The 72089-nt window shown below is 31.6% G+C and overlaps 8 protein-coding genes, 1 long non-coding RNA gene and 1 pseudogene across 13 annotated transcripts in view; 5 read left to right on the top strand and 5 right to left on the bottom strand.

Annotated features, from left to right (window-relative positions):
• Positions 1 to 2702: 2702 nt before the first annotated feature.
• Positions 2703 to 4219, bottom strand: LOC130510995 (uncharacterized). Of its 2 annotated transcripts, XR_008944781.1 has the most exons (3): positions 3934 to 4219; positions 3257 to 3329; positions 2703 to 3019 (listed from the first exon to the last, which is right to left on the bottom strand). It is a non-coding gene; the product is annotated as an uncharacterized LOC130510995 (long non-coding RNA). The 2 variants fall into 2 exon arrangements; XR_008944780.1 differs by having other exon boundaries at positions 2703 to 3329.
• A 13191-nt stretch (positions 4220 to 17410) lies between these two features.
• Positions 17411 to 19953, bottom strand: LOC108830961 (uncharacterized; annotated as a pseudogene).
• Positions 19818 to 20519, bottom strand: LOC108830960 (glutathione S-transferase T3-like). The gene has a single exon (XM_018604525.1). It carries the CDS (start codon positions 20517 to 20519, stop codon positions 19818 to 19820), a length of 702 nt encoding a protein of 233 aa, XP_018460027.1.
• Positions 20520 to 32180: 11661 nt separating this feature from the next.
• Positions 32181 to 33252, top strand: LOC130510626 (uncharacterized). 4 transcript variants are annotated; one of them, XR_008944317.1, is made up of 3 exons: positions 32181 to 32680; positions 32764 to 32834; positions 32902 to 33252. XR_008944317.1 is itself a non-coding variant. In XM_057007096.1 (2 exons), the coding sequence occupies exons 1-2, from the start codon at positions 32424 to 32426 to the stop codon at positions 32771 to 32773; spliced, it is 267 nt and encodes an 88-aa protein (XP_056863076.1). In that variant the 5' UTR covers positions 32181 to 32423; the 3' UTR covers positions 32774 to 33252. The 4 variants fall into 4 exon arrangements, 2 of the variants coding, with proteins under 2 accessions (XP_056863076.1, XP_056863075.1); XR_008944316.1 differs by having other exon boundaries at positions 32181 to 32834; XM_057007096.1 differs by having other exon boundaries at positions 32764 to 33252.
• A 4020-nt stretch (positions 33253 to 37272) lies between these two features.
• On the bottom strand, positions 37273 to 39099 carry LOC108831193 (uncharacterized protein At5g49945-like). Its single transcript, XM_057007983.1, has 4 exons — positions 38446 to 39099; positions 38044 to 38117; positions 37802 to 37891; positions 37273 to 37657 (listed from the first exon to the last, which is right to left on the bottom strand). The coding sequence occupies exons 1-2, from the start codon at positions 39097 to 39099 to the stop codon at positions 38091 to 38093; spliced, it is 681 nt and encodes a 226-aa protein (XP_056863963.1). The 3' UTR covers positions 37273 to 37657; positions 37802 to 37891; positions 38044 to 38090.
• A 14713-nt stretch (positions 39100 to 53812) lies between these two features.
• LOC108854304 (uncharacterized) lies at positions 53813 to 54746 on the top strand. Its single transcript, XM_018627829.2, has one exon. It carries the CDS (start codon positions 53940 to 53942, stop codon positions 54465 to 54467), a length of 528 nt encoding a protein of 175 aa, XP_018483331.2. The 5' UTR covers positions 53813 to 53939; the 3' UTR covers positions 54468 to 54746.
• A 371-nt stretch (positions 54747 to 55117) lies between these two features.
• Positions 55118 to 57278, bottom strand: LOC108854303 (dihydrolipoyllysine-residue acetyltransferase component 4 of pyruvate dehydrogenase complex, chloroplastic). The gene is made up of 5 exons (XM_018627828.2): positions 56099 to 57278; positions 55926 to 56013; positions 55760 to 55830; positions 55592 to 55675; positions 55118 to 55456 (listed from the first exon to the last, which is right to left on the bottom strand). Exons 1-5 carry the CDS (start codon positions 57191 to 57193, stop codon positions 55352 to 55354), a joined length of 1443 nt encoding a protein of 480 aa, XP_018483330.2. The 5' UTR covers positions 57194 to 57278; the 3' UTR covers positions 55118 to 55351.
• A 136-nt stretch (positions 57279 to 57414) lies between these two features.
• Positions 57415 to 58214, top strand: LOC108852754 (uncharacterized). Its single transcript, XM_018626242.2, has 2 exons — positions 57415 to 57676; positions 57769 to 58214. The coding sequence occupies exons 1-2, from the start codon at positions 57577 to 57579 to the stop codon at positions 58023 to 58025; spliced, it is 357 nt and encodes a 118-aa protein (XP_018481744.2). The 5' UTR covers positions 57415 to 57576; the 3' UTR covers positions 58026 to 58214.
• Positions 58215 to 58502: 288 nt separating this feature from the next.
• LOC108854275 (serine/threonine-protein kinase prp4) lies at positions 58503 to 63387 on the top strand. The gene is made up of 12 exons (XM_018627799.2): positions 58503 to 58939; positions 59244 to 60094; positions 60188 to 60351; positions 60646 to 60803; positions 60939 to 61007; positions 61233 to 61317; positions 61466 to 61622; positions 61697 to 61988; positions 62068 to 62182; positions 62293 to 62456; positions 62627 to 62701; positions 62793 to 63387. The coding sequence occupies exons 1-12, from the start codon at positions 58607 to 58609 to the stop codon at positions 62979 to 62981; spliced, it is 2652 nt and encodes an 883-aa protein (XP_018483301.2). The 5' UTR covers positions 58503 to 58606; the 3' UTR covers positions 62982 to 63387.
• A 7756-nt stretch (positions 63388 to 71143) lies between these two features.
• Positions 71144 to 72089, top strand: part of LOC108849270 (beta-glucosidase 3) — a 6834-nt gene continuing 5888 nt past the window's right edge. The window contains exons 1-2 of the mRNA XM_057009053.1: positions 71144 to 71473; positions 71573 to 71636. Coding sequence (XP_056865033.1) covers positions 71342 to 71473; positions 71573 to 71636 — 196 coding nt within the window. The 5' untranslated portion in view covers positions 71144 to 71341. The remainder of the gene's footprint in view (positions 71474 to 71572; positions 71637 to 72089) is intronic.

A 72089-nucleotide genomic window follows, 5' to 3' on the forward strand; every position in this document is an offset into this window, starting at 1 on the left:
AAGGTTAACTGGTTTGTAAATTATTGAAAACTAATAGTGACTGAGAAGTATTTAAAAATATTTTATAAAATTCTTAAATCATTTTTAAGTTTACAAATTATCTATCATAGATAAAAAATTATTTTCTTCAGTTATAAAACCATTTATTAGGATTTATGAAACTATTTATAAGGATTTTAAAATTTCTGAAAATAATTCATAAAATTTGTAAATATTTTATAAATTATTATAATTGTATAGCCGCCAAAAAAGTTTCCTTTACAAGAGGTTATAAAAAATTTATCAAATCAGAATCAATTTCAAAATATTATTTTCTTTCCAAGTTAATCATTTTCAAAAACCTTTTTCAAAAATCTCTAAAACAAAAAAATCATTATGATTTTATCTAAAAGTAAAATTAAATAACCACAAAATTAAACCATTCATAACACAATCCAAAGGATATTATGAATAAAAGTATATTCCTAAAGTTATGAAAGTTTTTATTTTCTTAAATTTTATTAAATTAGTAGAATTCACATATATAATTATGTTTTTTAATAATTCAGTGTTTCTTACTTTAGTTGTAACAAGTGTCGGTCTATTTATCACATGAGTTCATGGTTTGGATTTTAATAATTTTTATGGACAAATAGTTTTATCTACAAACCAATTAAACTATATATATGTTCTAATGATTAGGTTATAAAATATTTTAATGAAATATTTCTTTTGTAAAAGATGTAAAAAATCTAATCAAATACTACATAAATCATATTTTTAATTTTAAAAATATTAATAAATAAAATATGTATATGAAAAATTTTATCTACCAAAATTCACATTCTAAAATATTAAAACATATCATTGTAGGTCAAAAACATAAAATATTATATTATATTAAATTTTAAAATTATTTGTACAGCAAATTTGCGGGTGACAACCTAGTATTAAATTAATTACACATACCTGGATATGAAGTTATTATTTAAACCTCATTTGAATTATTGAATATAGAGAGAAGGTTCATTCGTGTACTATTTAGAGTCTAAAAGTTAGTTACAAGGCAAACTAAAAACTCATATGCTATATCGTATATGTTATATTTTCCACTAAAAATTAGTTATGAACTTTTCTATAAAACCGTAATGTTTCTACATTTCCTTTTAAATATAACTAGATTTTGATTCGCACATCCATGTAGGTAATCTTTCATTTTATAAAAATAAAAAATTATACTATATTCTGTATATAATCATTTTAGATAATATATCACTGTCATTTAAAAATAGATAATATATAGTTATAAATATAAAAATTTAATATATGTTAACAAATTTATTTTTTTGTAAAAATTATTGCATAATTTACGAATTTTAATCATTTTAAAAGGTGAATGATATTTCAGTCACTTTAAACGTAGAATGATTTTTATTTATTTATTTAAATGAAATTATTTTTTAAAATATATTATTTTACCTTTTAATATAATTTTATATCTAATTCATTTATTACTTCTATTTTAATATAATATAGACTATGGTTATAAATTTATAAAATTAACATATAATTTTACTATATTTTGTTTATAATAAAAATTTAAGTAAAATTAATTTATAATAATATTATCCAACTAATTAAAAAACTAAGTAGTACATTAATTAAAACTATTTAATTTTTTAAAAATATTTCGTTAGACTTTTCCTAAACAGATTTTGTTATTACTAAATTTATTCAAATTTACAATTAAAATATATTTGTTATTAATATCATTATAACTATTTAGAAATGTTATACATTAAATAAACTAATGTAAATAATATAAAAAATATAACTGGATATATGGACCTAATGTGACTATTTTATAGTAGATAAAATGATACTTTTCTTTTAATAGAGAAGATTGAATCGTATGTAAGAGTATTTCTAACCCACCTATATATTTTTCTTTATTTTATTCTCTCCGTTTAAAAAATAATATTTTGGAGAAGTTTTGATATTTAAAATATATGATATATGAATAACTCTAAATAATTTTAACTCTATCCATGTAACCAATTGTATTTTCTATTATGTCTATTTATAGTTAAGTAAATTAATTTTAAATTATATTTAACGAAAATTTTGATATTATTTTTCTTAATATATGTATGTTAAGTTAGAACATCATGCAATATGAAACACACAGAGTATAATTAAAAAAATCAAAAATACTCCAGCACATCTTTGTTTTTATTCTAAATATTGAAATTGCTATTTTTCTATTTGTAAAGAAAAATAGTTTTTCTATATTTTACTCTATATTTATTAGAGATTAACAGTTTAGAAAAATACATGAAATACAATTTATTTCTATTATAGAATTACTCTGTTTTAGAAAAAATAACAAAGTATATTAGAAGTGGTCTAAGAGAACTAGCAGCTTTGGCCAAATTAGGGGATAAATATGTTACTTTAGCATTTAAAGTTTTACAAAGTATATTAGAAGTGGTTTAAATTACTCTATTAATTATTTAAAATTTGAAAATTACACCATCTTTTTATATTTTTTAAAATTACAGTTTCCTAAATGTGTATTAACATTATTGCCCTTTGAAAATCACAGTTTCCTAAATGTGAATTGACATTTTTATCCGTATTAGATTTCATTAACTGGAAAAAAAATTCGAAATCAATAAAAATAATATTATTGTAACTATTTATGTTTAAGATAAATTTGTGTGTTGAGATAAATATGTTATTTTAGCATTTAAAATTTTACAAAAGCAAGGATATTATAACCGACTGTAGAGTTATATCAAAACTATAATCATGGAAAAAAAATCATCACTTGTTCAAGAACAGAAAGGACAAAAGAGAGGCAATTTCTGTAGCAACATACGAAAGTAACATGTTGTAGTTGTTTCTGTTGCTGTTATTAATTTGAATTGTGAGGAAATAAACAGTGTCTTGTGGAAGAAGCAACATCATGTTTGAACAAGGATGTTTGGGAAAGTTTCCTGCGTATACGCGTATATCTATGCATCTTCATGGTACCATTCTACAAACATATTACAGCGAAAAAAATAAATAAGGCTAAGAAAAAAAGAAAACCAACTCATGCAATTAAAAGTCCATCAAATAGCATAAACGACACTTATGTTGAACTTTAACGGAATCCGATTCTTTAAATGTATAGAACATTCATCTTAAGCCTGGACATCCGGGTTTTTTGATAGAGTTCGAATTGGATTTTGGATCTGGATTTTTCGGGTCCTGAAAATTTAGATCCATATACCTATGATTTTCTGGATTGGTTCCGGGTCAGATCTTGTCGGGTCCGAGTTGGTTCATGTGTATAATTTTAATACCTGTAAAATATCCATAATTTTTAGCTATATTTGGGATCCGGGTCGGTTCGAATATTTAGAATCAAAAAGAACCTAAAATACCTAAATTAGATCCAAAAACACAAAAATATCTGAAAACTCTCAAATACCGGAAGAACCGCAAAAACCTTAAAAAATTAGAAAAGTTATCCAATCAAACCCCAAAATCCAAAGAATACCCAAAATTTTATCCGGATAGCCAAATTATATTTTCTAAAATCTAAAATTTTATCCGAAACCTAAAATTATATCCGAAAATCCAAACCCGAAACTTTAAGACCATCTCCAACGTATTCTCCTATTTTTACCTCTAAAATAGAAGAACTCTATAATAGAGATGTATTTTGCTCCAATGTATTTCTCTAAAATAGATATCTCCAAATATAGAGTAAAGTATAGAGGAATGCTATTTATTTCTCTCTATAAATAGAGGAGAAAATAACAATCTCTATTTTAGAAGTAGAAATAGAGGTGTGTTTGAGTGATTTTACCTCTAAATGCTATTATATAAGTAAAAATAGGGAATGGTTGAAGATGCTCTAAAAACAGCCGAATATCAAAAATATACCTAATCACCCTAATATACCTAATGATAGACCCAAAATCGGGAAGGATGGCTTTGGCCGGTGTTTGATATGAACCGAGAAGGCGAAACACTTCTGGAACTGGGATGGATTGATAGGATCGTCAAGAGGTGTGGAATGACTCTTGATATACCCACGATCTAAGGCTAACCACCAAAGAACGGATGTAGTGCGTTGGCTAACCACCAAATAACACACAAAGATGATTGGCTGACCACCAAATCAACAATCCGGTTCACACCGATGAACTAGCTAAAGAACTCTTTCTCACTCAGAGAAGAAACAAAAATAAACTTCAAAAAATGATCTGATTTTATTCATAGATGAGACTACATATTTATACTACTTGTAGTCAAAGAGAAACATAAAGAATTTGTGGAAAATAATGCATAGAAAAAGACAACATTGACTAGAAAATTATTAATGAGTCAAATTTGTGGAATTTGATGAAGACTAGTCAAGGTTGGTGAAATTGAGGCAGACTGGTCAAAGTGAATCTTAAGACACTGTCCAGGTTCATTCTGGTCGTGCTGGTCCATGGTGGGAATGATCGGGATGCACGCCGGACGATCCACACAGCCCGAATTCGCAAGAACTGAAGATCACCTGATTTGTAAATTGCATAACTTCCATATCTGAACTCTGTTTGATCTGATTCTTCGTCGAGGAGCTCCATAATTGAGTTGAGCACATTCTCCAAGTGATTTCATGCGTAGAATCCTCGTGGTTTGGAAGATATGAGTCAAACAATGAACATATACCATTACTGTTTCCCATGACCAAACCATGCATGTATGTGTTGCCCGGTGTGCTATCCAAGGGTGCATCAAAACCAGCTCCTTTTTCAGTGTCACTTAGCTCATCCAGCTCCATAGTAGTGTCACTTATCTCACTCAGCTCATCCAGCTCCAAAGTAGTGTCACGATCTGATGGAAAAATCCCGGTTGGATCAAGATGGTCGATATGATCACCATCATGGACCGTGTCCATGAACCAAAAAGGATGATGCTTGATTTTGGTTCTATCACCTAATGTATACAATAATTTGCAGGTATTTCGGGTATCCGATCGGGTCTCGGATAAGATCCAGACAAAATAAAAATATTCGTCAGATACTTTAGCATGGGCCAGGATCCGAACCTGTATTTTTGGATTGGTTCTTGTTCGGATCTTCGGGTCTAGGTAAAATACCAAGGCCTAATTCATCTCTCCAGAACTTATTAATTTGTTCATCACCAGACTTTTTTGATAAACAGAGTCCATTCTGCCAATAGCTGGAGCACCTTTCTTTTCTCTTTTCTCTTATGGAATTATCATGTTTTGCTTTGAATTCTCTTTCGGAAATTCAGAGACAAAAAAAACACACACATGTTTCCAAACAGTAGTTGCCTCCACTCAGCCAAATCACACAGAAAGACCACAACCGTCTTCGCTTCTACTCGCGCAGAAAGAAGCATCTGGTGAAATAGTCACCGTGTGGACGTTTTGGGTGTGACTAGCAAAAGTCGACATAAGCACAGTTCGAGACGTTCTATACCTCATTTTTTTTATCAATACTATTAATTTTGGAACATGTCCAATTGATATTAGTTCGGTCCAATTTAAAATACAATGACATCTAAAAAATAGTTGCATAACCTATAATATAACTTAAAATAAAGTCAACTTTCGATTTTGATAACCACCCACTACCATCCTATTTCTAAGGACTATTAATATCGCATCATCAAAAGTGTTAGACACTATTTTTTTTTTTAACACAGAAAAGTGTTGGACAATATATTTTGTTTTTTCCTTACTCTTCTTTCTTACCTAATAATATAGCCTATGTCTAATTCCAAAATCAAAGTATGTACGTAACAAACAAACATATTCTAGGGACTAAGTATATTATTCTAAACAGTTTCGAATTTTATATATATATTATAAGTAACCACCTTCCAAACTCATATTTCAAAAGTTTATCTACTAGATTCTTGACCCTCTCTTATGAAAAGCGGATATATTTTTTTGTTTTTTATATTTTTTTAGAAATTTATTTTTTATATTTACATTTATATTTTTTATTTTTATTTGTAATTATATTTATATTTTTCATTCATGTTCCTAATTTAATAGTATTAACATGGCAACAAATTTCGACTTTAAGTATACAAAACATATTTTGAAAACATAATTAATAACTAAAAAGAAAATGTTATCTAATGGTTCAACCAGTAGTTCAACCGGTAACTGAATTCCAGTTTAGTGACTTTTGCGGGATTTATTGGATTTTTAAATATTGATACTTTTTACAAAACCCAAAACTAGATTTATTTTGGGTCACTAGGTTTATCGATTCAATCGCGGGTTTAAATCATTTTTAAAAAATTGATTTGATATTCCAATATATCTATTCTATTAAATTAGGAACATATCTATTGATATAAGATTAGTTTAACTGTTTTAATGCAGTTAGTTATTAAAATATATTACTAATCATTTAGTTACAAACAAAAACACAAATATGATTAAAAGTAAAAATATAAATTCATTCTTTTCTAAAAATGTAAAACGAAAAATATATTCGCCCTTTGAAGGGCAGATCAAAATCTAGTTCACCATAAATTTCCATGATTCTTTATTAACCTTCTACTTTCCAAAAACTTTAGTTATATGTAGTATGATTTTCTTATAAAAAAAAGAAAAACCATTCAAAGTAAAATAGAAGCAGAAGTAGAAACTGAAATCTGATTCATGATTAACAAACCTCTGAATGAGATAAGAGAAAAAAAAGTTTCGAAATAGAGGCTAAAATATGATGATAAATAATTAAGAAATATTGAAATTGGACAATCGGTGTAGTTTTCAAATTAATATGTATCTTGTTTAAGTGTATTTTTCCAATTTTCCGTTTATTTAATCTTAGCAAGAAAAACATTGAATAAAAATTACCTCAAACATTAGATAAAGTTGTGTAAGTGGTCAAAGTGTTCAGTTCGAATCAATTGAAAAAGTTCATCTCTAGAAAATATCTTTAAAATATACTACATCAGAAAAAAATGACAAAGAATATATGGACACAAAAAACAAATGAGCTGGAAAATGCTTGTCAACCGGAATTAGATGCAGTTGAGCGCATTTGTGTGGCGTATAATGAATAAACAAAAAAAAAGGGTTAGGAAATGCATTTTTCACACACTAGCACAAAGGATTACACCCCACCGCTGGTAATATAAAAAGCGTTTGGAATGCAACAAACATGATATTATTTGTAATGGAAACCTAATCTAAATTTTAATCGAAAGATATGCTGAAAAAGAGAGAAATAGATGAATAAATATGTTATCTTTTTGGAATTTCTGATGGAGAAAGATAGAAATGGGCCACCATTTCTACACATTTGTTCTTCACTTTTCCATATTTGATACACTTTTTTCTTTTCAAAGCAAAGCATCCCGTGAAAAAATAATTATCTCAAATGAAATCGCCACGCAAGATAGTTTATTTTCCTTATTACTTAACGTTTGTTTATTTAGGTTTTGAATTAGCATTTTCAGTGTAAATTGAAGAACGAATTTCTTTTTTTTTAAAAAAAGAATTGAAGAACGAATTTTACATCCCGATTATGTGATTAAACTCGTACATACACAGTCAAATAACTAACAATAGCATACTAGAAGACGTAAATTGTTTATCTGCAAATATTTTAATATAAAAACATATTCAGTATATTATAACGTATAAACCTCTGTTAATTTATTCTTCTCCGTTTTCGAAAGTCTTTCACTAAATTGCAAATTGTGCTTGAGTTGAAAACAAATGTTTTGGTTGCCTTCTAACAAAACGCTATACCAAACAAACAAAGAGTGAACAACTTGTTTGGATTGACGTAGACCGGCCCCCATCTTGGCCACCTAAATGACGTGTTTTACGCGATCATGCAAGTCGGAGAAAATTGTAATGAATACAACATTTCACTTCTTGGTGCAAATAAAAACTGCCAATCAATCATCTACAATTGGCACTTTTGAAAACTAATAAACAATTAGGAAACTACAAAAAATTTCCTGAGCCATCTAATCTGAAATTAGGATATCAAGTATCCTGTCCATTTAAATGGTAAGATATTAATAATGTTAACATATCGTTACCAAAATTCGAAAACTAGCACAAATGTTTTAAGAATGTTTTTAACATTTCTTACAAAGGACCCAACATAACTGAATGAATAGCTGTAAAATTATGAAGAAAATTAACATAGTTTTAGGTTTTTTTTTAACTTAACATCAACTTTATTACTCAATTCGTGAACACGGGATTACAACCAAATAAGTTTTCAACCTGACGTACAAACGACGTAAACTAGTAACACCTGGAATCATTGAATTGGATCCTACACTACCTGATAAAATCGTACCGGTAACTTTCACCACAATAAACCGAGTTCATCTCACGACACTAGCTGAAACGGCTTTTAAACTCTAAAATTAGATTCCAAAACAAACATAGTAACTCACGAGAAGGCCATGATACTAAACCAGGAGTCATTTTAAACCAACTATTGAGCCCCTAAATGATTTGCATTCAGTAAATGTCCCAACAGATTCAAGACCACTTATGCATCCCGATCAAGCATCAAACTTTCCGGCTATCAGTATCCCGCTTCTAATCCTGAAACTAAACGAGAACGTCCGAACTGAAACGCGGACCTTGACGTCAGCTAAATGGAACGCATCACTCCAAATCGCAGCTAGCAAACGTGTGGAGACCAGCCACCGGTATCACCATGGTCACCGGCGCTGGGAAGAAAGTCTCCACCGTGCTTGAACTGCAACGGCTTCTTCTCCGGTTGACTCCTCCATTGTCGAAGCTCCTTTCTACACGTCATCCTTCCGAGAACCGAAAAGACAAACCCTATGTTCGCCACCTCTTACACAATTCCTTTAACCTTCTGATCACCACTGGGGAGGTAGATTTGGTTTTGAGGAGGTGTCTCAATGCATCATGCGCCGCCATCGTAAAGGTAAAGTCGTAGATCTGAAAAAGATAAAACTGGATCTGTCACCACCGTCAATCCTAAAAGTCAACTCCCCCGCCGTTCTTTTCTGAACCTTTTTGTCACTCAATAGAAGTTGGACTAACTCCGTCGACACAAATAGGTTTCTAAGAAGAGACAACAGCCCAAAACTTCGCACATATCGGTTTAGGTTGAGCGTGGAAATGGAAGCAAACAGAACACAAGATTAACGGTAAGGGGGAGAGACTCCGACGCCGCCGAATCTACGTCGGAGCTAGGGTTTTGACCGCCTATCTGTAAAAAACGAGAGAGAGGTCTAGGCGTAAAGTTAAAGTATAAAAGTAGTTTTAGTTGTTTTTAAGTGCTCCTAATAATAAAAAAAACAGAATTTAAGAATTGTTGAAAATGGCAGACATCTAAAAAGAACATTTAAAAAAATTATCCAAAAATTTAATGATTTTTTAAATAGCATTTTATGATAAAACATTGGTTAATCTAATTTCTAAACTTTATTTTTAGTTTCACTCCCATAATATTTTTAAATAGCATTCATTTTATTTGATACATTTATTTATACTATTTAAAAAGGATCATTCTAAAAAATGTTGTTAGACACATTAATTAATAATATATTTATTTAATATTTTTCTCAGTCAATCAAAATATCTACTCCTATTTATAAAATAAACATTACATTAGTTATGCTAATTGTTATTCTTAATAAATTTTAAAAAAAACACTACAATCAAACAATAATTAACCGAATCTCAATCGATTTTTATTATAGCATATGTACTTATGATATTACATTATTTCTTAGAGTTTAAAGAAAGAAGCACTATAACGATGCACATAGTGTATTAGACAACATAATTATATATACTTTTTACCACTATATTATTATTTATTCTTTTCTTTTGATATGATATGTAAATAGAATTATTATGCTACTACGGTTATCCTACCATGTTGGCTGAGGTAAACTAAAAAAGAAAGAATACCAGAAAAAAATTGCACTAAACTTTCTTTAGCTTTTAGAAATGTTTCTTTTCAAAAGATTATTATAGTTAGGATATATATTTTTCATAACAGTGGATAAAATAATTCCAATATATTCACTAATATCAGTATATATAGTATTATAAAGGGATGATATTTATACTAATTTCCAGTTAAAAAATTGTTTATGGTAAAAGAATCATGTTGTCCTATAGTATAATGTGAAAACAAAATCATAATAGTAAAATCATTAATCTAACAGTTTTGGGGAATATGTACGAAAAGTAATTAAAACTAAAGTTAAATTTAAAACTAAAGTATTTATGATAAAAATATTAGTTACTATAATTTTAAAAACTATTAAAAACCTTTATAAATCTATAATATAAAATTAGCCAAGAATCTTCCAATAAAATTCAAGTCTCAGCAACTTAACAAATGTAACTATTATAAAATATACTCAAAATATAATGAGAAATACGATAAGCATGGACATCGAATCTTCGGGTTGGGTAAGGATCAATTCATTTTGATTTTAAGTCCTTAAAATCCTAAACATTTATAACTAATTAGGTATTTGAAATTTTTTAGTTTGTGTTTAAACTGGTTCCTTTCTATCTATATTCAAATACCTTTTGGGTAGGTACGTAATGGGTTCAAATATTTAAGACTTAAAATACCTAAAAATCCAAAAAATACTTGAAAGCTAGAAAAGTACTTGACCCAAAAGCATATCCGAAAACGCAATCGAATACGCAAAATATCCAAAAAAAAACTAAAACTTTACTTAAAGATCTAACCAGAAGAACCAAAAAAACCTAAAAGTTTATCTGAATACCCAATTTAAAAAAAATGAAATTTACATGGAATTTCAGGTCTTAAACCTAAACTATAACCAAAAATTCAAACCTGAAAATTAAAAATTATCCGTAGTATCAAAAGCATATTCAAAATATCAAGCTTGCATCTGCTCCCTCTATTATATAACTGATCCCATCTCTTAAATATACCTAATAAACACAAGATATTTGGGTATTTTGGATATTCGATCGGGTATCGGATAGGATCTAGACTCGACAGAGAATTATAGATCCAAAAAAATCAAATAGGTACTTTTTCCTAGACACGTATAAAACTCGAACATGTACTTGTAAGTTAATAGCAGTTCCGTCTTTTGGGTCCACGTAAAATGCCATGTCTAAGAGAGAGTTACATAAAATTGTATATGCAAAATCTCAAATAAAATAATTCATAAGTTATTCAATTTGTTTTGAAACGGAAATTTCATTAATCCACACGTAATACGGGAATCCAAAAAGTGATTACAAGGCTGATTTGAACAAAATATTCCAAAAACATTCAATATCAAAGCTAGTTTCGCCCACCCACTAAACCCGGCACGATCCACTAATTTGATTTCAAAGTTCTTAGGACACCGAATATCGTTCTCTACCTTTGATATAACCACGATTATATAAGATTCTCCTCATTACTTCAGATTCCAGGAATATCCTTGTAATCTTTGGAGTAACTATAATCACCTTTGCCGGTAAACGCTCAGGAGCTGTAAATGAAGGGATTAGAATATACACCTATGAAAATTGCTCCAACCCCCGCTGCACAGCCACCTATAGTACCTATAGACTCCACCAAACGGACACAAGGAACGCTTGCCTGGAACCAAACGTGCAAGAAGTCGGGAACGGGATGGTGGCCGCTAGTGAACCTGAATGCTCCAAAACCTGCAAGACTAAAACTTAGCAACACTACCATGGGCATGAGCACACGGTACTGGGATGTATCGTCAAGTTGCATGATCCACTGAAGAGTATGAGACCCTCCGACCAAGAAGAGCTTGCATTCCTCGTCAGACGCCTTCTACAAGAACTGAAGAGAGGTGAGCCTCAATATCAGAAGCTGAACCGGTGGAACGGAACCAGTTAACACGCAGCACAGAGCACAGCCCGAGAAAAGCAAGTCGATAAAACTCCAAACAAATAAAAATAATACAAGCCGGAAGAGGAGAAAGGATGAATGGAAGGTGACAGAGTGGTTCGAAGGAGCCATAGACGACTGCTTTCGATACCGCGACTAGGTAACACTCCACGAGCCAAAGCCATAAGCACCAACACCACGCTGACAGCAAGGGATTCAAACCCGCCTCTAAGAAAATCGATATCTCCAGAGCGGTCAAGGCGATGGAGGTAAGAACTCGTTTCTCTGAGACGCCAAGGACAAAACAGAAAGTACTCCTCCTCACACACCCATAAACTGATTTAGCCAGACCGAACGTCGGAACAGATGAGCCAATTGCCCCCTCCACTCGCGATCACCCCTGCGAGAAGAAAAAAGTACCTCTAGTGAATCCCTAAAAGCCGAACTCACCAACTGAACCATCGTTCATCCCGCGCCAAACCTCCATTTACTGAACTACTATGGAAACGAAGCCCCCTGCCGTGGAGATTGGAACCATGGAGCCACGAAGCTCAGAGAATCAAGCAAGGCAGAGAGAGTGAGAGGGACAATAGAGAAGCAAATACAAAACATGAAAGAATGAGAGAAGGACGGCCCTCCGGTTGCCGGTACGCGCTGTCCGGACCGAAAACAAAACTAGATCTGATTTTAATTAAAAAGTAAAGCGGTAAAGTGAAGAAAAAACTTCCACGTAACTAATTCGTATTATGAAAGCGCGGATTATTTGGATTATAAGAAAAAATTTGATATGAAATAATATTTTGTGATTGTTGTACTGTATATTACTATGTTATAAAATTGTATTATATCAAATAAATTCTTTAAATACAATTGTATTGATATAATTTTAAAAATTTCTTTGATATAATACAATTTTGTAACATAGTAATATACAGTACAACAATCACAAAATGTTATTTCATATCAAATTTTTTTTTATAATTCTAAATAATCCACGCTTTCAAAATCTAGAAACAAACAAACTTTAAAACATTTGCTTATATTTGCTTTACAGTTTTGGGAGGAGGGGTATCGAGAGATCTAGATCTAAATGTTATTTCTGGAGGATATGAAAAGTAAAGTTTTATTGTCGTGCAGCCAACCATTACGAGGTGAGTAATAGTTTTCGAATTGATTATGAATGGGGTGATTAACTTCTTCGTATGTTGTGTTAGACGGATGATTAACATTAGTTGTCACATTTGATTGTTTTAGGAAAAATATGAAAATCATAAAGTTTATAGCAACTACTATTTGGCAAATGATTTAATTTACGGCTGTTAGATCTAAATTGGATGGCTGAGATGAGATTGAGAAAATGGTTTTGATACTGACATATGGTAGGTATTCTACACATGTCCATCTAGCACTGCAACAGCAAAGCCTCATGCTGTCGGCAGGTTTCATTTTCGGACATTCATTATTTTCTTCTCCACTACTAAAATATCTTTTTGAACTTCGACCTTCGACCTGTAAGAAATTTTAAATGCAAGAAAAACTAACCCACTGACGATAAATATATTACATATATATATATATATATATATATAAAATAGACTATTTTATTTACTTTATATTTTAAACTGAAAATTAAGAAAAAAAAAGTTTTTTATATAAAGGGATATTATTAGTTTAGCCATTGCACGTGTTAGATTAATTGGGTTAAGGCAGACATTGATAGTGTTATAATCCTAGTTCGAAACCAATGGGAAGAACATACTAACATGTCAGTTTAATGGCAAAAGTTGATTCCAGTCAAAAAAAAGTTCAGTTTTTGCCTTTTCTCATATAAATATATTAAATCAGCTATAATTACTCTTGTGTGCGATGATATTTTTTTATATAAATATTAGATTCTGAAATGACATGTATATTTCTTGTTTTGTCTTTTTTCAATTTAATTTTTATATTTGTGTTATTTTTTATAATCATATTTGTATTTAATATTAATTTAATATAATTTTTGGTTACTATTAGTTACTATATTAAATATATTAAATTGTATAACTATACATTTGTATTATACATATAAGAAATTATTTTTAAACTTTATTTCTAAAGATTGCAATCTATTATATTCTTTTAATAGTTACCTAACATAATAAGTTAAGAATATTTTGTATCCCAAAATCCGATTCGAAGTCGATTCAAAAATCAAAATCTTATATTCTGTTAGATATGACCTATATAGTTCAACAGTTCTTAAAGGATTATATCTGAAAAATCAATAGCAAATCTAACCTTCACCGAAAATCGAATTTTTTTTTAAAAAAAATGTTTAAGTAAATATTATTTTAATATACTCCGTTATATATAGGTTAATATTTTTCGCTAATTTTAATTAAAATCACATTAAATAAATATTTTTTAATCGAATAACCTATTTAAAACTTGTTAAACTAATTGTCTTCTTCACTGGAATAACAATTAAGCGAAGAACATTATGTATAGATGGGAGGTGAGGTCTCATATTGAATATAACTGGTCTAATTATATATTTTTATAAATAATACTTTCTATCAACTTAAATAGTTTAGTAATTTTAAATTTACTTCCAAATATATACTTTGTAGATTATAAATTTAAATTTAGTATATTTATGTACCAAATATGAGTTTGATTTTTTTTGTTTATTTTAAATGGCTGTAAAAGGTGGTTACGTTTTCTTAATAAAGCAAGGTGGTTACATACGTTTTTAGATGCAATTATAATTAGTTATATTTAATATCATGCAGTTATATTTTAGATGCAGATATTTTTATAATTTAGAGTACATATATATCAATATCAACTGGTCATGATCTACTTTTAGTAGAATAGATTAAGACTACTGATATTTGGTAAACTGATAAAAATAATCGATGGGCCTAATTCCTTGTTGTTCTGTCATCCGAACAATTATTTGTCTAAGGACCACAAACTCGCAAAGGACGCTAGAACACAACTAAAACATGCTCAGTATCATTACAGGAAAAAAAAAATTACACTTTTTTGGATACCATTGATCAACTTTTACATTTTTTGGATATGATGTGCCTGTGAAAGTTTCCACATACTTATTCGTTTTAAAAACTTTTTACCAAAGATTAGATCATGTTTTAAACAAAAATAAAGAACATTATTTCTTCGTGCAATTTTTTTTACTGGTTGGCTATAAGATTAGAGAAGCCTTTATTCACACTTATAAACTGGACAGAATATTGCGTACATTGAAATTTAAAGAAGTTTGGAGGTCTTAGTTAAGGTTGAGACTGATCCGGATATCCAAGAAAGTTAAGGTACCCATATCTAGATTTGGATTTTGTCGAATCCGTGAATTTAGTATCCAACTAGTACTTCCAATCAAACTTACTTCTTCGACCAACCATTTGAAGTTTATAAAAGTATATTGGAGAACATATATTTGAGCGAGTGTATTAAAAATTTAAGTAGATTAGTTTATAAATCAATAAGTGATTATACTGGTTGCTACGTATTTTGATATAGTTGGTAATTTTTTTTTTGACTTAAAAAAAAAAGCTTTTTTCATTTGATGTTTTAGTCATTTTTCAAGTTCATAAAGAATACTTAATTGACTTGTGACAAAAAAAGTACTTAATTGACCGGGTTTGGTTAAAGTCGTGTACATTTATATTGTAAATAGAAATTAAACAATATATAGTTGATCAACTGACTGATGTTTTTACATGTGGTTTGTGGTTCAATCAATAAAAGGGTAAATTTCTCCCATCTCTTATTGATTGTGGAAAAAAAAAACATTTTAAAAGTTGAACCACACAGCACGCTGTATGTAAGTTCTAAGTTTTTAACTTTTAATGCTAGGTGTTTAGACCTCGCGTAAGCACGTAAATGTTGAACGAATTGTTTTTTTATGTAAATGGAGCAGAGATGGTGCGCTATAAGTGATCTTTCGAATGTGAGTATTTGGAATTTGTTGCTGATTTGTGGTGGAAGTAAATAGTTGCGGTAAATTTGTATATTAACTTTTGTTTTTAATTTATTTATTTTACCTCGACTATCATTTAATCAATAAAATAGTTTTGGAGAAAAAGATCACAAACGTGGTTTTAAAATCATTTCAAAATCATTTTATGAAAAGATGTTCGTCGTCCAGACGTAGTTGGAGATTATTTATTTCAAAAAAATTTGTCATATTTTTTCATGTTATTTCCGTCTAAAACTTTTAATTCGTTAGCGGTATGTTTTAAATGGGTACATTTCGAAGTTTTAAAATGGATTTAACATGTATTATCATCCGTTTTCTTGTATGTGCTAATATATATATTTAAAGATGTCAATAATATATGGATTTTGATTAAGATGTCGTATCTATTTACTCACTGAAAAAGAAACTGATTAAATTGTAAATAGTTTATTAGATACAATAGTTTTACATATGCAATGTAGATCATTCAATTGTTTTGGGGTTAATGGTTAATTCTAGCAAATTTATTAGGTTATATTTTGTTGTTTATGTTCAATTTTATTTTCCAAAATATTGACTGTAAGTAAATGTTAATTATTAATTGAGGATTTTCTTGAATGTTTTTATTATTTTTTAACTTAAGTTGTGAGAAGAAAAAATTAAAGATACATTATTTTAAAATATCGATACGGACAAGTAATATCCAGTCTTTTAAAATCTTTTTCAGAAAATGTGATCTTATGAGAATGCATACGTACCACTTTCCATTATTTTGATAAAATTAAACTTGTTTAACAATATATTAATGGTAAAGTTTTTTGTGTTTCTTTCTAAACATGTTCGAATGGAATGAATTAAGCGTTAACGCTTTATTAATAATTTAAAAGATAAAGAAAACCTAAATTGTAACATGTTATTTTCGAGATTTTATACTAATATGCATAAGAAATACATTATGTATAAAGGCATATCTTTTTGGCTTAGTACTCCGAAGCTCTTTGTAAATATGACTGGAATGTCAAACTTACCAGTGAACTTAGTTCTCTGTGCCAATTCCTCAAACATCCAGTTGTCCAACTCTGCGAAAATCTTGAGCAAACTTGTCAAGCATCTCCTCTAAGTATCTACATGCCTTTCTCGACTTTCTTTCATCTAAAGTCCCTCTGATCAAAAACGTGTAAGAGGTGTTGCCAAGACTATTATCTTTCTTGATCATCTCTCCCATCTATCACATAATTCTGCAGATCCAATCAGATGAGATAATTGAAGTATAGTAGACTATAGTAACCTATTTGATAAATCACTGAAAATATTAATCTAATAATCCAAAAACTAAAATTATGGGATCTACGATATGATGACGTGGGTCCTTTTAAGTGCGAAAAATTGTCTCGTTAGAGCATCCCCATGAGTGAACCCCAAGGGGAGGTTCATAGGGATTTTTTATTGTTTTTTGGTGGATCCAGGAATAGTGACGAACCCGTATTAATTTTGTTATTCCATTAGTGAACCCGAAAATGGGGTTCATAAGAATAAAATAATTTATTCTTTTTAAAAAGTTTTTATTTAATACAATGGAAATTAAAAAACATACAAAGATTATTCATCTAAATTACCAAAATTTTGCCATATATTTTCAACTAAATCGGCTTTCAAACGATCATGTTTGTGTTGATCCCGAATTTGAGCTTGAATGCCATGCCTATTAACGAAGTTGGAAGGGAAGTCCGTAGGTTGCGAGATTTCCACCTGTGAACTCCTGCTTGACTCTCCCGACTCGAACTCAGATGTATCATATATAATATATGTGTTTCGTTCGTTCTCTACTATCATATTGTGTAGTATGACACAAGTTCTCATAATCTTTCCAATCTTTTCCTTGTCCCATAGTAGAGCAGGATTTTTTACTATTGCAAACCTCGATTGCAAAACTCTGAAAGCACGTTCGACATCTTTTCTGGCGGATTCTTGTTTTTCAGCAAAAAGCTCAGCTTTAAGACCTTGAGGTAGTGGGATGGATTGGATAAGTGTTGACCATTTCGGATAGATTCCGTCTGTAGGGTAGTACGCCATACGATAATTGTGGCCGTTGACCGTGAAATTAACTTTAGGAGCTCGACCTTGTATAATGTCAGAAAAAACTTGGGACCGATCGAGAACATTAATATCTTTAGGGTATCTGGTAAACCGAAAAATGCGTGCCATATCAAAAGATCCTGTGATGCAACAGTCTCTAAGACAATGGTCGGCTTTCCGTGACCTCGTGTGTACTGTCCTCTCCAAGACCTTGGGCAGTTTTTCCACTCCCAATGCATACAGTCGATGCTGCCTATCATTCCCGGAAATCCGCGTACCTCTCCGATATCGAGTAATCGTTGAAGATCAGCTGGTGTAGGTTTTCGTAGATACTCATCTCCAAACAATTGTATTATTGCTTCGTTGAACTTCTCCAAACATAAAAGTGCGGTACTCTCACCAAGTCGGAGATATTCGTCATACGTATCTCCCGATTGACCATATGCTAGCATACGTATAGCCGCAGTACACTTTTGAAGTGCAGATAGGCCGTACCTTCCGTGAGCATTTGGTCTTTGACGAAAGTATAGAACTTCATTACTCAGGCGATCGACAATGGAAAGGAACAATGGCTTCGTCATTCGAAAACGCCGCCTAAACATTTTTGGTGGGTATGTAGGATTTTCACTGAAATAGTCGTTCCAAAGGTCTTGGTGGCCTTGCTCCCTATGTCTTTCGATATAAGCTCGTCTCTTCGGCTTGTTAATTTGTTGGTCGATGAAATTATCAACTTGTTGGTCGATAAAATTATCAACATGTTGGTCGAACGTATCTTCAATTAGTTTATCTGCTGCATCATCTGATGAGAAAGACATCACTTGAACACTTCTTCCTTCATACAAAACCAAAATGAAAAATATAAATCTTCAATAGTTTAATAAGAAACATATGTTTTGATTTTTTTTTTAAAAAAAAATTATTCACAAGTTTAATAAGAAACAATTCTTTTTCCGAAAAAATATTAAATTCTTCACTAGTTTAAAAAGAAACATAATTTTTTTGAAAAAAATAAATTTTCTTCACTAGTTTAATAAGAAACATATCTTTTTTTTGAAAAAAAAATTAAATTATTCACAAGTTTAATAAGAAACAATTCTTTTTTGGAAAAAAAATTAAAACTTCACTAGTTTTTAAAAAAAAATTTTGACAAAGAGAGATAGAGAGAAGAGTGATAGAGAGAAGAGTGATAGAGATTTGCATTGGAGAGTATACTTGTCTTGATAGTTCTCTTGATACTTGGAGATAAGAGTGTTGTTGATTGTGTTGTTGGAGAGAAGAGTGATAGAGAGAAGAGTGTTGTTGATAGTGTTGTTGGAGAGAAGAGTGATAGAGAGAGAAGAGTGTTGTTGATAGTGTTGTTGGAGAGAAGAGTGATAGTTCTCTTGATACTTCGAGAGAAGAGTGATAGAGTAAAGAAGAGACTGATACAAGAGTGATGCAGTAAAGAAGAGACTGATACAAGAGTGAGCAAATTTATGAAACAAACACCCTACTTTATATATAGAGTTTGCAGAGTGAAGACAGTACATAGCCGATACAAGTTCAAGACATGTGGTTGCTACCCGTGAGCAACCAAACAAGTACAAAGTAGAAAGAAACCAAACAAGACAAGTTAATTGAAATGAAATGTAGAAAGAAACAAAATACTACACTTTCCCGTGAAACACAACAACCATAAAGCTAATAAACATGTGCATTCCCTTCCTGCCATACAACTTGAACTCCAGCCCGTGACCTGCAAGACAAAAGAAAACAAAATTATGTACTCATTCCCACAACAGCAAGCAACCAACATGAAGTACAAATGAACCACAAGATCAAGCAACCAAATGAAACCAAATGAACACAACATCAAGCAACCAAATGAACACAACATCAAGCAACCAAACAATCGATAGAAGTACAAACCCATCTCAAATCATATCAGAAATGAGTTTGTCCATGAGGGTGATTTCGCTTGCAGTTAGATGGGTAGGGTCTTTGGCAAGGAGACGCTCTAGGAGTTTCTGTTGCTGTATCTCCTTTTTCACAGCAAGCATGCTATGTATCTCATCATAACCCTGCCTCTTGCGTTTGGCTGCTTTGCAAGCCTTGAGACCAGGAGGCCGAACATCCGCACCTTCCTCCTCAGCCACCACCTCCGCAGCTTCCTTCCTTTTCTCCTTGGGACCTTCTTTGGGCACAGCGAGTGATTTCCATTTCTGATCGAACCCAAGTTCCCTCCAACAATGTTCAAGCGTGAACTTGATGCCAAGATCATTCAAGAAGATGTCATGGGCAGCCTTCATGACATCATTCTCGTTTTGGCCACTCGCTTGCTCCCTCACAGCCGCTTCATAGCAGTCCACAAACTTGCACACCTGCTCGTTGATTCTTCCCCACCTCTGCTTACACTGACTCCACTCTCTAGGAACGTCGCCACTGAGCTGAGGGCTTGCGTTGACGTAGTCAACAATTCGCTTCCAAAATGCTTCGGCCTTCTGGTCAGTACTCACGATGGCATCCTTGCTGGTGTTCAACCAAGCGCTGATGAGCACAACGTCTTCTTTGGTTGACCACTTTCTTCTCTGAAGAGAAGTTTGGGAGGTTTGGGAGTTTTGGGGTACATATTCCATTTTGGTTTCGGTTTTTGGTTTGATATGTGTGTGTGTTTTAGATGTGGATTTGCTATCTTTTTAAACTAGTTTTGGCTAGTACATTAAACTCTAACAACCAAACATTCATTAGACAACAACTCTCTATCGCAAATGCATTAAACTCTAACAATCAAATCACAGCAACCAACCACAAAACAGATACAATTTATTATCGTTTTTAAAAGAACTAGTTCTACTTGTACTTATAGTTTAAAGTTTTAGTTGTATTTTAAAGTTGTAGTTTTAGTTAATTTATAAACTGAACTACTTGTAGTTCAGTTTATATACGGTTAACATATTTAAAAAAACATAAAGATGATTCAAAGCAGAGAAAGAGAAACAGAAACATTTACCTTTGCTTTTCAATCGAATCAGACCATCTCCAGGTCAGCGACCTTCACTCTGAGAGCATCCACCTCGCAAGAGAGGCTTTTAATCTGTTCCTGTACATGTAAACAACAACATCAAACATCATCAAAACGTTATCTTTAACTAAACTAATGAAACAACATCAAAACAGCATCACTAACCTCTAGTGACTCAATCTGTTGATTGAAGATGGGCACCTCCTTGATCACTTTATCGGCTTTCTCCAGGCGGTTAGTCAGCTTCTCGATCTCCTCCTGGACACCATGAACCCAAGGCTGACGATAATGGAGCCCATCAGCCTTGGTTAACCCATAAAAAAAAAAGAAAACTCATCAAAATCAATAAAGAAAAGAACACAAAAAAATATATAAACAAAGATAGAAGGAGTTGTTTACCTCGTAGTTTATGCATGTGAAGAACCGCTTCCCAGGAAGAGTGTCTTTCTCCTCCTTCGCCTGAACCTCGTCAATCATTCTCCCACCACAGTAACACCTTGTTGGTATCCCGTACTCTGAATCAGCAACATACATCAAGCTGTTGTTGTACTCAATGTTCCTCTTCATGTCTCTTCTCTCTGCTGCGGGATCCATCTCTAGCACAAACAGATCATTCACAAAACTCATTAGCTCAATATGATGAAAACGAAACAATAAACCCGTCTACACGATTTAAAACCATAAAACGAAACCCACACTATCGATTAAGAACCGTAACCTGTAAAACCCCCAAATCAATTTCGAACCCTAACCCTAAATCCCCAAATCAATTTATAATCCCCGATAAACCAACCATAACTCGGCAAATACAACCCCGCATGACGCTTAATCGAAAGCCCCAATTCGATTTTGAACCCTAATATGAAAACCCTAAATCGATTGAGAATCCCCGAGACCCAAAACACTTCAAAATTGTGGAGAATCTACTCGATACTGACCTGAGCTCGTGGAGGAGACCATTCGTCGTCGATTTGATGGTCAAAAGCTTCGGAAATCGCCGTCGCACCAGAATCGCCTCTCAATCGCCTTTCAGAGAAACAAACCCTAGGTATCGAAGAAGAAAAGAAAAATAAATGGTCTCGGTCAATGCTTCGCATAAACTCGAAAATGCAGGGCCAATGGGTTACCAACACGTGTTTTGAACCCGGCTAAGAACGGATCATGCGTAAGACTCGGGTCACCGAAATTAGCCTATTTTTGATTTATTTTTCTCTGCCCGGCCCTATGAATCCGAACCCATAAACCCTATAAAAAACCCCAATTGACATGCTCTTATATTATAGATTACTGATTGACGTATAATATATGTTGCTTTCAAAATAAAATAATACTATAAATTATGTTTATCTAAATATAAGAGGCGGACACGTCACGAATCTGGGGTTGTGCTTCTTCTGACACGGCCTTTGTGGACTCTGAAGTGCATTAAATAATTGAATTTTCACGGGAATGGCTATTTTATCCGGTGACAGAAAAATTAATCGAAACAAAATTAAATAAGTAGATTTAAAGTTTCATCCCACTTTTTTCTTTGATCAAATGTTTCATCCCACTTAAAAAGTAATCTTATTAGATTATTAATATTTTTTTTCATCGAATTTATTTTTCAAAAACAATTTGTTTGTTGCTAATAATAAACTTAAATCGATAAGACGTGGAGTGATGATGATAATTAAGGCTGGTTGGGCCTGCGTGAATCATGGTGGGAAGCTTGTGCACTTGATTTGCTCAAGGTACTCACGTGATGTGTTGTACAATTCTACATGTTCGTTGTTTTCATTCATCCTCAATATTTTATATTTTGTAATCGGGAAATCGGTAAAAAAAAAACACTGAATTTTTCAAAAATTGCCAAAAGAAATCTGTACACTTATCTGGTCAACAACCTACCTTTTTTTCATTTAACAAAATTAAGAATTTTATTTTCTGAATGTATATTTTACTTTGTATGATTGTCGGGTTTGTTTTTTTAAAAACTTTACAGGGGCTTTGTCTTTTTTTTTGTTGTTGTTATTTGTTAAACATGTAAATGTCAATAAGTGTTCCTTTCAATTGTTTTTATCTTTTATCTCTTTTACTGTGTAATATCTTATTCTTTTTATCTTTTCAAAAAAAATATCTTATTCAGTTTTCTACATAGAAACTCATGTAAAAAAATACCATTGAAGATGTTCTTAGAATCCAAAATTTTTATAAAATCTTAAACATCACAATAATTCGAATAAAGCCAGAAAAAAGAACATTATTCTTACTTCCAAAATATTTTGCATCAAATTATATAGTTTTCATATAAGTTTAAATTATGAATATATATGATAAATAAATTGTGAGTATATATGATAAATAATCCTAATCTAGTTGATTTTTAAAAGGTGGTTATATAAAAAATATATTAAAAATTAACTGAATTACTAGTGTTGAAATTCATTAACAAAATCTATGATCAACTATAAACAATAATATTACAAGATAACTAGAGTGTTCCTTCTTGTTCCACTTTTCCTAATAATTTATTATATTTTATTTATATATGTTGGTTTATCATTAATAGTAAATCATTCTAACATCTTTAGTTAACATGCATAACTTTACTCAATATTTTTATGACACATAATGTTATTACTATTTGATTTTTTTATAGACTGGAGATATTTATTTCAAAAATATATAACTGTATTTATTAATAGTAATATAAGTATTTACATAATGAAACATTGAAGACAACTAAAATTGTATTAGCTTTTGATCCGCGCTTAAAAAATAAGGATATTTTATTAAATAAAAATATTTGATATGAATTAGTGTTTTTATATTATTTACAATATTAAGTTACAAAGATGTGTAATGTCGAAGAGGCAAATGATATTTTGTTTAAAATTATCCAATTGATTAATTAGTTTATTTAAAATTTTATATATATATACTTTTATGTTATAATGCCATTTTTATATTTGTATGCATTTTAAAAGAGTTATATTTATTGAGTCAGTGAAGCACAAGAATTACCAATTATCAATTTTTGGGTAATTTAATAATATATTTATAGGAATTTTTATAGTTTTAACAATGCTTTCTTATCAGGTCTAGACCTGCAGTTTTTACGATAAATTATTTGTTTGTATGTAGTCTGGTTTGGATTTAATTAAACTCCAATGTTAAAAAACATATAAACTCGGTAAAATTCCAAAAATACAATGTTAATTTGTGAACCTGGTTGATTCGATAGAAACCCATAAAAATTTGATGATATTTTCTAAAAATGATCCAAATTTTATTTTAATAGTACATAAATTTGATTTAGCTTTTTGATCTGGGATTCTTAAAATTTTTAATTTTTTTTATTATATCATTGATAGAAAATGACGAAAATGGTGATAGGAAAAACTAAAATTTATTGTTACAATTCATTATTATTTTATTTTATTTTATTACTGATATTAAATAGAGAAATTGCATCCTATAACTATAAAAAAACCCACTATCTAACCAAAAATATTCTCTCTCTCCTTATTTCTATTCCTTTCTCTCTCCAACTTCTCATTAAAAATCTAATTACCTCTTTTTTTTATATGGCAAATAAACCCTATTACATATTTTTTATTAATATCAAATATTTGTTACAATTTATATTGCTATAATGTTAGCTATGACCCGTACGTGGGGATACCATTGTTATATTATGGAAATCTACGTTCAGATACCCTGTGTTGAATTTGAAATTCAAAATGCATTAGATTGAAATCTTCAAAATTAGTGGTATACTAGATTTTGACATACGCTTTAAAAGCGCAGATATATTTTTATTTTAATAAAATTTAATCAAATTTATTCTTTTGATTAGAAAATAACTAATTTTAAAGTTTTCTATTTGTGTTTCAAAACAATTATTCTATTATAATACATGATTTTCAAACGATGTTTTCATATCCAACTCAGACCTATGATTGAACCAATAAATCCAGTGATATGTGTATAATTCAGTTCAATTTAATAAAAGAATTTTAATTATAATCTTAAAAAACTTTGTAAAAATCTAAAAATCCTATTTTAACCTAAAATCCAATATGAGATGATCCGCTAAAAATAAAAAAAATAATATCTTTGAAATATTTATTAAATAATTCATACTTTTTAATATTATATAAAACTGAAAATAATAATTATTTAGACTTTAATGAGATTTGTATTATGTCATTTGAAGAAAATGAAACAATGGTAATGGAAAACTTTATTATTGATATGAAAAAATTATTTTCTTTTTTTTTGGTTATTAATAAGCTATGATAAGTTTGTATTTTTATTTATTTATAGATCTAAAACTTAACTTTAAGATAAGTTTTTAAAAATCGAACACTCAAAATTGGCATATCATTATTATGTAAAAATGAAATAATAATAATATTTTTTAGTTTGCATGTATATATTTATATCCGATTTATAAATAATATTACAGATGAAAAATGATATTCAATTTAAATGGAAAGTATATTCTGCATAAAAATAAAAAATTATTATTCTTCACAAATATGGAAAGTACTAATTACCGTAGCAATAGAGAATATTATATTTTTAGTTTAAATAAATCATATTTAATATTTAAATTAAATGTCAAAGGGAAAGACTTGTAAATATATTGAAATGCAGGGATAGAATCCTAAATTTTTAAAATAGGATCATGCTTTAATAGTATACATATTGGATAAATAGAGAACCGGTTAGGAAATAAATAATAATAATTTAGTTTATATAATGTTTGGGAAGTTATTTTGAATGGTATATATTCTTTTATGATAGATATTCTTACAATAGTATATAAACTCAATTACGTAAAATATATTTGAATAACGAACTAAATACAACATTGTGTGTAAAATTAACATAAACTTTCATCCTATAATAATATAATCGTACTACTAGGTGATAACATGCGCCATACACGCATGGTGAAGAGACTTAAAAAGATTATAACTTTGAATCTATAGGTATTAAAAAGATAAAAGTCGTAGAAATAAATATCTATTATTAAAGTTGAAATACACAATTGGATTGTTTGGAAACAAATATAATAGAATAAATGAGGGGGAAATTTCATAACTACACTTTGTGTAGTATCACAATTCAACAATACCACCAATAGAAGGACATTTTCACAAATACACATTTCATTAATGTGTAAAAGACAAAATTAACCTTACATTATCTTCAATCCATCATTCATTTTTTTTCATCGTCTCTGTCAAACTTCCAACCGTCGAGATTTCGTCGTCTTCGATCTATCCAGTGGTTTCACATCCTCCTCGTCTTTCTTCACTCCCTCATATAATTTCAATAGCGAAAAAATCTTCACATCTCTCATCCTAAAATGGCGTCGGTGTTCCTGTGATTGTATCACGTCGTGGGAGATCTGACGATGGAGAAACCAGAGATGGTCGTAGAACTCGAGACAGAGACGGTGAAATCCGTGATTCATCATATCGAAGAGTCAACGAAGTGCGGAATCCCGGTTTGTCGCCGGTTCCTCCTCGTGTGGTGGAGAACAGCGAGATGAGACAGCAGAGCTATGTATATATGCCTCTTGTGTTTTTTGTTATTAGCTCTGTTTGTTATTCTCTGGATATCTGTATTGATCTCATCACCAGTTAAAAGGACAAAGTTATCTCTTCCACCACCAAATCTTATGTTCGTGGATGGATCAGATGTAGAATGTATTGCAATTACAAGTTGTCTTCCGTACTTATTCAAGTAAGTATTGTCAGGTCTTCTCTGTTTTGCAAATATAATATCCATTATTCAGTTCTCAGTTGATTTCTTGGTTAAGTTACGTGCTCTGTGTTACCTCTGCGTGTCCCAAGTTGTCACTTCTTTTATTCTCTTTGATATTTCTTCTTCCTGTATCATTTACCTTTTTTCGCTTGAAAATTATCTAAAATCCTATAATAGAACATAAAGCTAAAAACTACGTCTCTGACTTGCTGCTGCCATGTATACTCTACCCCTGCTTTTATTAACTTTCTGCAACTAACTGCAGAGATATTGCCGTGGTTGGCTGGCGAGAAGGAAGTTTTATCTTCAGAGAGAAACAACAATTTGCATTCAAAGTGCTATCCGAGAATTTGACTGCATTATGTCGTTTCATGGCTACAAGCATGCAGCCACAGAGCTTCAGCGGCTCGTTAGAGGACAAATTGTTCGAAGCAGGTTTCAAGGTGATTAAGCAGTTTCTCTAGTACCTTACTTTACGCTGATTACATAATAATTTTAAGCAGTTTCCAAATTGAATTTTCTCAGGAGCTTCTTATCTCAATTCAAAACTTGACGAAGTCGTTTCAAGACTTCCACAACACAGCGTTGAAATGACTTTGTTAGTTTGTTTCCAAACTCTGTTGTGCTTCTGGGTTTAGTTTTTGTATGAAGAGCATTGATCAGTGCACTCCCACAACTAGAATTTGTTAGGTTTTCTGTAATCAAACTACTGCTGCACCATTTCTTGTGTCTATTATCACAGCCTCTTGATTCGTGTTATAAGAGTTTAATATTCTTCGTAGCACAATTAATAAAAATTAATAAATCTTTTTCAAGAGGTTATAAATCTTTTATAAGAGTTTATAAATCTTTACAAAACTTTAGAAGTAAATATTCATAAAGCTATTATAAGTGTCTATATTATAAATGTTTGTAAATTATTTATAAGAAATAAAAGATTATTTATAATGGTTTACAAAACAATTAATAAGACTTCATAATAGTTTATAAAATCAGTCTATAAGGCTTTCTAAATCAATTATTAAAGTATAATTCATTTATAAGAGTTTATAAAATCAGTCTATAAGGCTTTGTAAGGATTACAAAAAATTTATAAATGTTTATAAATCATTTTAAAGATTTAGAAATCATTTATAAACCTTTATCAATATTTAATATATATTTCTATAAATGATTTATAAACCCTTATATATTTATAATGGTTTACAAAACAATTAATAAGACTTTATAATAGTTTATAAAATCAGTCTATAAGGTTTTCTAAATAAATTATTAAAGTATAATTCATTTATAAGTGTTTATAAAATCAGTCTATAAGGCTTTGTAAGGATTACAAATAATTTATAAATGTTTATAAATCATTTTAAAGATTTAGAAATCATTTATAAACCTTTATCAATATTAAATATATATTTCTATAAATGATTTATAAACCCTTGTATATTTATAATGGTTTACAAAACAATTAATAAGACTTTATAATAGTTTATAAAATCAGTCTATAAGGCTTTCTAAATAAATTATTAAAGTATAATTCATTTATAAGAGTTTGTAAAATCAGTCTATAAGGCTTTGTAAGGATTACAAATAATTTATAAATGTTTATAAATCATTTTTAAAGATTTAGAAATCATTTATAAACCTTTATCAATATTTAATATATATTTCTATAAATGATTTATAAACCCTTATATATTTTTAATGGTTTATAAAACAATTAATAAGACTTTATAAGAGTTTATAAAATCAGTCTATAAGGTTTTCTAAATAAATTATTAAAGTATAATTCATTTATAAGAGTTTATAAAATCAGTCTATAAGGCTTTGTAAGGATTACAAATAATTTATAAATGTTTATAAGTCATTTTTAAAGATTTAGGAATCATTTATAAACATTTATCAATATTTAATATTTCTATAAATGATTTATAAACCCTTATATATTTTTAATGGTTTTTAAAAAATTAATAATACTTTATAAGAGTTTATAAAATCAGTCTATAAGGCTTTCTAAATAAATTATTTTATAAACCCTTATATATTTTTAATGGTTTATAAAACAATTAATAAGACTTTATAAGAGTTTATAAAATCAGTCTATAAGGCTTTCAAAATAAATTATTAAAGTATAATTCATTTATAAGAGTTTATAAAATCAATCTATAAGACTTTGTAAGGATTACAAATAATTTATAAATGTTTATAAATCATTTTTAAAGATTTAGAAATCATTTATAAACCTTTATAAATATTTAATATATATTCGTCACGACTTACATAACTCTAGAACATTTTTTTTCAAGCAAGGTGATGACTTTGTCTTCTAATTCTACAATAATTTTCAATCTATTTTCTTTTTATGACTGTACATAATTTTGGATTATTTCTTCCTGGTCAGATTAGTAGACTCTCTAATACAGAAGCTTTGATTTTTGGTTAGCAGTCAACAGGACCGTCTGTTTCTTCAAATACTGAAGATTTTTTCTTACAAAGCAATTATAAGAAACACTCGACACAAATACTTCTGTTAACTTGAACCATTGAGTTTGGTTTCGCAAGGATCCATATCATACAATGCTCTTTTCATGTTTCCTGGCAAGAACCACTAGATTCCCTTTCTCTGAAACTGGCTCTTTTTCTTCAGGGAAATCAGCCTCTGCAACGAATGGAGCCTTTTATTAATCAGGTCTGATGATACAAAACTCTTTGTAGCATGGTTTTCTGCTTCAGTGTATCCGGTCCTCTCTTTTCTAAGTGATAGCTCACAAAATATATATGTGTTTAATTGGAATCTTTTTTGCAGATGTTGGCTGAAGAACACTGGTGTAGTGATTGTGCTAAATGAGTAGGGAAGCCCCCTGGAAATCAACAAAGATGAAGAACAATTTGATTATTAACAAACTGAAACAAGATCCATAAAGAGGAATAAGGAAGAAAGGAAGCATATAACAGAAGAACAAGGTAAATAGAAAAAGAGGAGAAGGACGAGACTTGGAGTGGGAAGCTCCAGCGAAAGGAAGCTTGCACCATCTCCTACACGCCGTATTGAACCAGCTTGCCTTCTCGCCATTATTAAGATATCCCAGCAAAGCTATTCAATTTACAAAACACTAAATTAGATTCGTTTTGAGACTGAGAAATAACAGAAAACAAATAATCTAAGCTAATTAGTGATGGCGTAAGAGATGGCTAAAGCAGTGCAGACACCATTGCCAGAACCAGACATATCCTCTCCAAGTAATAGCTTCGAAAACCTTTCCTTCATTATCTCAATCTCTGCATTAGTCAAAACAAAAAGAAGAAGAAACAGCATTAAAATACAAAACATCTCAATCTCTGCATTAGTCAAAGCTGCGAACTTTAATTCTGAAAGTGTCAGTGAGGAATAAAAGCGAACACTTGGTGGACGAACCTGAGACTGTCGATGGTTCCAAAGAGTCGGGGAGAATCTTCCTCTTATCTCCGTCGAAATTCTTCACCGACCAACGAGACGACACCGGGGAATGCGTGAAATCCTCCGTACTGCTAGGGCTTTGCTCCTCCTCTTGTCTGGTCGCTTCCGAAATCAGAAAATCTGAGCTGCAGCTGCTGCTTTCTCTTCCCTTCTCTCCCACTTGTCGCATCTCTATTCTCAATTTCTCCGGCAAAGAACCCACTATTACTACTCCGGTCTCTCTCTTTAACACAGTCTCCGATTTCTTAAGAAAAAAAGAAGTTGCTCGAAGATGTGAAATCAAATGCTCGAAGGAGGAGCCTCACTCTCACTGTGGATATTCTCGTGAGAGTGACAAGATGCAGATTCGAATTCTAAATTGAATTTGAGGCGTACTTTTTGATCTCACAGTCACAGATCGGAGAAGATATCTCCGGCGAGAGAAACATGTGGTGAGGGAGAAGGAGAGGTTTAATTATTTAAGGGTACAACAGTAATTTGAATCATTAAAAATATGGTGGTATAGTTGATTAGTGTATAATTGAAAAGTGGTACCATGAAAATGATATTAGTGGCAATTTCTCATAAATGAGATATGTTTGGAAACATGGATAGTAGAGATTTGTACTTTTATTTATTTATATATTTAGCCATTGTACTTTTAATAAATTAATAATAAATGACAATTGTTTAGAAACAATAATAACATATTTAATACTTCTTTTATTTAAACATTTGTCCATTGTTTTTACAATAAATTAAACAACCTTTTTATATTTCTTTTTATTTACAATTATGTCACTATATTTACAATTCTTTTTATTTACAATTTTTATGATGAAAATAAAACAAAAATTGAAATATAAATATAAATAATATATTATATAAAAAAAATTTTAAAAACAGTATTATTACGTTATTTAGTTTAGTCAAAATAAAAATTTCAAGAGTTCAATTTTCAAAAACAATATATCATAAAATTAATAATAATTCATAGAAAACTAATGCAAAAAATTAAATTTTGAAACATGGATAAATAGTATGTCAAGAAGGAAAAAGTAATGGCTTATGTTATTAATAAAAATTAGAAATCCATTATATCTGTTTTAAAATAAACAAAATGAACTAATCTAATTACCTTAAAAAATTGTTTTGTCTACAATAATCATAAAATAAAATTTAAATTTCATATACATATTTCAAATCAAAATAATAATTTAAAGTTGATTTATATCAAAAATTGATTTAAAATATGCATATATTCAAAATTTTATTTTTACTAAAATATTTTCAAATAACCATTATTAAAAATGTTTCCAATATATATAAGAAAAATACAACAAAAGGATTAATTTCATATACCAACTTACATTATGATTTTTATATTTCACATTAAACTTTAAGAATATAATATATGTGATTATTTATAAAATGGTACATATAAAATACTGTTAATTATATGATTATTTATATGATGGACCAATACAATTAATTATATGATATATATATATATATATATATATATATATATATATATATATATATATATATATATATATATATATATATGATACATAATAGTGACTAGGGATGGGCAATCAGGTATCCAATTCCAGTTCGTTTTGGATCTGTTTGGGTTTCGGGTTTCCAGGATCATAGATTTCAGCTCCATTCATATATTTCTAAATTTTAGTTCGAATTATGACCAGGGCTGGGCGTTCAGGTATCCATTCGGGTTCGTTTCGGATCTGTTTGGATTTTGGGTTTTCGGGGTCAAAGATTTCAACCCTATTCAGATATTTCTAAATTTCAGTTCGAATTATATTCAGAACTTTGCGGGTTCAGGTCGGGTTCGGATAATCCATTTAAATTATATTTTAAAATTCATTATACATTTTGAATTTCGTAAAATATATAAATACAATAATATATTATATATAAATCTGAAGGGGAAATTTCATAAATACACTTTTCTTAGTACCACAATTCAACTATACCACTAATCAAATGACATTTTCAAAAATACCACATTTTAATGTGTAAAAAGACTTAACTATCCTCACTTTTCACCTTCAACAATCGATCTCATATTCTCTGTTGGTATTCTCCTCCGTCGAGATCTAATCAAGCCTTCGTCTAGATTCATGGATTCATCGTTGCTTCCGATGAGACGACGACGCGACGAGATTGAGTGATGACGACGGTGATGCGACGACGACGAAGACGCAATCGAGCAATGACAACGAGAATGAGATTGGACAACGGCGGAAGTGAGGTCCTCGAATCGTTACGAGAACGGCGACGGTATTCACAGGACCAGTGATGAATTGGAAGAAGAAGTGGGGTCACGTCTCTCCTTCCTCCAAGAAGAAAAACACCTCCTCCTCTGTTGTTAACGGTGGTGGTTCGGCTTCCGAGGGATCGCATTTGTTGTTCTTTAAGTGGGCACCGTTGTCTCAGGGCGGCAACAGTGGTAACGAAGATGGTAAAAGCGAGATTAATTCTCCTAGCGATGAGCCTGTGACGGAGACGACGGCAAGGCAGAAGAACCTCCCTGGCGGAGATTCAAATACGTGCCGGTTAGTCTTTTTCTTTTAAAATGGCAGAACTTATGTTTCGTAAGATGTTTGGAAAACTCTGGAAGGTACTTTCACATTATCAGGAAGACTTGACTGTGTTGATCTTCTTATAAAGTCTGTAACCATCCATTGCAAAAGCAATAATCAGTTTGAGGTAAAACTGACATATTGATCTTAAGAAGCTTTGTTCAGTGTTTTAATATGCTTCTTCCACTTGCCAGAGAAGCAGAGACTTCTGTCCATCAGCTCCTGAAGCTGATCACCACACCATCTCATGAAAGAGTATACACAAAAACCTAACGAGCAAGTCTCTGAAGAGGGATCAATCAGAAGATGCAGGGCAACAGTTATCATCACATGCTTAAATACCTTGTTTGGCTTCATCAACGCCTATCTGTCTTTCCTTTACCTCTCTTCCTGAGAACAAGTGCTTAGGTCGCAGAGTTGGTATAACTCTATCAGCTTCACCACATCGTGCATTCTTGTCTCTCTTTTTGTGTAAGAGCTTATAAAACCTTGTCTCAACCATCTATAAGGTTTATAAAACACATATAAATATTTTGTAAGAGCTTTTTTGTGTGTGTCGATGGGTTTAGAACATATTTATAAGAGTTGATCCAATATATATGAAATATAAATCTACTTATAAGAGTTTATAAATCCATTTATAAGGGTTTATTCAAAAGATTATAAGAATTTTATTCATAACATAATTTATAAGGGGTTATAAATCAATTAAGAAGTGTTTATAAATCAATTTAGAAGAGTTTATAGAGCAAGAAAAGAAGGACTTGTATATAAATGCAGAAAAGAGAAAAAAGTGAAAAAACAAAACATGACCACATGTTTAGATTCCAGCTTATTCATAACCACAAGCATGTAATGAGTTGCATCCTTCAATTTGTGGAATCACCTCAAAGTTGGATATTTTGTTTCTTTTACTAGTTATGTTTTGGAATATATTTAGCACATCGAGGCAATGAATTTGAGGTACTGTTTGCTAATATCTTATTATAAAGTTTGTAAATCATTTATAAATTATTTATAAAGTTTGTAAATTATTTATAAATGTTTATAAATTATTTTTAAGAGTATATAAACCATTTATAGAGACTTATAAATAATTTTGCAAAGTCTATAAACCGTTTCTAAATATTTATAAAACAAATCAGTTAGTAGGTCTTTAAATCATTTATAAGACTTTATAACCATTTATAAATTTTGTACACCATTATAAAGGATTATAAAATAATTTATAAGGGTACGTAAAATTTCTGAAGCGATGTAGCCTTACTTGCTGTCCACATGTGCCTCAAAATCTGTCACGTATCATCATCTCTTTACAAAAACTCATAAGGGTATGTAAAATTATTTGTAAAAGTATATAAATCATTAATAAAGACATATAAAACAAGTTATAAAATCCATAAACCATTTATGAATATTTATAAAAAAATTATGAAAGTATATAAATAATTTATAAGGGATATGTATACTATTAATAAGGGTTTATAAGGAGTATTTTAATTTATGATAGCTTAAATTCAATTTATAAGGAATATTTTAAGATTTGTATAGGTTTATAAATCAACTAAAAGAGTCTATAACCATTTAGAAAGTCTTATAAAATAATGAAAAAATTACACTCTAAGACACATTTCCACTTTCTTTTAACAGATTCAGACACTTCTCGCTGGAGCTATACTTTCTTTGTGTCTATTGTCACTTCTACCCCCAACTACAATTTGCTTTTTTTTTTTCCAAACTAAACCAAATTGTCCAACTAAACAAAAAATTAAAAATATAAGAAAATAGAAATCGTTTACTCATTATCTCTTATCTCAAAATTAAAATTCAAAATCACTTCTATGGACTTTGAACCCTAATTGAGGTGATTCTTTTTCATCCTCTCCCAGAAGTTGATTGATTTCACTTTTGCAGTTTACTCTTGCCTTCTTCTGTTAATACTATCAAATCTCGTTTCTTTATGGAGAAGATGTTACTAACGAGTTTCTATGGCCGGATCTGAAGAAGAATTGGATCGAGACGTGTCGACGACCGGCGCTGAATCCACTACAGCGAAGCAGAGCCGTCATGTCTCATGTACCGAGTTGATATCAACACTCGACGATTTCCCCGGGTCACATCAACGAGGCAATAAGAGAAAGTCTTCACTTTGATATGACTGCTCCGGTGAAGAGACCTTTGTTTCCAATGCTATGGTGAAGAGACCTTTGTTTCCGATTCTCCGGTGAAGAGACCTTCGTTTCCGATGCTCCGGTAAGTTGAGTCTTATGTTTGATTCTCTATGATGGTGACTAATCGATGGATATTGTGCCGTTTAGATCTTCGAGTACAATGAAAGTGCCGTTGTGGCTATGGTTGGGAAGAACTGCTTTGCCATCGCGGGTGATCGTAGGATCGGTGTGCAGCTACAGACAATCAACATCAATCTCTAGAGAATCTTCAAGACCCACAATGGTGTCTTCATCAGCTTTTCTGGTCTCGCTACTGATGTCAAAACACTGTAAGAAAATTCCAGATGTTTTATTTGCTTCTTCTCTTTGAATCTTCTCTAAAAGGTATGGTCTTTGCGACCTCTTTTATGGAGTCAAAGCTAGTTGGTTTATGTCGCAGTTCATAGGTCCAATCACTCCCACTATCTCAGTATGAGGATGATGTGTTTTCTTGTACCCATCGTTTACTCCACTATGAGATTTTTAGGATTTGGTTTTGAATTCTTGTTACATTTTGAAGCCATCAGCTTTTCTAGCCTGTTTGGCAACTCTGTTTTACTTGAACAAGTCCTCCATATATGGAGTGTAAGCTTTTATTTATAAAATATGGATATGATCGGAACAAAGAATTTGGTGGAGGGTTATAAGCATGTACTACTCGCTTATATGTCCACATGTGTCTACGCTTACTCTACATGTATATATAGATTGATTATTGCTAAGTCAGAGTTTAGGTGATTTCATATTGGGTTTAACCAGAGAATGGCTAGTACTTGGGAGGATCCTAGTAAAGTTGAGGTCTTGATGAGACTTCAGGGTTTAAGGAAAGTTTATTCACAACATATATGTCCACAAATAATTAATCTACAATTTTTTTGGTGTGTGTTGATATGTTTTTTTGTTGATATTGTGTCTATGTCCACATTTTTACTCAATCCACAACTATATATGTTCATATATTTCATTTGTCCACAAACGTTTACTTCACAATTTTTTTTTTGTGTTCATGTGTTTTCTCATATTCAAGTTGTTAAAATATACTAAAATAGATTTTAAAATGTAGAAGATAAAAATGGTGTCCATGTCCACAAAATTTCATGTGATATATAGAAATATGTGTATCCACAAAATAGTGTCCACAAAACCTTGTCCACATAGATCTCAAAATGTAAACATTATAAATTTTACCAAAAGTATATACATTATGGATATCAAAATGTAGATGAAAAAAATTACAATTTATTTTACATACTAATATATATTTTATACATTGTAATTTGTAATAATGACCATTAAAATATGGTGGGGGATACAAAACCTTTTTTTAACAAAAAAATATTTAGTTTTAATATATTTCAATGGTTTGATTTTGTTGTTTTGGATGTCATCTAGTGGCTCCGAATTAAACTCAACTATCCAAAAAAACTAACTAGAGTAAATGTTAACTAAACTAAATACAACGAATCAAAACCAAACTCAAAACCAAACTCGTTGTTTCTTTTTGCTGAGTAAAAGGGCATTTTGGTCTAAAAAGCGTCTGGAGCTCACTGAAAGTGCCCCACCAACCGAATGTGTCTAATGATGTAAACAAAAAGAAAAAAGTGTCTTAGATAGTAACGCACTCTAAAATAATTTATAAGGGTATGTAAAATTTCTGAAATGGTAGAGCCTTACTTGCTGTCCGCATGTGCCTCAAAATATGTCATGTATCATCATTTCTTTACAAAGCTTTATAAAGGTATGTAAAATTATTTGTAAAAATATATAAACCATTAATAAAGCATATAAAACAAGTTATAAAGTTTATACACCAATTTATGAGGGTTTATAAATCAATTTTATAAGAGTTTATAAATCAATTTGTTAGAGTTTATATAATCATTTTAAGAGTTTATAAAAAACTAGAAGGGTGTAATAGTAAGAGTTTATAAATCATTTATGAAGATTTATAAATGTATATAAATACTTAAAAATATTTATAAGGGTTTATAAAGCATTTATAAGTGTAATATAATTTATAAGAATTTATAAAGTCATCTTAAGGTGTTATAAATGTTTATAAAGTTATTTACCAGTCTAGATTGTTTTCTGTATTAGGTTTTTGTTACTGTGTAGAAAAAAAATGAACAACTTTTAGATGTCATGTCTCTTATCATTGATCTAATAAACTTGATTGTTCAGCTGAAACAATCCCTCTACTGCTAAGAGAAGTAAAAAGAAACTAGAAAAGGCAAGAGCAAGAATTTGATTTTTTGCCTCTGGATCTTAGTATGTATATATTTTGTTCAAATCATCACATGAGTCTCACAAAAATAAAACAGTTAACTACACATTAAAAGTTGCACATGATGAAACTAATCCCAAAAATTGTAGAAAAACATGATCAACAAACACATAGAGAACAAACCCATCATAGAGTTGCTGCTAAAGGATCTCATGTTTGCCACTTTATCAACAAACCAGGAGCAGCAGCTTGAGCCTCTGTAGCAAGTGGGATGAGATTTGAACCACCTCTACAATTCCCAGAGGGGGACACAAAAGTATCATCATTACATGCTTGATTGTTGCGGCAAAGGGAAGTGGTTTCTTTCTGATTACAATCACCCTGCTCTGTACGCAAACAATGATCCTCTTTAAGTTTCTCTGGTTCATCATTCCTTACTATCGGTCCATTCTTTAAGGCATATTCCCTAGCAAATTTGCAAGCTTGTTTGACAGTAAATGCATCCATACCATCGACCTGTTCATCCCAAAAATCCAACTCAGAACCCAATCAAACTCAAAACAGAGTTGATACTAGAAGCATAGTACAAGAAACTGATGCATTCAGCCTTAAAATGATAGGATAATGAATGAAAACTGTAAAGTAGCATGCTTGTCATACTTGCAAGAACAAGAAACACCTTGAGAGCTAGACAATAACCAGTTCTCGCTCTTCTTCTTCTTCCTGTGGAAGAAATCCTCCATACAAAATCTACAAGAGATGTTATGAATACATAAGAGCGAGATGAAGCAATATATATATATATATGTGTGTGTGTGTGTGTATACTTGTTCTTCTAGTTCAAGATTATCAAAACATGAAACCTCATACCGGTTTGGTTTAAGAATAGATTTGTTGTTTACCTTGTAGGAAGAGCAAGACATATTGCACCCAAAGCCATTAATTACTTCTACACCTTCCATTGCCTTGCAGGCTGCTGCAAGATCATCCATACCAGGATATATATAAACCATTATAAATAATTTAGAAACCATTACAAATGATCTATAATCTTTAGAAATTATTTATAAACCTTTATAAATTATATATAATTCCTTACAAATAATTTATAAACCATTATAACTAATATATAAATTATCTATAATCTGATCAAGTACGTTCCTTTAGCTTAAGAAAGAATATCTTAAGTATGAGCTTGTATGCTCATCCATAAAATGGTTACTGCTGAAGTCCAAGAAGACACTAAGCTAAACTTAACTAACATCATTGTCAATCATCGAAGAAGGAGGTTCAGAGCATCAGACCTGATCAAGAACAACATCAGTGATCATATCCCCAGCCACCTCCTTAGACTCAGAAACCACAGCCAACTCCTCGGCCACCCACTTCCTCCCGCCAGGAGCACCCACCATCGCACCAAACCTCTGCAGATCCCTCATCTCCTTTAACATCCCTTTTGCCGCCTTCTTCCTCGCCAACGCAAACACCACATGATCCATACCTTCATCATTCATATAAACCTCGAAACTAATCTCATCTTTACAAGGCACGGCGCAATTAAACAGCCTGGAGATTAGATTGTGCCTGCTCTTCAACTCCAACGTCGCCAGAAGCCCGTGGCAGTACCTGCGCCCGCTCGCGTAGAACTTGAACACGTTCGTCGCTTCTTTGAGCAGCAAGGGAGAGTCTTCTCCTTCGCCGACGCCGAGCAAGCTGAAGTTCTTCTCGAAGATTACGTCCTTGAGAGCGAACTTGGAGGCCCAGGAGAGAGCGAGGGTCTCGTTGGCGCGTTTGCCGAGGAAGTAGTTGATTAGGTATGCGATTAAGATCGAGACGCAGACGACTGTGTAGGAGGAAAGCTTCTTCTTGTTCTCGGCGATGTCAGTGTCTTCGAGAGCAGATGGATCTGGAGTCTGCGGATCTATGATTTCAGCAGCAATTAGAGATTCATCCTCCATTGTTCGTTAATTAAACTAGGGGCACAATAGTATTTTGCTTAGTTAAATTTTAAGGGTAAAGTTGATTAGTGTATTTTTGAAAAGTGGTACCTTGAAAATGGTATTTTTGGCAATTTCTCAAATCTGAATAACATATGTGAGAATACCTAAACTTAACGTATAAATTGGTTTGGTTTAAATTTTGGATCAAAAATCAATAATTATTTTATTTATTTTTGGTGTTTCGAGTGTATTTCCACTATATTAGATATTTATATTTGACTATTTTTATATATTTTCAAGTATTTAAACCTACCTAAAAGTATCATATATATGCTGGATGTTCTGATATACGCTAAAACTAAAAATAATTAATATATTTAAGTATATAAATCTTTTTCGGATATATTTTGATATCCAAAATATTTTGGTTCGAATTGGTTATGGTTTCAGTATCTAAATATCAAAATTTTGAATAATTTGGATATTTAATCAAATTTGGTTCGGGTTTGGTATTACTCTTTCAGATCGTGATCGGTTCGGTTCTTCAGATTTGAATTTTTTATTCAGCTTTAATATTGACAAAAAAATATATAGAAATATATTTTTGATATATACATCCGCACGGACGTGCGGGTCAAAATCTAGTTATATGTTATATAATAAGTGATTCAACTGGTAAGCTTAGATTTTTTAAAAACAATTGTGTATTTGTTTTGTTTAATTGAATTATAGCTCGTGGAAATAAATTTATAAGAGTAAGCAAAAACTTATACAAAATAAATTATGAAGTAATGATAAAAAAACATAAAAAATAGAATTATTTATTTCATAAATCTATACTATTAAAACACAAGGCCCTTTTTTGAGGTGACCTTGGAGTTTCAATATATTTACAATCTTATGCCACTGAATAAATTTTAAGCTATGATTTCAATTAAATTCTTTTATTTTTATTTTTTAATTTCTGCCAACAACCTAACCATTTCCACTTATTTAGTTAGTTTCCCATATTTATATATGTTTTAATATGTCTCTCCCATTGAAAAAAAAAGAAAATTTTGAAATTAAACATTTTTGATTTTAATCAAGTCTACGATTTTGTTAAATTTTGAAAAAGAAAATTTCGGCAAACTATCAAACAAATCTCCAACAATATATTTAGTTTTGCAAAAATAACTCAGAATATCCCATAATCAAATCAGTATATACCAATCTTGAAAGATTATATCGATTAAACTTGACCATCAATATACTTTTTAATTTTCTTTTTATCAAACCTAACCAACCTAACTAGCCGACTATTTACTCTATAAATAGTCATTGAACCATTTGGTTGACTCGACCATCTTTGCATTCTAATTTTCTTTAGTTCTTTTTTTTTGAAAAAGGCTTAATTTTCTTTAGTTCTTAGTTTTCATTCTTTGTTTTTTGCATCTTTTGTTGTCATTGAATTATATGTAGTTTGTTTAGTTCTTAATTTTCTTTTGTTTTGTTCCTTCAGATTCTAATTATTTGTTTATCGTCAACAAGCTAATAATTTGTGTTTGTTTGTGTAGGGACTAAGCTAATGTAACTAATGGATGCGTAGCATAACAAAAAGAAGAAGAAGAGAAGTCTAATATTGGTATTTCAAAGAAAACGTTGTGAGTTGGGTTTAAACTATAAACCGTAATTATGCTTTTTCTTCACATTTTGCCATGTTTCATCGTATTTTTATATATATTGTTGTTTATTATTTATATTTTAAATATAGAATAATAAACATAGTGTTTATGAAATCATATTTTTCGAAGATGAAAGGTTGGTTGCTAAAGAAGAGTCTCAAATACAAAAAAGACCGAACGGAAGAAACAAAGATGACGAAGAACCCGAGAGGGAGAGAAATCGGAGGAAGAGGTGCAAGAGGCAGCCAGTGTTTTTCGAGATTGACAGTAGTAAGACAAACTTTACGGCGAAGGAGGCTTGACAATGGTGAAGAGGCAAGCTAAACTGACTTAGATTTTATTTTTAGGTTATTTGGTTAATTTATTTCCTTACAAAAAAAAATTATTAACCAAAATTGTATTTATATATAGGCGGCAAAATAAATTGTTTATATATATATATATATATATATCATCAAACTTTTAGAATGGAAGATATACACAATCAATAAAAATCATTTTGTTGATTTCCAATTCATATGATTTTTAAATTGGATATAAATTAAAAAATATATTCCATTTCTAATATTTTTATTATATACAAGTAAAATATTGCAGACTGGAGAAAATATTGAGATATCCATAATCTCGGGATATCAATAATTAGAAAAAGATTTGATACTTTAGCGACAATTAACTGAAGTACTTATTTAAAATTCTTATAAAACTAAACGACATGTTGAATATTCATCTAGAAACTGAGCCACGTATTGTTTCAATTTAAAACTGCTTTTCATATCATCAGAAAGTTAAACAACAAACAAGATATTATTTATTTCAAAAAAATCTCATGATATATATTGGATCAAATAGGTTCAGCTTGAAATATTTAATATTCTTCAACAATTAATTATGCGAAGTTTTGGCACAATTTGGAAACCAATCCAAAATATATTACCTATGTCATGGTTTAGTAAAATGTAAACTTATTTCACAAAAAAAATCATATGTAGTAGAATATTCTTAATATATTTACCTTATAACTGTACTCATAACATATCGACTAAACATACAAACAATATATCTCAAATGACTTTCAACAAATTTATATGGGTTTATAGAAAAAATCACTAACCTCAATTAAAAATATATACAAAAATAGGTTTGCATCTATTAGTTAAATTTTATATTATATGTATATTAAACTTAGTTATAATAAGAATGAAAAAAAATTAGAAAACTAAATAAGATATATTGTTTTAATAACTTATTAAAGGTATAATACAAAAATTTAGCCATTTAAAAATGAAAATTAAATCTTTAAAACAAAACACCACACTATAAAAAAAAATATGATAAGTCAACTTTTATATCAATTATAAATTTCAAAACTCAAACGTAAAAGTTTAAAATTTATCCTATGTAGTTTGAACAAAAATAGAATGTTAATATTTTTACAATATCAAAATTTATATTAAGGTGTAAGCGAAAGTACAATCTAAAATCTGTAATGAAAGTTGAATAATATATATAAAGTTGAAATTTACTAATATTTTACACATTCGTATAATAGTTGTAAAGAAAAATTACCTGCGCTTTGTAAATACACTGGCATAAGATTGTAATTATTGAGGAAAACAAGGGGATATGATTTGCAGAGATAATCTGTTTTAATTTTTTAAATGTCGTAGTTTGTAAACCTTTTTTCTAACACACTTATTTTTTATTTTAGTTGTTTAAATATATATTAACATTTCTAATAATTTTTTTACCATTGAAATATGAGACTTTTTTTGAGGTCATCTTAATTTGTTTTAGTATTTATAAATGTGCCACTTTAAACATCAGAAATTTAAATTGCTTACAATATCTTCACAAGATCTTTAGAATACTTGAACAAAACAATCAATACTATTAAAACTGGATCATGACCAGTTGATAAAGGTTATGTCCACATTAAAATATAACTACATCTAAAATATAACTGAATGACATAACTAAATACAACTGCATCTAGAAAACGTAAATAACCACCTTCTGTTTAAAAAACGAAACCACCTTCCACAGCCACTTATAAACTCCTATTTTATATATGGGTTATGTATAAGGCAACAAACAACAAATATCGAACTCATATTATATTTTATAAAAATATACCAAATTTAAATTTATGATCTACAAAGTATATTTTTGGAAGTAAGTTTAAGATTACTAAAACTATTTAAGTTGATATTATTATGGAATTATTATTTATAAAAATATATACTTATGAAGAGACCAGTTATAGTCAATATGTGACCTCACGAGAGCAATATATTTTTGAAACCAATAGTCATATCAACCCATTTGTAAATATATTTAACAGAATATATTAAAAATTATTTTCTTAAGACATTTTCAAAAAAAAAAAAATCGGTTTTCGGTGCGGGTTAGATTTTATATTGGTTTCTGGATATAACATTTTAAGAATCGTTCGAGTATATAGATCAAGTTTAACAGAGCACGAGACTTTGATTTTCGAGTCGATTCCGAATCGGATTCTTTGGGTATGAAACATTCTTGACTAATTATGTTAGGAAACTACTAAAAATATAATATGTTGCAAACTTTAAGAATAAAGTTTCAAAATAATCTCTTATATGCATATGGCACAAATATATAGTTATACAACTTGACAGATTTAATATATTTACCAAAAATTTACTAAATTAAATTAATATTAAATACAAATATTATTAAAAATAACACAAATATAAAATTAAATTTCTCAAAAAGGTAAAACAAAAAATATACCCGCCCTCTCAAAGGGCGGGTCAGAATCTAGTATAAGATAAAACAAAACAGAATCAATAGAGTAATAAAATATAACAGAAACAAAATATAAGAAAACCAAATAAAGAAAAAACTGAGAAAACCACAATTGTCGTGAGGTAGGTATTCATTGGTAAAATATATTTGTTTTGGTTATGATGTTTTGAAGCAAACAGTGGTGAGGAGATGTAGCTTCCAGCCTTGAATTTATGTAATGATTCGGGTCTATGGTATATAGATAAACAAATCGCCATAATTATATAAAATATTCAGTAATTAATAATGAATAATTTACGCTCCAATGCAAAACAAATTTGCCTTATCACTTGAATTTCAAATTGATTGAAAAAATCACTAACGTTCTAATCACATTTTTAATATAAGGAAACCAAGATTGCGAATTAATTGAAAAAATCAGTCAATCAATATCTAATAATCAATTTCGATTTTGAAAGTTCTCTTTTTTTGTCGCAATCTTTGTTTCGAAATATTGAGGTCAACTCCTATAACATACCTTATATCCATGATTAGCGTCATATTTATCTTTATACATTTCTAATTTAAAATATTATGAAGATCATACATTGTATAGCAAGTATTGCGTGATTGACCATCCCTTCGTATCTTTGGAAACTATTAGAAAAATATTTTAATCTTTACAAATATATATATTAACAAAATCAATGCCATAAGGTCTTTAAATTGCATAGCAAAGATTTCATGTACACTATACGGCCATACTATATTATATAACATTATATTACATATTATTATGACATTATCTTGGAATGCAAAACATGTATTCAACGTTTATAGAATCATATGTTATAAGTAATTACTTTATTCTAATAAGTATTTTTTTTTACAAACTATAAACAAAAACAATACGATTTCAAGAAAAAAACTTTTCATCATAAATCATAGAACGTGAAAACAAAATTAATGAATTTAGAATGTTTAGTTGAACAAACAGAGAATATGGTAAAAATAAATTATGATGAAAACGGAATGGACTGGGCAAAACGATAGCAAAACCAACATAAAGTTGGTCTATTGAGTAAAACACTTGGATCATTTAATAAGTATATGAGGTTGCATGTGAGAAATGATATATTTTCTAAAAGAAAAAATAATTTAACATACGTCATGTTTCGTTCTAAGAAGATGTACGCAATATATGTTGACGAAACATACTAAGACGGTTATTTGAAAACATATCAAGAAGGTTGATATTAAACATGTGATATTAGATAATCGGTTTCGTGATTTAATACATATATCGGTTTTGTTAATATCTCTTTTTGCCTTACGAACATTAAAATGACATCGACTATAAATATGTTATATCATATAGTAAATGACATCAACTATTATGTTAAGCTACACTTTAATGAATAATGGCAATGTATGTAATAAATCTAGTAAAGAGAGCACTTTTATTATAGAGTGTGAGAATGAATATAGTGTTGCCACATAAAAATGACATTTTGGATAATAATACATGAGTATAAGGTTACTTTGTAGGAATGTTCCTCTTTTGATATTAAGGAGATTTTAGTTAAAATGGATGTAAATAAATAAAAAAATTAGTCATGAATAAATATGTGAAAAACAAACCAAAAATCAAAAAAAATAACCTGTAGCTAAACCTAAAACACAAATCACAAATTTTTAATTGTAGACACTAAAATATAGTTTAAATCTACCGAAGACAAAAACTATAAAATATTCTATTATATCTAGTGATTTTATTTATATTGAGTCATATGATTTCCCTTTTGAGTCGACATACAAAAGAAATAAATTTCTTTTGATCACAATATAGTAAATATAGCTATACTAAATAATTTTGTTAATTATTGACTAAATTATTGTTAGAGAACTGTAAGCAATCTATTGTTAGTCAAAATTTAAGTTAATACTAAAATATTATTGGTTAATGTAAAACAAGTAGATTTTTGGGAATTATTCTCTTTCAATAGTATAGAATACAAATTATATTTCTTAACTAAATTTTCTTATAAACTAATTGTAACTTTGAAGATTTAAAATATTATATGATTATTATATATCTGTACAATACTTTAACCATTTTAAAAGTAAATTACTATTTTATTTATGTATAAATTAATTATTATTATGTTTAAATAGAAAATATGTTTTATTTCATCTATAAATCATTTAGAAAATAACTATTTTAACTATGAAAATAATAGCATTAGTAAGTTTTATACGAATTATTTTAAATTTGTACAGTTTCTTAAAACTGCTTTTGTCCAATTTTATCTTTCAAATATATCTTTTGGACCACTAGATCTATTCGATTTATTTTTGTTTCACTCGATCTGTTTGATTCATTTGATTAGTTTAGTCCATTAGATCTGCAATGTTTGATCTATTTTTTTATTTCAAAACCTAAACTCAATTTTAGATTTGAGATATGCTTCTCTATATTTTGTCTTCTGCAACGGTACATCTAACATCTTATCTTATATATAGATAGATGACTAACAATTGGTTTCAAAATTTTCAGTGATACGTATACTAAAGTTTGTTTTAATAGATTATTGCATCACGAATTAATTAAAATGATTTAACGTCTATGTAAAGTTTAGTTTTTCAAACATTTATCGTTTATTTATGGATGAATATTTATTTTTGCTTAATAGGTGAATTATTAAACGTCACATATAGTTTAGCTTAGACAAACCATTTGTGCCTATGTGTAAAGCTAATTTAGAGGAACTGTACAATGTCGAAGTAAGGAAAATCTTCACCTTGGGTGACTGTTGCAGCCGCTTGTGGATGCGTATGGTTGTTATTTTAAAGGGGTTTATTGATAAATGAATTCTCGTAAATTTTAAAAATTTTGAGATTTCATTTTTACTAGTTATTGGATTTCAAAATTTTAATAGAATTCATTGTATTGCTTTAGGAATTTTTAAAGTCTATTTAAATCTTTTATTATTCAATTTCAAAGTTTTATTGAATATTTTTTATTTTTATATTATCTTTTTTTTAATAAAAGAATTTTACTCTTTTGCGGACGCTAACTTTAACTAATTTTAAAATTTTAGAGATTTACAATGCTTTGTAACGATTTATAATATTTTTTATAGTTATTACAAAATATCAACAGTTATTACTAACCGCAATTTTTTGAATTTACGGATAGTAGCAAAAAAACTAATCATATCTTTAGGAGGGGTTATTGGTAGACAAATTCTAGATGAGTTATAAAATTTTGAGTAGTCTTTTTTTTTGTCAACCATGTATTTAGTCTTAAATGTGCTTGGACCAATTCTACAAAGAAAAGACAAAATAGTTTAGAAGATAAGACCATTTCTTACGTGCGTTACAAAGTGTAAGATGGTGTGGCCACATTATTTTAACAGGAAGCATAGAATTCAAATAAGAATGCAACAATCAAAATATCTGAAAATATATGACAGCATTGAACTGACAATCAAATAATAACAAATGGTGATTGGTAATTGTTCTGAGAACTTTCTATAATTCATTTTCTCTCTACAACCATTGTAGTTTACTAATTATGCTCTGAAATACAATTTTAAACTACAATTCAAAAAGTTAAACATAAATATAAAGTTTTAGAAATTAGCTTTTTTTGTTGACAAGAAGAAAAAAGAAATTAACATAGAAATTAGCTTTTAACAATATATTTTTAATGTTTGGAAATTATTGATGTAAATCTACAATAATAGAATATACAACTATAACAAAAAAACTTACTTCATGTATTTTAAAGAAAAAAGTGAAAACTCTGACTCTACCAATTAAACTTAAAAATTTACAAATTTAAAATATTATAAATTAACATATATGCATGTTTATAGATTGTATTTTTTCTTTAGTTTTTATTAAAATGAAAATTTTAAAATTATAAATCACCATATATATGCATGTTTATATTCTAAACAAAATATTCAGTCTGTTTCATATTAAATAATAATTTATATCAATGCACACATATTAAAAATATATACTTTCTGAAAAATAACATTAGAACATAACTTAAATATAATTTATTTGATTATAAATATAAATACTAAAATTGTAATTGGTTATATAGTTTTTGGTAAAGATAAAAGTTATACAGATGCGTAAATTTATCCGAATCACTAAAAGATACGTGGAGTTTAAATAAAGGGAGAATTTACCATCTAACCAAATTTTCAATAGAAATTAAGGATATAGCAATGATGTTGACATAATTAAGTCCATAACAAACTTTCACAACTTTGACAGAGAGAGAAGAAAGAGAAATGATGTCATTGATATATAACTTTTATCCGGCACTTTGGATAATCATATTAGATATATAACATGACAACACTTAACTAATCACCACATATAAAATGTCAACTTTTTAAAACAAATTACGGAGAAACAAATGCCAACTCAAATCTTTTATATATAAACTTAACTTTTTTTTTGTCGAAAAATATATAAACTTAACTAATCACCACATACAAAAGCTCAATTTTTTAAACAAATTACAAGGAAACAAATGTCCACTGAAATCTTCTATATATAAACTAAACCCAAAACACCAATCACTAAACCCTAAAAAAAAATTAAACTTTAACCCAAATATCAAAATATATACATAATACATAATATGAAGCATTATAAAAAATAGAATAGTATAACAACCAATATAACATAGTACATTTTGTTCAACCCAAACTTTCTATTAAAGTAAACCTAAAGATGTAACGTTTACCCAATGTTAACCTAAACTTTTTATTAAACTAAACTCAAAACACTAATCACTAAACCCTAAAAGAAAATGTAAACCCAAACTTAAGTATCAAAATATACACATAGTACATAAATAAAATATTATCAAAATAGAATAGTAGTTAACGAAATAGTATAGTACATATTGTTCGAATATCATAGTACAAACGAAAACTTACATGACAAACGAAGATGCCTCAAACCGTAACACCATCATGATCTGTAGATTTCAGAAGTGGAGACACTTATGAAGCTGGATAAATAATTGAGGTGGTTGTGAGGCAAGGTGATAGTAGCTCAATGATAAATGTAATTAGGAATGAAGTGATAATGATTATAGAAAAAATATTGTTTATAGAAAGAGAGGTGTTGATTAAAGATACAATAAATACAAAGCATAATATGAAACTGGTGATGAGCACATCGTAACCGTTGACAAAACCTAAATGGTAAAGATAAAAAAGTGGTAAATGATAATTAAGAAAAAAAAAAGAAAAAAAAATAGGTATTTTCTCTTTCATTAACCTGCAACTAGGGGTATTACAGTATATATTATAGAAATAATGGAGGTACTTTTATTTTTAGCTAGATACTTAATTATAGTTTTTTCTTAGTTATCCAGCCCAATTTCCCTTAAATAAAAGATAAATGGTAAAAGTTATCGAGTGTTCTACACGATCGCATATTAGTCAGATGGATATTAGAAAAATGTTTATTGACTATAATGAAAAGGTACTAAAATAGTACTCCTTCTGTCCCACTTTATGTGATGTTTTAGGTTATTGCACATTGATTAAGAAAACACATATTTTTATGTAGTTTATATTGGTAACATAAAAATACATTAAATAAAACTAGTTTAACCAATAATAAAAAAATACAGTATTTTATAATTGGTCATAAAATTCAAATCATATTAAACTCTACCTAGATTAGTGAGAACATCATTTAAAATGAGACAAAATAAAAATCCTAAAACACCACTTAAAATGAGATAGAGGGAGTAATTATTTAATTGACTCAGATCTTAATTGACCCAGCATGTATATTCTGTAACGTACCGGACTTGAAATCCCAATTCAAACCAGTTAATAATAACCTTCAAACGAGAAAGCGACAGCTGAAATTAAAACAAAAATCAAAATTATCAAAATAAAAATGAAAACAGAAAAGGCCAAAAATAACAAGGGGAAATTTTATTTATACACTTTTCTTGGTACCACTTTTCATATATACACTAAGAAGGAGAACATTTTCAAAAATACCTAAATCATTAATTGATAAAAGACAAGAACACCCCTCTCACAATCTAACCTAATTTCTTATCATTTTCTTTGCCGAGAGAAATCTTCGTCGAGCTCAACGACAGAGACGACAACGCGATGAGATTGAGTGATGACGATGGCGACGCGACAAGACCGAGTGACGACGGCGAGGATGAGATCGAGCATCGACGGCGAGGATGAGATCAAGCGAAGACGGCGGCGGTGAGGAGGAGATTTGAGTGATGACGATGGCGACGCGACAAGACCGAGTGACGACGATGAGATCGAGCGACGACGGCGAGGATGAGATCGAGCATCGACGGCGAGGATGAGATCGAGCGAAGACGGCGGCGGTGAGGACGAGATCGAGAAAGCCATTGGAGGAAATAAATCAGAACGCGATTAAAGAAGACAACAAGGAGAAGATGATAAAAAGAGAAAATGAATCTGCTTAAGTCACGAAACCTCAAGTGATAAGCAGAAGCAGATCGTTGAGGAAATCACGGGACTTCAATTTCAGTCTAGAAACATTGTTGTTGCAATCAAAGGAAGAAGACGACAAGAGCAGTTACACAGCGCTGTTGCTGAAAGATATCAAGAATTTCCATGGGGGGGAGAGTAGTCACGATGATGATGAGGAGGATCTGTTTAGTCTTCTTCCGTCTTGTGTTACAAAAGCTTTATAAAATTAATTTATAATACTTTATAAAATATCTACTGCAGACTATAAGTTAATTATAAACTAATTTATAAAGTTTTGTAAATCATTTGAATCTAGCTCCAATGGAGTTTGTACTTGCAAAACTCAACCCAATCCACTGCATACATGCCGAAACAGGCTCAAAATTATCAGTCTTGTGTCTCCTCCACCTCACTCTATTGCTCATAAGGCAGAGCTGAACTATGCCAAACACAAAATGTGAAAGATTTACCACTGTTGCCACCATCTCTGAACCATCTTCTTCTAGTGTCTTGGACAAAGAGATAGTTGGTACTGCAGCCTGAGACTGAAAACAACTGAATCTCAATATCTCAAGATTTATAAATTCTTACAATTTTTTTATAATTCTCATGTAAATGTTTGTAAATTATTTATAATTATTTACAAAATCATTTTCTATCCAAAAGAATCATTATTGTATGTGTAATTATAGAATTCATAAATATTCTGTAATGATTTATATCATCTTATAAGGGTTTATAAGAGCTTTTTCTTTTGTGTTGATGGGTTTAGGACATATTTATAAGAGTTGATAAAATATAAATGAAATATAAATCTATTTATAACAGTTTATAAATATATTTATAAATATATTCCAAAGATTAGAATTTATTAATCTTCATAACACAATTTATAAGAGTTTATAAAATAAGATATGGTCAAATGAAAAGTCTAATTTAAGCACAACTAGATTTTATAAGGGTCTATCAATAATTTATAAGAATATGTAAATGTTTTATACGGGTTTATACAATCATTTATAAGGGTTTATAAAATCATTATTTATAAGAATTTATAAAATCATTTATAAGAGGTAATATAAGAGTTGTATAGGTTTATAAATCAACTAAAAGAGTCTATAACCATTTAGAAAGCCTTATAAAATAATTTATAATGATTTGTATAATAATTTATAAAAATTTATAAGGGTATGCAAATAATTTATAAGAGTTTATAAAAACAATTTATAAAGTTAATACACCATTATGAAGGATTATAAAAAATTTATAAGGGTATGTAAAATCAATGGTAAGAGTATATAAACCATTTATAAAGGCATATAAAACATGTTATAAAATCTATAAACCATTTATAAATGTTTATAATAAAGTTATGAAAGTTTATAAATAATTTATAAAGGGTATGTATACTACTAATAAGGGTTTATAAAAACTTTATGAAAGCTTATATTCAATTTATAAGGAATATTATAAGAGTTGTATAAGTTTATAAATCAACTAAAGAATCTATAACAATTTAAAAAGACTTATAAAATTATTTATAATTGTTTGTATAATAATTTATAAAGGTTTATAAAAGTATGTAAATAATTTATAAGGGTTTGTAAAATTAATTTATAAAGTTTATACACCATTATAAATGATTATAAACAATTTTGTTTGCTAGATTGTGTTAGCAATGAGATATCTGCAGATACAGTAACCACATTAGCACCAAACAAGATCAGATTCAAGGTTTATAAAAGTATGTAAATTATTTATAATAGTATATAAACTATTTATAAGGTGTACAGATGATTTATAAATATTTATAAATATTCTAGAGGTTGTTGTAATTGAAGATGCTGGTCACTTCGTTAACCAAGAGAAACTCAAGAGGTCACTGCGCACATCAGTGACTTCTTCACCAAGCTTCAGGACAACAAGAAAAGCTTCTAGGGTTCTTGGCTGTTGCGTTGCCTCTCAAATAACATTCTTGTTCTTGAAAGTGTTGTACTTCGAGCAGATTATGAATAAGATTTTGATATTATAAAAGCTTAATGTAAGTGACTCAACACACGATGAATCCAGTAGAAACAAAACCTAAACATATTGTCTGAAGCAAGCACACGAGAAGCAACAATTTACTAATGAGAAGCAAACGAGAAGCAACGAGAATAGAGATTTAAGTAAAGAAGCAAACAAACACTCTGAGAATCAAGTTCAAAGACGCAGAGATAATGTTTCTTAAACCTTGAAACCACAGCTCTTCCTCTTTCCTCTGGCCTTCTCAAACTTCCTTCCCTTGGACCGAACATACGGCTTGGAGTGACTGTGTGGCACACCAGGAGCAGGGCCGAAATGCTTCACTGCCTCATGTGAGTTCTCAGGTCCCCTAAGAAGAACCTACACACAAGAAACAAGTTAACTATTAGATGACGTGGATTTTGATAAAATGAAGAAGATCAGTTTTGGTTGAGAGAGATATTATTACAGTGTTCTGTCCCAAAGGAGCTCTGATAGCAAGCTGGTAAAAGAGCAACGACGGGTTTACCATGACAAACTCAACGAAACCGATTCTAGTTGGATGATGATGATCTCCCAGAAGCCTTAGACGTAAAACCTCTCCACACAGCCTCAAAGAAGAGTTTTATGTCCGTTTGAGTGACACCACTAGACTTGTTTCTGCCACTGTTTGCAGATTGATCCTTGGATTGCTTTGCTTTGCTGGTTACAACCTCGTAAATGGTTGGAAGATCATTTATCATCTGGAACAGCCTCATCCTGAAACAAATTCATTCAACTCAGAGGCAAGAAAACTACAAGTTACCACCAAACAATGTGTACAAGAACATAGAACAGTGGGAAGAGAAGGAAAAGTTATACCTCTAGTTTTTATCAAAAGAGAAACGTGCACCAATGTAAAAGGCAGCAGAGATGAGCCAAGAATCCGAGTTAACTGCAATCAGAGAAACCCAGTTTTCCTCTGCCATACCATCCCTTGCGAAGTTGATGCCAAGAGCTGGTTCAGGAAGCTCAGGAGGGACCTCGTCGACAGGGAGATCAACCTCCCATACTCAATTAGAGCCAAACTCCGAGTTCCAACGCTCGATTACTGCCATTGATTTCCGAAAATCATCATATCTTAGCGGTCTCACCTATAAACATTTACACATCCATTCATCAACTCAAAAGAGACTTCAAAATCAATTTGAAAGACAAAGAGTTTAAAAAAGGTTGGTATAATACTTTATTTGCTTGGATGGTGAGAATATCTGCACCGAGTTGTCTGATTGGTATCATTGCAGCTTCAATTCCTTCCCAAATCCAAGTCCTTTTTCTCTTCTCGCCACTCTATCGCAATCATGGCGATTATGCCTCACTTGGCTCATCCCAATGTCTCACTTCCATCACAAAAGCAATCCGCCGACATCTCAAATATCCGATCCTATCCTTAGCCGGAGCTCGCCGGATTCTCACATCACATCGACGAAGAAGATAGAGTTGATAGTCGACGTCGACGTATTTAGTCTTAGGTTTAATTAATTAGGGTATAATGGTCTTTCTATTATTAAATTTTTAGTGGTATAAGTGATTAAGGTAAAAATGAAAAGTGGTACCAAGAAAGTGGTAGTTTAGACAATTTCTCAAATAACAAATAGCAAAAAAGAGAAGAAAAGCGAGAGATCCGTGATGCCCAGACGATTCGCTATTCCACGCGTCACTGTCTGCGACTAAAATCACGCGCCTCGCTGTATACCGACTTTTAATCTCTTCTCATATCTTCCTCCTCTCTTGTCTCCCACTATAAAATCTCATGGTTCCCTTCTTCCTTTTCTGCACCGATACCCTCCCGCTAATTTCGAAACTCCCACTGCTTACTTAAAAAAAACGTACCATCTAAACCGAGTAATCAACCGTAACCGGTTAAGCTATGGACGGTTTACCGACTGACGAGGAGAGGCTAACTCGGAGTGACTCGGTTGGTAAGAAGCGAGTCAGGCACGAGTTGGACGAGCTGGTCATCAACTCGCCCGAGGTGAAGCGGTTGAGAGACGATTTGTTCGACGACTCGGGCCATGACCCAGCCACCCAAGATCTCGACTCGTTGATGAAGAGCTTCGAGGACGAGTTGTCGAACACGACGACGGCGCAAGACTCCGGCGAGACTCAGCCGGATCTCGGATATCTTTTCGAAGCTTCCGACGACGAGCTAGGTCTGCCTCCACCGCCACCGCAACCGTCAACGGTTCTTCCTCCGTCGTCTGAGCAAACAAAGGAGACGGAATTGGTGCGAGCGTCGTCGGATTCGTCAGAGGTCGGCGAGTTATGTGGATTTGAGGAGCCCGTTACGGAGTTTGGACCTTTCGAGCTGGATGATGGGCTGTTCGAATATTCCGATGTTTGTTTAGATTCTGGTGACCTGTTTACATGGCGGCCGGAGACTCTACCGGCGGAGTAACAATGTCCCGGAGTTATTTTATAAAGAGGGAAATGAAACGGTAGCGTTTTTATCTCGCTTAGTCATATAGGTTTTCTTTAGAGAAATCAAAGGCTTTTTAGTGTGGGTTAATGACTTAGATTTGTAGTTTATACCCTTCCTCTCTTTTTCCAGGATCTGTTCTGTTGATCTTGAATCATCTTCATCCTGTGTTTTAGCTTTTGTTAATGTTAAAGACTAAAAGTATTATCTGTTTAATCCCAGATATTAGAATCTGAGTATAAGTAAATGTTTATATTAGCTCTTTTTTGTTTATGTGTGTGCGACAATGTTCAAATTTTCATATCAGAATCTGATATAAAAGTTCACAATTTTTCTTTTCACCAAATATGTAATATGCGAAACTAAACACAATTAGTGACAAGTGACAACAGATAATAACAGTACTAACATAATCACTAAATTATACAGCAAGATTATAGGGCGGGCTGAGATTGTAGAACCAATGTCCTAGTTCAAACCAAGTCTGACCCATACATGCTTTATGACCGCAGGTTTTGAGAGTTGATCAACAAACATAAGAATTAACTCGGGTATAAGTTTTAAAGGCTTCAAAATTCGACCAAAAGCCCCACAGAGACGATAGATAATGGGCCGATTCTGGGTTACCATTTCAAACAAAAATTATTTGTGTAAAAGCCAGAATCAGAATTTCCGGGAAACAAGACAAACAAAAGTCCAAAAATGCAGGCAACAAAACAAGTGAACAAATCTGCAATAAGAAAGAACAAGACCAGTGTAACAATTAAAGACTAAACATTTCTTTTACTCGAGGAAATAGTGGATCAGGAAGTTTTGAACTGTTCCCCTCGTGTTCGTTTGTTGGTTTACGACACTGGTGATGTCTACAAGGTCAAGCTATCTGGATTCTCAACAATCTTTGCAAAGGTCTGAAGGAAAGCAGCCAAGTCAGCTCCATACACAATGCGATGATCTGCTGTAACATTCACCTGCCAAAACACAACCAGTGCCATTGTCAACAAACTCCTACAATTATTGAAAGCTATTCACCAAACCCATGAGGCATATTCTTAACAAGAATCCAACTATCCTTTGTTACCATATGAAGTCAAATTTAGGCTTACCAGCATTTTGTTTTTCACACTGAAGAAACCATCTTTGTCAGCAACTACAGTTGGTTTTGACGCTCCAACAGCCATTATAGCACCCTAGAGATTTTTGAGTTATTAAACGGTTAAAAGCAGATTTGAGTGTAATCACTTATCTTGATGAGACATAGAAATTTCACATACCTGTCCTGGAGGAAGAATAGCATCAAATCTATCCACTCCAAACATACCGAGATTCGATAAAGTGAAAGTTCCTGCATTGAACACATACACATGCATCCTTAGCTCACCACAATCCTTTCTTAAACACACTTGTCACGAACAACTATTATTATTAAAAGAAGAGTACCAGAGTTGTATTCATGAGGTTGCAATTGCTTGCTTCTAGCTTTCCCCACCAGCTCTTTCCATTTTTGAGACAACAAGTATAAATCCAGCTAAAACAACCAACATGACTCGAAATCAGTAAAGCTAAGACTAAACTGTGTTAAAATCTCACAAAGCTACCATTGTATTGCTTACCTTATCAGCATCTTGCAGAACAGGAGTAATCAACCCGCCATTGATAGCAACAGCAACCGCAATGTTAATGTTACTATTGTAAGTAAAGCTCTTGCCATCTTTGCAGCTTGCGTTCACCACAGGATGCTGCGCAAGAGCCATCCCTGCAGCTTTGGCCAACAACGCAGTCATTGTTACACCCTTCGGCTTCACCTTCTCGTAGAGCGCATCGAGAGCATCAGTGTTGACAGGGTAACCAACGCGGAACGTTGGAACAGAGAGGCTCTCGATCATGTTTTTGGAAACCGCAGATTGCATCGCTGTGAAGGGAACAACGCTTGCATCAGGCAGCAAAGGAGGCGAGCTTGTTGCGGTAGCTTTTGGTGCACAAGCAGCAGCAGGAGGAGGGGGAGGAGGCGGTGATGGTGACACAGAGGGAGCAATTCCAGCCGCGGCCTCCACGTCAGCAGCTGTGATCCTACCGAACGGTCCACTCCCCGCAACGGATCCGATGTCTACTTTATGCTGCTTCGCGAGCTTCTTAGCATAGGGCGTCGCAACGGTCTTCCTCGGACCATCTGATACAGCCGAAGCCACCGGAGCAGGCTGAGCGATCGCCGGCGCCGGAGACGAAGTAACCGGAGGAGGAGACGGAACGACGACGACGGGAGGGGCGGAGGAAGGTTTCGAGGCGGCTTTGCTCTTAGCTTCTTCGATCTCAGCCTCGGTCTCCGCCAGCAAACCGATCGCAGCCCCCACCGGAGCCGTCTCTCCTTCTCCGACGACGATCGCGGCGAGGTAACCGTCGTAGAACGTCTCCACGTCCATATCAGCCTTATCGGACTCCACGACGACCACGCTCTGCCCCTTCGCGAGCTTCTCGCCTTCCGTCTTGAGCCACGACACGATCTTCCCTTCCGTCATGGTGGAGGAGAGCGCCGGCATGAAGATTTCTCTGATTTTGGATCGGACCGTCATTGAACGGCGGTGAGAGCGGAGAGCGACGCGGCGGAGGGAGGGGATGGGAGATGGGGAGACGGAGGAGGCGAATGAGATGGTGGATTTGGAGTTGGAGAGAGGAGGTGTCGATAGGAACGAGGAAGAGGAAAGCGCCATTGTTGCTTCTTCGAGGGAGAGATCTGAGAGAGATTTAGAAAGAGTGGAGTGGACGGAGAAGACGAGGTTGTAGTTCGTTAAGCGTCTTCACCTATATTTTGTATCCACTACAAGGCCTCGTCGTACCGGTTGTTATTTTTAATAACCGGATATTTTGATTTTTATTTCCGGTTTAGTTAAACCATCTGGAAACAAAGATGCTTCTCAATGGATAATAGGTAAACATATACTAACATGACAAATCAGTTTTGTCATATATCTTCTCTGCTCAACCTAAGTTTTAGAATCAGATTCCAAAAGCTTAGTCTATAACTTTTATCGTATAACCTTTCGTGTTCTTTTGACCAAACACATATCAGAGAACATCGTTGCTCTTTCGTCCCATGTCGGAAAAGCAGAAGCAATGTTGTGTTGTGATGCGGATTAGTTTGGATTACAATTCATGTTGTAGAAAAGTTAAAAGGATTCTCATCAATATGAAAGGTTGGTATATGTTAGGTTATAGCATTCAAGATATGAAAAAGCTAAAATTGCAATTCTAATATACATACTTTGTTTTGGTACCTTATGTGAAGAGGTTGATACACAAATGATCGAGAAAAAGGAAGACCGGATCATTGTTTGTGGACGATTTAGACCGTCAGATGTTGTAGTAAAACTGCAGAAGAAGATGAAACGGAGGGTTGAGATTCTTGAAGTCGAAGATCTCACCGGCGGCCACGGCAGAGATGAAGGATTCCATGACCATGAGCCACCATATGAACAGGGGCATGAATATTCCGAACAACAACCTGATCACATGACCACACCATTATTGTCTTGGTTTCCTTAAAAGTCGTTTGAACATTTTTATCATCCAACATACATAAACATCCTTTAGCAAAAAAAAAAACATGCATAAACATTTGTAAAAAGCATTGAAAGAAACAAAGGGAATATATACAAAAGTGATCCATCATAATCCAAAATACAATCTCTTAAAATATGATATGTGATCTGCTCAGGACAAAAAATTATATAGAAATTATTTTAAATATATTATATAAAAAATAAAAATTTATATTCTTGATCGAATTAATATTTATCGCCTTTAAACAATTTCTAAACTTTCTTTTTATTAATTACATAATTTGTTAACTGATCATATTTTTAAAAATATTTTAGGTTAAAAAAGTGGTTTAGGCTGAAAATAGTCCACTGGGCTAAAAATCATCAATGAAAATTTGGCCGACAAAAAAACCGAACAACAAAGAATACACCTTTGTACGCGTAATATTCAGTTCAGTAATATATAAAGATACCTATTGGCTATTGCTTTATTTGCGAGACGCGAAAACATACCGAGCGAGAAACAAAGAAAGAGGGGAAAAAACAAACCAACCGAAGAGCCCAAACCCTAACTTCGACGATCTCATGGCGAACGACAATCAGATCGAATCTCACCACCGCAAGAAGCACCACCGTTCGTCATCATCCTCCGACGAAGCCGATAAATCATCTAAACGCCACAAGCACCGTCACCACCACAAGCGCCATCACAAGCGACATCGCCGTGACAGGAAGCGCGAAGATGAGATTCCATCGGGAGAAGATGAGGCAGAGCCGATGGATGCTACTCCGATTGGAGTTAGTGACGGCGGTGGGGATGACGTTGAGGAAGGGGAGATTCTAGATGAGCAAGGGCTCGCCAATGTTAAGACTCTAGATTCCGAAATCAAATCCGATCAGATTCAAGACAACGATCTGGTCTGTTCTAATCGCCCTTTTATTACGTGTCTTTTGCTTATGAATTATACGTGGATGCTGGGATTATAAGGGGTTTGATTGAAACTATAGGTTTGGTTTATAACTCAGTATCCAAACACCTCTATATCGAGCTAAATTTTTAGATAACGTGAGTGTTTCAATGCATATGTAAGAAAGCAGTTGCTCTAGGCGTTCAATGGAGACTGATGGGCTTTCCCTTTGATTTGTAAGAACTGGTTTCGCGATTATGTAGATGCTTCTTTATCTTTTTTTTTTTAATAATGTGTGCTCATGTGTTTTGTAGACTTCCAATGGTGTTCTAACTCGTGAATCTACAAGGGAGGACAAGAGGTTGTATAAAGAATCTGGGGGACTTTTGGAGAGAGTTGGTAAAACAAGTTATGATAATGGCAGGAGTTCGTTTTCTTCGGACAACTCTGAAGATAAGCATAAGAGTAGTAACCGGTCTCTGACAGAGAGCCGACAGTGTAACGAAGTCCGTGCGAGGAGTAGGTCTAAGTCACATGATCGGGAGAGGGAAATATCTAGATCAAGGGTTGTTGCGGAGGAGGATGAGTTTTCGGTCAGAGGAAGACATCGTGACTCTAGTAGGGAGTATCGTCATGACAGAGTTGACTATGGGAGGACTGTGGAAAAATATCATCGACGGGGGCGATATGAAGAAGATGACAGGGGATATACTCGAGAAGTCAAGGAAGGAGAAAGAAGCAAGGAGAGGGAGGGAAGCGTACGAGACAGGGATTCAGAGGTAAGTAAACGGAGGGAGAGAGATAGTGATCGGAGGAGCGATAGAGGACGAGAGAAAAGGAGGGAGATAGAGGCTGACCGTGAAAGGGGAAAAGACAGGGAACGGGAGAGTAGCATTGATAGGGACAGGAGAAGGGAGAGGGGAGGACGAGATAGAGACAATGAAAGAGGTATGAGCGTCAATAGGGAAAGGAGAAGGGAGAGGGAAGGAGATTATTTACGAGATAGAGACAATGGAAGAGGTAGGAGTAGAGATAGAACAAGATATGATAGCCGAGAGAGGATGAGAGAAAAAGAAAGGGAGAGTGACAAAGATAGAGGTAAAGGGAAAGAAATCCAGGCTGATAGTGAGAAGTTTAAAAGTGTTGAAGTGGACGACAGCGAAAGGTATTCTTTCAGTAACCCTATCCCTTATAAATGTTCTGTTACAGATTATACATCTTTACTATTTTGTTGGGTGCTTAAACATTTTACCACCAGGTCGAAAAATGAGAATAATAAAGATGATAATGACAAAGAATTTATATGGAAGTCTCCGGAAGAAATAGAAGAGGAAGAATTAAATAAGATCAGGGAGAGCATAGAGAAATTTAAAAAGAAGTCCGAGCAGCAAAGTGAGCTTATTTCGCAGGATAAGGGGAAAGGTAATTTTTCAGACTTCAACATTATGTCGCAGATGATTTGTTTAAATATGGAATTTCTTATTGTGCTTGAAGTTGTTGAGAAATTTCTTCGAGGTTTTCATCTGGTTGGAAAGATTTAGATTAACAGAGAAGCTATTCCGCTCAATTTGGTATGCGTGAATGGCTCTTTTACAGAAAGCTGTAATTAGTGTGCGGTAGATTTGGTTGATTGGTTTCACTTGCACTTGTACAAACTTTTTGATGAGATTTTGAGCTTCCAGGCAGTCTCAATGAGTCTTTTGTTTTCTGTGCCAGGTGTCGTTAAAAAAAGCAGTGCTCCAGATTCGGCTTCTTCTGTAGTTGGTGACGTTGCTAAAACCTCATTAACAGCTGGTGGGCCACCTACTATGCCTGTAATATCAAACTCGGAGAAGACTCAAGCTCCAGCAGGGCTTGGCGAAGGTAGCCCAAAGGTGCGTTGGCAGATGATTTCTTATTGTTTATTTGGCATTATTGTTGTGTGTGGTTTTGAGTAATTTTTTTTGGTTAATGTTTATACTATCATTTAGTATATCTGTGGTGATGTTTCTCGATCTTTTATTTTTCAGAGTGAAAGATCAGCTGACATGTTCCATGATGATATATTTGGAGAGTCCCCAGCTGCTAATCATAAAGTGGTATGTAAGCTTAATTACTTGAGAATTTTACGTCTTTTGACCTTACCTTATTCTAACAGTTCAATAAACTTCTGATGCTATCATCTTAAGATTCTCCTATCGCCATGGATCTAGTAGTCAGATCCTCATCAAACCTCTTTGATTCGTGTATAAGAGAAATTTTTGCTTGTTGTGTGATGGTTTTATTATTTTCTTCTCGCCTTATATAAAGCTTTCTTGTTATAGGCTCACATGCGAGGGAAAGGTGATGGAGTTCCAATGGTAAGGAGCGGGCTTCATGACAATTGGGATGATGCAGAGGGTTATTACAGTAAGTCTGCTCTCGTTCTATTTGTGTAAACCAGTTTATATTGTAGTTTTTGACCACTTCATACACTTCATGTTATTCTCATCTTTTCAATTCGTAAAAGCCCTTCTGTGAATTCCATCTTTAAAGTAGTGTCTTCTCTCCTGTTTAGGCTATCAGTTTGGCGAGCTAATTGACGGCAGATATGAAGTCATTGCTACTCATGGAAAAGGCGTTTTCTCTACTGTCGTTCGTGCAAAAGATTTAAAAGCTGGACCAGCTGAACCTGACGAAGTTGCTATAAAAATTATTCGTAACAACGAGACAATGTAGGTGGTGCATACTACAGGCTCTGACTAAGTCGTTAAATTTGCAACTCATTACTTTATCACATTTCGTGTAGGCATAAAGCTGGCCAGACTGAGGTTCAGATATTGAAGAAGCTGGCTGGTGCTGACCAAGATGACAAGAGGCACTGTGTTCGTTTGCTTTCAAGTTTTAAGTACCGGAATCACCTTTGCTTGGTGTTTGAGTCGCTCCATTTGAATCTTCGTGAGGTCTTGAAGAAGTTTGGCCGTAACATTGGCCTTAAACTCTCTGCTGTTAGGTCCTATTCAAAGCAGCTATTCATTGCCCTTAAACATCTGAAGAATTGTGGGGTTCTTCACTGCGATATAAAACCTGACAACATGCTGGTAGTTATACGTTTCTGTGGTTTTCTCAATACTTGATTCATTAGCTTTCTAAAGGTTGACAGTTTCTCTGTTTGTCCAGGTGAATGAGAACAAAACCGTGTTAAAGCTTTGTGACTTTGGTAATGCAATGTTTGCTGGAAAAAACGAAGTCACACCATATCTCGTTAGTCGCTTTTACAGATCCCCTGAAATCAGTAAGTTCTATTTGCCTTCAGAATCATCATATTTTGGATTGTTAGCGTAGATTTGACTGATTAATAGTCAGAGTATATGTAACTGAAGCTCCTATTCTATTCCATGGCAGTTCTGGGGCTGGCTTATGACCATCCGCTTGATATATGGTCGGTTGGCTGCTGTCTGTATGAGCTTTATTGCGGGAAAGTTCTTTTCCCGGGCGCCACAAATAATGATATGTTACGCCTTCATATGGAACTAAAAGGCCTTTTCCCCAAAAAGATGCTTCGGAAGGTAAGAATTAAAGTAGATTTGATATCAAAATACGCCTCCTTGTCAGATGACCGCTTTCCTTAGAGAACTAGAAAGAAGAACATGATGTGTAGGGTGGGATTCTTGTCTTTATGTTTAAGAGAAGCAATTCTTCTATGCTTTTACTCATGTTTGTGTTTTTGTTTTAACAGGGAGCATTTATTGATCAGAACTTTGATCACGACTTGAACTTTTACGCTACAGAGGAGGACACTGTTAGTGGGAAGGTAACAAGCCAGTCCTTATGTTTTCTATGAGATTTTTCAGTTTGAAAATCGATTGACTGTTTTGAGTATTTTGTTATCTTTTCTTTTTCAGATGATGAAGAGAATGATTGTAAATGTAAAGCCAAAAGATTTTGGTTCAATTATTAAGGGTTACCCTGGTGAGGATCCCAAGATGGTGGCTCATTTCAGGGATCTCTTAGACAAGATGTTCATCCTTGATCCAGAGAAGAGACTGACTGTGTCACAGGCATTAGCTCACCCATTCATCACTGGCAAGTGAAACCATGTTGTCGTTTTCTCTCTCTCTGTTATATCAAGAAATGCTGTTGTCCTAGATATTTTTGTACATTGCACATCTTAATTTTAATATGAGGTTCTAATCTTTGAACTGTCTCCATCTTCCTTCTGCTGCGTGAGAGCGTTGGTTACAATATCGGCATGGGTGATGGTTTTTGGGTGACCACTGCGATTCTCAATGGGAATTTACTGGTTTTATTGTAAGACAACCTGCTAATGGCGCTCTCTTTCTTTATACTGCTGTGTAATCTCATTGCCGACTTTACTCATTGTAGACGTCTATGTTTGGAAACATTCCATCCGAATAAGGAGAGGGCTATTCTGAATCATATTTTAATTATATGAAAACTCTGTGAATATCGTTTGTGATAGTGAATTGTTTCATTCTTTTTGTTCTTCCTGAGGGGCCTGATGTTGTTTTTCTCCAGGACAACTACCATCGCTTAGAGAACAGTCCTAGAGTCTTTCAATGCTTTAAAGGCACACAGGAGAAGGTACAATGGTTGTTTATTGGGAATAGGGTGAAGCTTTTGCATCTGTATTGGTCTATTAGTTTGAACTTGGATGAAATTCTGTTGCTTGAATAGGTCTTAGAGTTTACCCCCTCTTGTTTAACTGTGGCTGCAGTTTCTTTTTTTTTTCCTTCTTAAAATTTAGTTGCCTTTTTCAATACGCATGTTTTCCTTTTGTTCTTCTATAGTTTTCATTTTTTTTTGGTTCGTCTAGTGTTTTAGTGTGTTTCCATGTTATCTGATCAATCGTATTATTGTCATGACGGAGTTTCGGTTGGAGGAGAGAGCCGCACAAGAAAAAAGAAGTATTTAAGGTATTGAGATTAAATTGCATTTCTTTGTCCAATTGAATAGGCCTCTCTTTTTACTCCATCTCCTTGTGGTTTAGTTCACTAAATGTGACTTTTATCTCTTGTAGGGCTGTTCTCTCTCTCCTTCTGCAAGTTTGGTAAGTTTTTTGTCGAGCTTTGTGTGCTAGTGGTAGTGCTTCTCCTCTCAATGATATGGCAATTTTAGTTGCTGTGGATATTTTACCTTTTTTTGGGTAGAGGTCTTTAGGTTTACGTATTCATTGTGACTAAGGTCAGACTGCAAGGGAAATAGTTACTTAGTTAACCTTCTCATTGGATTTTATGAGCATTTTTTTTTCATTGCAAATATCTTCATTCTTGATTTCTGTTTTGGAACGTAGAAGTTGTCAGTGCATAGTTAAAAAAGTTGAAGCTTCTAATGATTCATATAGTAGCTGAATCTGCAGAATCTTGTGATTTAATTGCATGTTCCTTATGGTTATCTATGTTTTTTTGTTGTGTTATTTTGCTGTCTTCATTGTAGCCTAAAAGAGATCCATCCATATATGCATCGTTCCATGGTATTTTTGTTTGTGTTGTTGATTCAGTGTATTGACAGTATAATCCTTAAAGCTTAGTTAAACCATCGTCTCGTACGAGTTGCATAAAGTAGGATTGGCTTAAAAATGCAAGTTCGTTATATTTAAGTCCATCTAACGGGACTGGAGTAACAAGCAAGGCCCTGACATGCTCAACGGTTTTCGCTTTATTGGGACATCGATGACCATCGCCGTATTCATACATGCACTGCGACATGCGTGCCAGGTTCAGTGCGGCTTTGACAAAACCTCGAGATAGTAACGAAGAAGTGCGCGCAGTTTTTGTTTCGTAGTTCATTTTACCCCACGTGTCACAGATCATCTGACGCACGTACGCATGTACCTGTTCCTTTGACGCTCCCGTCTCGTGCATGTAACATTGGGCCGATTTGGGAACGTCTCCTCTCGCTAATTCATCCTTGCATCGAAAACAAACACACTCAATGGCTAGCATACACGGATATAAACCATAGCCTAAAATGTGCCTTCCTAGAGAGATCGCATACATTAGATCTATAGTTTAATTATTTTTACATTTTTTATTGTAAGAGTCGTAATTTGTAATTTAGAGAATAGGGACTCAGAGAATAACTGAGCTGAATAATAAACTTAACCAACAGCCTAAGCTTAAGTAAAAAGCAACTTTTTTCTGATCAACTCTTCTCTGATCTGCTCAAAGTGGAAAGAGTTTGAAGATTATCCTTTAATAGCAAAATGTAATTTTGAACACGTATATTGTTTACCGTTGAGGTTCCAAGGTCATGAGTTTTTATTAGTCTATTTTAATACCTTGAGACGTATCTGAGATCTTTGATGAGCAATTTGTACGATATTGAAATCGGTTTTGGCAAATTCGATCTAGACAAGATTCGTTTCGTGTCCTTTTTCTTGTCGTATGCATCTAAGTACCACCTCGTTTCTAGCCTTCTCATTCTGCAATGATACGGCATTTCTAGCGCATGAATCGCCTTCTCACATAACGGTTGCAAGTTTCTTCATCATGATTGATCACTATCAACAAATTTCCTTATTTGTTCTGTTGCATATGGTCTGATGACTTCATTCAATTTAGTATCCAATTTCGTGGAGAGATATGTAGCTTTGTATAAAGAGATTATACTATTTATATTGACACTCCTGAGCCTGTCACTTCCAATTTTGTCGATTATCACATCAAATATATCTTAAAATAGCGGTTAAAAAATGGTCATTTTATCTAACTGATATATATTCATTTCGTTTTATTGAATATGAAAAATACCAACCTTCTGAGACATCAAAGAAATGTTGCATGCAAATCTTCTTCTTTGTTCCATTTCCAGACGCTTCTTCCATTTTGAATATGAAAATCCATTAAATTTACCTCAAAATGATATGAAATGCCAAGTGTTTGCAAATCGTCTGAGCTCTAATTTCTCGAGACGACTCTTTGTTACAGCACCAAGCATTTTTCTCACTTCTTCCTTCAACAAATCTCTAGCTATCACTTTCTCTTCTTTCTGTATGCATCGTAATTAAATCATAAAGACCAGTATTAAAAGACACGTTAAAAAAAAAAAACAGAAGCTAAATAGATCAGTGATGCATGTTTAATACGATATCCTCACGTAGACACCGCATATCCCTTACTTATTAACACATAATCATTTTAAGGCACTAACCTTGATTTAATAATTTATTCACAAATTTGCCATTTTAGTTTATGTGGCATCACCATTCACCACATGTCTCCTCAGCTTCTAATTTTGTTAACCCTTTAATTATTAAAATAATTACAACATATGCCATTGGTATTCATATACTATACAGTTTGTTAATAAAAATATTACACATATATTTCTTCTTTGAAAGTTCGTGGAAGGAGTGTTTCTGTTAACATATATACGCCGTCAAGCGCCATGGCTCCTGGATCTCAACGCCTTTTCTTAAAATTGCAGGCTCAATTAATACTGATCCCAAGCATCGTTTCAATCACCACAAACAAGAAATAGCGATGATAGTTTTAAGTCGATCGGATCTCATTCTTTACACGGTGATCCTTCTCAAGCCGCAACCAGAGCTGCTCCTCATCATGTTGGTGTTCATATGATTGATGCTGCTGCTCCTCCTCGTGACGAAACTCTGATGAAAGGTAAGAGACGACAGTTTAGAAAATACGGACACAACGGTCCTGTTTCTTTGGCATTGTTGTCTTCCTCTTTTTCAACAACTCTAACAAACGAGGCTGTGGTCAATCTCCAGGCTCTGGCAAGAAACAGAGATTGTCCTTCCACTGTTAAACAAACCCTTTCCGAAACTTGTGATCTTGAAAAGAACAATAACCAAGACTCTTTAATGTGTCCTTGATGCGTGGGAAAAGTGTAATATTTTCTGTCTATGTATTACGTTGCTTATTAGATCAAGAACATAGATGGATACTTAATGAGCTTTTTGCATTTGTTTTGGTTAGGTGAGTTGATGATGCCTTCATCTTCTGGAATGAGCTTCACACCACACATGATCGTGGTTTCCATAGTAGAAGTAATGTTGAATCACTATTTACAAAAGCTTTCACCATATGTTTTATTTTTTCCTGAAAAGTTATAAAACTTAATTTACCAGGATATTGCATCAAAGGTGATGGAAGTGAGTTTTTGATTTTTAAACAAACATTTTTTAATTGACTCTTTCTGATGTTAATTCTAACAGAAGGGTGGTATAGTTATACTTACCACAAAGTAGAGAAAAGAAGAAGCTAGGATGGTGAAGAATATGTCCCATTAAATTGGTGAAATGAGCAGAGAAGAGAGGCAACATGAAAGTGAAACACTCCAAATGTTGGCAGTCGTGGCTGCTCTTGAGTTTCTCATCTTTACCACATCAGTTAAGTAAGTCGCTAAGTTTTGATGCAACTCGTTTGAATGCATATCTCTCTATCCCGTCAATCACTATGAGAAGGGCGCAAGCTTTTATAGGTCCGCTTCTCAACTCTCCACCAGCCATGATCCATTGAGCGAAACTATTTAAGCTTGAAATTGTATGTGTATGTGTTTTGAGTGATAAAAAGAGAGAGGTAAGGTTATGTTTCGTGCATATGTGTGTCAGAATGCGGTTATACATTTGGTTATGCTTTGTGTGAAGAATATATTTATAAAGCTTTAGGCCATACATTTGGGTGAATACGGTGCACATCCTATATATATTATTAAAACTGAATTACAATCGAAAACTGTTTGGAAACCTAGTATATTATTGAAACTGAAGTACAATCGACAACTGTTTGGAAACATAGACAGTATTATAAATGATAATTGTTTGGAAACATGAATAGAAATCTAAAATAATACTTGCCTATTTAAGTGATTTTTTACAGATTTCATTCTATTTTTAATCAATTCTAACCACATCATTATTATCTTTACTAAATAAATTGACATCATTTATTACAAAAAAAATTGTTTTGTTTTTATCTTTTACATTCATTTCTTTTACTTTATTAATTTTACAAGTTATTTCTTTTGGGTATCAGATTTTTTTTTAAGTTTTGAAACTAGGTTTCATTCTAGTATTTTAAATTTCATGTGGGTTTAGATAAATTCAGTTTTGATATATAGGAACTTATAAATATCCTAAAACTAATATATATGAGACCAGTTCAGTTATTTGTATAGAAAGTAACAAAATTAACCGATTAAGTTCGGGTATTTTGAATTCAAACTAAGTTTAATCCAAAAATAACCAAATAACCAAAAATAACCATATTATCTTTTTTATTTGGGTTCGATTTTGATGTATGGAAACCTAAAAATATTCAAATACTTATACAGTTAATTATATTATGGCACATATAAAATATATAGTACTAATCATGAAAGACAAAAATATTAATTTATAAAAAAGTAAAAATTAACACCCGCAGAGATGTGCAAATCAATTTCTAGTCCTATATTGATATGAGTACAAGACAATACTTTATTTTTTTGTATCTAATTTAAAAAGGAACTATATTTCTAAAACATTAAAAATAACTATAATAACATAAAACTAAACTAAACTATTGAATGTTATAATAAATATTTAAACAAATTATAATGTTTTGAACAAATTATATGATGCCAGATAAAGCTGGTTTTGAGCTATCCCTTATATATTGATATTAACATTGTAATATGATATTGTATTAATAACTTTAATGTTTGTTTGTTTGAACAAAAATCTTTAGAGTTTGTTAAATTTACAAAACATCATTGACCAAATAAAATAGCTTAAAAGACATCAATTTAATATTTCTTATTAACATATGGTTCAAAATAACATATCATTAAACCATTGTAGTACCAATACAATATTAAATATATTGTCTATTTGTAGTTCTACAAAGACAAAACTAAATACATTATTTGATTTTCTTTAAATATTTTAAACTAATACAATTTTACCATATGTGGTGGGTCCATTTTAATAACATGTACTTTATGTAAGAGCATCTGCATTAAAAGATTTAGGGAGAGATTCACACGTTTTGGGAGAGGTTCACACGTTTTTCTAGAAAAAAAATAATAAAAAATACAATACCAACGAACTCATCTCTCTTCGCCTCTTCCGCGTGAACCCGCTTCATAACTTTGCAGTGGGCTCCACGCGACGTGGCGGCTCCTTATAGATCAATTTTTAAATTAAAAAATCGAAAGAAAAAAAGAAAAAAGAAATAATAAAATATTAAAGTTGTGAATCCCAATCGGAGGTTCATTGATGGGCATGCCCTAATGTAACCGAGACAAATAAATATTATTATAACTAAAACGTTCGGTATAACATGAGTTTACATAATATGAAAAAAAGTTAACTGACTTTGTTTTTGAAAAAACTAAATATATCTTAAATTTTATTTGTGAGAAGTTTATTCTCAAAAAACTGTGTAAATATACTTTTAACAATATAAATTTCTCTATTTATAATTTTTAGAAGTATCTACAAAACAAACTACAAGATATCATAATTTAATTTTTATTATAGTTAACATGATAATATGTCTAATTTAAATTTAATGACAGTTGTCATAAGTTATGACTTATGATACAACATGTATATATATATATATATATATCTTCTTTGAAAAATCTAAGTTTAAATTTATAGTTACACAATGTTTTTAATATATTGTCCTAATTTATTGCAGCATTTAAATATATACCATATATATATATACCATATTTAAAATTTGAGTGATGCACAATTTATACTTCTTCATGATTTTTTGTATGGATAATCAATACACCATCACAATATTAGTCTATATTAGTGAAAATGAAGCATCACAACATTAGTTTATATTAGTGAAAATGAAACTAAAATTATATTTTGTGCTGAATTAAAACTAGACTAGAAAAATTAGTTAATCTTTTTTGATTTTTTAAAAACCTAATTTGATTTTTTGAAAAACCTAATTTTTATTTTGTTTATTTTATTTCTAAAAACCTAAGAACAACATTATTGGTGTCCTAACACTAGAGTCCTTAAGAAAAATAATATGTGTATGTATATATAATATATACATACACATATACTCCCTCTGTTTCATTATAAGTGTGACTTGTGCACATGGATTAAGAAAACATTTAATTTTGCATATTTTCAATATAAAAATATCATTACCGATACAATTCAACCAATAGAAAAATAGAATGGAGAATAAAGTTAATAAATTTTGCATTGAAACTCTAAAACGACACTTATTTTGCAACGAAAAAAATTCTCTAAAACGACATTTAATATGAAACGGAGAGAGTATTTTTTTAGGGACTTTGTATTAGGAACTCCCCAATAATAATAATGTTGCTCTAATTTTGATTTTTTTTCTGTTGTTTCATAAATAAGCCCAACAAAGATTGATAAGTAATGCATTTAATGACTTTAGCAAAAGGACAGCGGAATTTAATGGAGGAAAATGTCGGTCAAGGAAACGTGTTCCATTATACTTTTTTCCATCAAGTTCCATTATACATAATTAAATATACTGTACATACTTTTTATTAAATACATAATTTTCACTTCCAAGCAATGTAGAATACAGTTGAGGTTTCGTAAATACCGCGCATATTAGAGAAATTAACATGAATTTACTTAACAAAAATCTGTAATCCATACGTGTGATAGAATAAACATTTCCCTTAGACAATGTACAATGGTTGAGAAAAAAAATGTACAATGGTTGAAATTATTCAACACCTTAATCTACACTTTTAACACTCCACATCATCATTTTTTCTTCCACCTATTAATTCAATATTCATTTAAGTTTTATACTTTAACCAAATTCAACATTCCATTCACTTTTGTTTTCATATTTTTCTTCTTTTATAATTGCATTTTATGAGCAAAAAATAAATATATTTTAAAACCATAATAACTAAAATTTAATAATTTTTAATTTAACTTTAAACACAAAAATATTTTTAATCAACTTGAAATAGTATTTTCTTTAAAATAATGATAATACTGTAGTAAAAATTAATTTTTTCTTTATCCAAATCAAATAAACCAAATCACTATTTTTAGACCACAAAAATTTATAAATTTTGATATTTTTTTTTATAAAGAATATTTGATACAAAATAATTGATCTAAAAAATTAGGATGTAACAAAAATGTATAAAATTTCATCAACCAATGACATTGTTGCACATGTGCTACAATCCTTCTGTTTCCTTTTTAATAAGAAATTGTTAGCTTTGTTCAGATTTTTGTGTGTATGTAGTTGAAAGGGAATGAAAATCAATATGACGGGTCCCAAAGGAGTAATCGACATCAGAGAGACAGATCGGTTATATGACGTTCTGATAGAGACACCTGTTCGATTCTTCCTCACACACACAACACTCAGGGGTAGGTAGTGACTAGTGAGAGCCTTTATAGTTTACCTCCGCGAACCATGGAGCCGAAAAAAAACAGAGAAAGAAAAAAATGAATAAGAAGATTTTGTCTATGCTTACCATTATTTTGGCTTTGGCGTCGTCTGGGAGATGCAGCAATGTTTACAGCAGGAAAGATTTTCCAAAGGGCTTTTCTTTCGGTGCAGGCGCTTCTGCTTATCAGGTTCTCGGCTAATGTATTTTTCAACATATATGACTCTTCCAAGTCCAAATCAACATTTCATTTTTGTTTAATTTTTTCAATTATATGTGTTGATTTAAGTGGGAAGGAGCTGTTGATGAAGACGGTAGAAAGCCAAGCGTATGGGACACTTTTGTTCACTCTCGTAAGCTTTTTTTTCTTACATATTACATTGAAATATTACTTCTCAAGAGTATGTTACCTATATACAAGTAATATAACAATTTTGTTATTAAATTTAAATATAAAGCATCTTTGTATCTTATTAAAACATATTATAGTAGTATAGAACAAACTATATTACAAACGATTAGTTCATGTGTTATTTACAAAATATACCAGTATTTTTTTTTTGAATTTAGTTATTTATTAAGAGTATTAACGACAAACTTACTTTTAACTAATTACTCATAATATATTGTATTATAAATATAAAATTCCCTTTTAATTATATAATTGTTGACAAAATGTAACAAAGCTTACCAATAAATTCAGTTTTAATAAATTAAGTTACTAATTATGTAATTAATAATAAAATATTATTATAAACTAATTTTAATTAAAATTTTATTTAAAAATCAAAAATAGATTACATGCT

The sequence above is a fragment of the Raphanus sativus genome, chromosome 4 (genome assembly GCF_000801105.2).
Source record: "Raphanus sativus cultivar WK10039 chromosome 4, ASM80110v3, whole genome shotgun sequence".
Classification (NCBI taxonomy): domain Eukaryota; kingdom Viridiplantae; phylum Streptophyta; class Magnoliopsida; order Brassicales; family Brassicaceae; genus Raphanus; species Raphanus sativus.

Excerpts from the sequence above, each read along its gene's own strand:
- LOC108831193 (XM_057007983.1), bottom strand. The coding sequence starts at position 39,099 with ATGGAGGATGAATCTCTAATTGCTGCTGAAATCATAGATCCGCAGACT. Across the intron at positions 38,118-38,445 it reads CTGATGTTGTTCTTGATCAG|CAGCCTGCAAGGCAATGGAA; the intron begins GTCTGATGCTCT and ends ATGATCTTGCAG.
- LOC108854304 (XM_018627829.2), top strand. The coding sequence starts at position 53,940 with ATGGACGGTTTACCGACTGACGAGGAGAGGCTAACTCGGAGTGACTCG.
- LOC108854303 (XM_018627828.2), bottom strand. The coding sequence starts at position 57,193 with ATGGCGCTTTCCTCTTCCTCGTTCCTATCGACACCTCCTCTCTCCAAC. Across the intron at positions 56,014-56,098 it reads TTCTGCAAGATGCTGATAAG|CTGGATTTATACTTGTTGTC; the intron begins GTAAGCAATACA and ends TGGTTGTTTTAG. Across the intron at positions 55,831-55,925 it reads ACCTCATGAATACAACTCTG|GAACTTTCACTTTATCGAAT; the intron begins GTACTCTTCTTT and ends TGTTCAATGCAG.
- LOC108830960 (XM_018604525.1), bottom strand. The coding sequence starts at position 20,519 with ATGGAATATGTACCCCAAAACTCCCAAACCTCCCAAACTTCTCTTCAG.
- LOC108854275 (XM_018627799.2), top strand. The coding sequence starts at position 58,607 with ATGGCGAACGACAATCAGATCGAATCTCACCACCGCAAGAAGCACCAC. Across the intron at positions 61,318-61,465 it reads TGATGCAGAGGGTTATTACA|GCTATCAGTTTGGCGAGCTA; the intron begins GTAAGTCTGCTC and ends TCTCCTGTTTAG. Across the intron at positions 61,623-61,696 it reads ATTCGTAACAACGAGACAAT|GCATAAAGCTGGCCAGACTG; the intron begins GTAGGTGGTGCA and ends CATTTCGTGTAG.
- LOC130510626 (XM_057007095.1), top strand. The coding sequence starts at position 32,424 with ATGAATTGGAAGAAGAAGTGGGGTCACGTCTCTCCTTCCTCCAAGAAG. Across the intron at positions 32,681-32,901 it reads GGAGATTCAAATACGTGCCG|AGAAGCAGAGACTTCTGTCC; the intron begins GTTAGTCTTTTT and ends TCCACTTGCCAG.
- LOC108852754 (XM_018626242.2), top strand. The coding sequence starts at position 57,577 with ATGTCGGAAAAGCAGAAGCAATGTTGTGTTGTGATGCGGATTAGTTTG. Across the intron at positions 57,677-57,768 it reads GATTCTCATCAATATGAAAG|AGGTTGATACACAAATGATC; the intron begins GTTGGTATATGT and ends CCTTATGTGAAG.